Raw genomic sequence first — 60,948 nt, 5'->3', positions numbered from 1 at the left:
GTCTCTTTCATAACCTTCCTTCCACATAAGTACAATTCACACCCACAATGTGGAGCTCCATTATAATATTTGCACCTCTAGTGCATATACAATCCGGTGTGAGCTTCATACTGACTTCTTATGAGGGTGGTACTTCTTCTAACTAGCTTTATCATAGGGCCATTATAGAATATGGCTACTATACTATCTCTCTTGTACCTCTCATATTTAAGAGTGATCCTGCAATATTCTCAATCGCGAGATCTATAATTTTCTGGGTCCAATAGTCAGACTCCTGATTTACTTTAGTTGGTGTAACTCTTTAGTTTCCTCTTCCCTCTGATCAAATTTTATGTAAGCGCAAGCTATCTTCCGATCTGCGGCTCATGGTATGAGTTATTAATTTAGCCTTTCATAGACGCTATGGAATATCCGTGATACCATCATCTAACAATTCAACCCCTTGTCTATGACCTAGACTCAATTCTTTCTTTTTACTTATACCAGAGTCTTCTACAGTTGTATGGTTGTCAACATACATGCTGCATGGATAATACTCCGAAATCTTGAGTGCGTTCATAACCTAACTAACTCTAGATCATTAATCGAATAATTCTTTTCATTCCTTATCAGCTTTCTTTAAACGTAAGCTATCACTTTTCCTGGTCTTTCTGCCCCCTTGTTGCGTGCATACTTAGCTTATCTTAGTTCCCATGCATGTCGGAATTTTTTGCAATTCATATGGTCTTGAATATTACTTCTGATTTCATTTCCCGCTCATTAGCCACGCTAGGTGCCATTTCCTTATGGAGTGCATGAAATGTTATTGTGAGACTGTTGTTATAAGACCATTTTCTCTTTTGGTCACTGTGCTTAGGTTGAAGCCTTCTTCCTTATTTTCTCAGCTAGTCTTTTGTTGTAGTATTTATGGAGACCTTCTGGCTCTTGTAAAGTTACAAGCTTATCACATCGTATACTTGAGGGAATTTTTGATGTTCTTCCCTGCCTAAAATTATACATAGTTACTTATCTCCACGTCCTTGTGCTTATAGGGTTGCTTTTGAACTGATATTTTGACTGTCTTCTCGGTGAGACTATCTTTTATTTCCATAATATTCATACCGTACCTTTAACTACCCCAACTCTTATCTGAATATTTCTCAAGGGTCATAATGTCGTATCTGTGAGACTGAACTCCCATGTTGGGGTTCACTATGTTTATCTTGCATGATCTGTTGATTTGTATCTAACCTCTTGTCTAGCCATAACTAGACTCTTCCCGAATCAACCACTAACTGCTCGTTGTTCCATTTTCATATATGTATTCTGCGTAATCTCTCTTGGGTTATTCCCTTTGTCTTAACTTACATCTTACACTGGCTCCTTATTTATCAACAACATCTTGGGTAGGAACCCTTATTTCCTCTCCTTGACATCGTGCTTGCATAATGTTCTGGAATCATAGTATATCTGTAGGATTTGAATGAGTGCAATCTCATCCCCTTCTCATTTTTATCGCATTCTTCCTTTACCATTTCATAGTTACTAGAACCACTTAATTCTAACTTAATTCCACATCACACCATATTCCCCCCTTTAGGGGAGCACTAAGATTTAGTGCTACGATGATCTACGTATAGATGTTTTACCTTTACATATTTGGCATCTTTTCACATCATCGATGATCCTTACTCGCCTCGCAGTAATCCTTATGTGCCAAGAATAACGAAATTCCTTACTCGCGAGGGTGACACTTAGTGTAACTGGCACATACAGTCCCTTAAGATTAACTTTACTCACCTTGCTTGCTTCAGGGAAGCGTCTTCCTGAATGAACTTTAAAGGGTATTCTTCTATCGTCCATTCTATTATCGTCGGGACGCAATCTCTGAAATTCTCATAATGTCGACTATTACTCAGTCCCTAGTTCATGTTTAGTTTATCTTGTTCATCAGTCCATACTGATTTCTTATTACTCTGGGGTATAATTTTTCCTTTTGGTAATCACGTTGGAGTCACGAACTTATTTCTCGAAATGAGGATATGACTTTATGGCCTATACTCTTTTGCTATCTCAAGGCTTGTCATGTGTCGTCCTTTCCTTCATTTGACTATAGACACTGTAATACTGTCATCTTTTTGATCTACCGCTGTCATCCATGTATCACATCTTACTCATAATTCTTCATTAACTTTCTTCTTATTTCCCACTAACATTTATGTCTATCACTTTATTTTGAAAACTCGAACAGGATATTCTTTTGCTTTTAGCTCCCCTTTAATCCATCCAGTGGCTCTTCGGGTTGCTTAACATTCTCGCTCTACTAGGGATGAGAGTCATACTATGATAATATTTATCCCTTCCAAGCTTCCAGTGCCTATCTTTGTAGTACTCATATCTAGTTCTATTATTTTAGAGTGCACCATCTGGGTGTCTCACAAGGAGATATATTAGCACATTTGCAATATCCTTCGGAAATGTCAGCTAACGCTAACAATATATCCACCATTTTGGGTTACCCTAACCCCAGCTAGATCCTGGTATCCTGCCTTCTCTTATACTACTCAAAAGGTTTATATTCCTCTGCGACAATCTTCATTAGCTGGGTAGCTCGTACCCATTTTCATATTGCTTCTTTTACCTGCTGAAACTTATTTCTACCTTCCGATTCTCTTATTCCTTTTTACCATAAGAGTGGATAGATATTCTTGCCTTAGGGATCCTTATCAAGAAGTTTACACATCTTAGTACACACATGATCTGCTGAATACCTCATATTTATCCATCATAAGCATGATGCAAAAATTGAGTTCCTCTGACTCAACTCTTCCATAGACACATTCAATCTCTTACCAACCATCTTTCTAGATGTAGGCATCGTCGTATTCTGAATAAGATAGAGTTTAGGAAATTGAGTTCTTACAACTGAGCTCTACCACACGATCTAGAGTAAGAAGAAAGAGTGACAGTCTTAAATGTCCTATAGCCTCCTGCTTATAAGTGTGGTGCACAACACACTCATAAACAAGACTCTACTAGACATGGCTTGCAGACTCCTTAGGACAGAACTGCTCTGATACCACTTTTGTCATGACCCAAACCGATGGGCCGCGACGGGCACCCTGTACCTTACTCAACCGAGTACCAACATAACGTATCTTTTCATATCATACTATCATAGATAGCTGAGCCGGAGAGGCTGCCATGAGATAAGTAGAATACAACATAAAATACCAACTTATACATAAGACATACTGGCTTATAAGGCCAAAATAACCACTCGTACACTGAACATAGGTCGAGAAGGCCATACAAGTATCCGTATACATGACATATATCTACAAGCCTCTAAGAGTATATAATATCGTAAAGGTCGGGATAGAGCCCCGCCATACAAATTAACACATATCCTAATCATACTGACCAAACAACAACTTCAGAGCAAATGGAGCGCACCAACACCTTCCGCTGAGCCGATAGCCTACTTGGAGGACTCTCGACCTATCTATATGGACCTGCGGGCATGAAACGCAGCATCCCCAGGCAAAGGGATGTCAGTACAAATAATGTACCGAGTACGTAAGGAATGAAATCAGTAAATAATAGACATGAGAGAAACATGGAATAAATACTCGACATGTACGTCTGCATAGCTCTGTGAATCATTTCATTTTTATAATATCATGCATATGCATATAAATGTCATACCATGCAGAGGTATAGGCGTTCATAACATCATCAAGCCTCTGAGGGCATCCCATCATATCATTTTGGCTACTGTGGGCAAATCATCAACGTATACCAGATGATCAGGTGGTGGTGCATATATAACGGCGTAACCTTTTTCAATATCCCACATACTTAAATATACATATATACGTGTATATAATGCCATCTGGGCATGGGTCAATGTACATGTATAAATGAATGCAATGCATAAGAAATACGTCAATAAAATCTCTTGGAATGTCATAAGACCATTATGCCTTTGAGTAATATCATGAAATAAACTTTATCAACTTACATATTTTTTGAGACCCATAAACAGACGATAGAAAAAATACATCCCCTTCTTTCTTACCGTGAATTTTTAATAAGGCATATGGGGAATCAAGAATATAGGAACCTCTGGTATTTCTATGAATAGAGTCATTTATAGAATTTGTACATTTGCTCGTTTCGTTTGTATCGTATTGATCATGCCAAAAAGAAAGAAGGGATAACCTTAATATACCTGGAGTAGGAAAAATCCGTATGATATTCTTGAGAAGGATTGCACCGTACTCCCTTAAAATGGTAAAATCTCACGTTGCTAAGTATTAAATAGTCTTGTATGGGATTTGATTATAGAAAATCACGTAGGCAATCTTTCTTAAACGTGAATCTTGCATCTTCTAAGCTTTAGGAGATAAGAAAGTCTTTTGTTGTATTAATCATGTTACCATGGAAAATTTGCATCAATCTCTCTTAAATGAATTAGAGATCTTATACCTTAATAAGGTAAGAAATCTCTTAGAATGTTGTGCTTGAACTCCATCCGTAAGCTCTCTTAGTAGGTCTTAGAATACTCTTTTAATAAAGTAAGAGATCAAGTCTTAAAGTTACATGTTGTGGGCCCCACTTTGAGGATGACTTGGCCACAAATACTCTCTTAAAATGCCACCTTGTAATGAGAGTTAAGAGTCATTTTCTTTGTCTTAGCTTGCTGCCACGTTAGGTTCAAAGATTTATCCAAAGGATCTTAATAAATTATCCACCAATTTCTTAATAACTTGTAAATCTCCCATTAATCAATATCCCACATAATTAAGAATTATCTCAAATTACTTAAAATATTAGTAGTCATTGATAATTGTTGGTCTTTGTTCTGAGTCTCCATGCCGAAGTTCTTATGTGTTTATGTTCAATATAAACTTCCTAATCCTCATTAACTTGTAGTAAGCTCATCTATATCTTGTTGCACCTTTGTAATTTTTGTGAACTTTGAAGTTGAGTTCAATACCTAATAATATAACTAAAATGACCTATATCCCCTCGCCTTTTAAACTTTGTACCTGAACTTACAATGTCTAAATACTTACCCTCTCTGCCTGTGTTTGTTAAACTGTTTCTGAGTTACCACTATAGTCTTTACTTTATTTAGTTATTATCATTGTTAAACCAATCATGTTCATGTCTTCTCTTCACTAGTGATACTGTTGTGATCTTCACTTCTGCATAGTATTCCCTGCATCCTATTTGTTCTATGATCGAGTTCATTATTTGGTAATCTTAATTGATATACACCTGATAGTTCAATAAGACCATATCACTTAACTAAGGTGAAAGAATTTAAGTGATTAGATACTTTCTTTCTCTGCATCTGCATCCACTAACTCTGAGGTTGATCTCTGGGCTATCACTATGACCTTCTCATGATCATGCTCGACTGTTGTATACATTTGTAGGAAACTATATTGTTTGCATCAAACTATCTTTTTCTCATGAATCTTTGTTGTATATATATTCTGTTAAGGTTAAGCTATCCTCCTCTTCATAGTGTAAGTCATGATCATGTTCGGATAAATCCAACTGGTAATTGCTGTATAACTAAGTTTATTTGTTCCATGATCAGTTGGGATCTTCATATACATGTGTAATTCAAAATTTGTGTACATCCCTGTCCTTAATCTCTTTGAGCCACTATACATTCTGTAAAGCCTGCATGCACCTATCTTTAACTTATTTTCCATGAAGATAGGACTTATACACTATGTTATAATCAAATGACACTTTAAAAGTTGAAGCATGATCACTTCATACCTATATACTGAACTAGACTTATGTTTGAGTTTGAACTTGTTTTGATACAATGTTTCCATCTCCTTTCTTTACCAACATGTTGATTTGGTTATGTAATTAGTTCTGTAATGTGCAAAATTTCCCTGCTTATATGAGGTCACTATCTCACTTACCCTGTCTATGTGTAATTGACTGAATATCACAAATGTCCTGTTTGACTCTATAATACCATGTTTTATTTTAAATTATGCCCAGTTCTTCTCTTTATTGTTAATCTAAAACTGAACTTGACTCTCAAGCCTTATGAAGTCCTTTACTGATTTTACCTAAATATGATGACATGCTAGAAGCATGACCATGTTGAGACCTTAGGGATCTCATGTTTAAATCTGTGAATTAATAGTCATGTTGAGGGTTTAATCTTGTTTCTGATGCCCTTGACAACAATGGTTGACCATGACTGTTGTCTGAATCTGTTTTGATAATCTTTAAGGTGTTAAGTAATGTTATTAATACCTTCTTGAATATGTTGTTCTTTAATGATGTGGTAGTATGATATGAGACTTCTGTCTCTCATCTACACGTGTTCTAAATTCAGCCTCCTTTAGGCTCACTCGATATATGTTCCTTATTTAGTATCAAAAGTAACCTGTGTTCTCTTGTGTTATTATTAAGAGGAAAAGTATATATAATGTGGTAAGGAATACTTTAGTGCTTAGTTTACATTGGAAGGACCTCATTGGCACTTAAACCCATAGGGAAAATATGTTGTTAATGTTTAAGGGTATTATGGAGTGGAATGCGACTCTAGGTTGAGATGCCCTCCCCGACACAAGCATTGCCCTGGGTATTGAGTCCCTTGGGAGCTTTGAAGTGTCAGGGGATCCAAAGGGAGCATCGACTTTGAGTGGGGTTCCCTCCTTAGCTCTTAATTCATTGACACATTTAATTCTTTAAGGGTTTAATGTTTAATGACAACGAAAGGTTTCCAACGTGAATTATTTGCTAAGTAAAGCCACCACATTCATATAAAATTTTCCCCTTTTCCAATATTAATCATATTCTTGTTCCAATTATCTGTTTATCTGTTCTTCAGAGTATGATCTGTTGTTAGAATATGCTAAATATATTGACTAAGTATCTAATGACTTTCTTATTCTTTTGACATGTACATCTGTTTGGGACTTTGAGTTCTTGAGGAAGTCAGGCCCAATTCCAGCCTCATTGCATTCTGTTAGGGAGTCCAAAGTCAGCTGTATTCGCATCTTTTTTACCGCTGGGCCTTTTTCCTTGAGGCCCAATCACAGAGTCCAGTCCTCTATTTGTTAGCTCTTTTATTATTATTTACTATCTCGCTAGTACAATTTACTGTTTATGTTAGTTTAAGTTAATGTTAGTTGTATTTGTTATGTCCTTATTGTTGTTTCATCTCTCATGTATATAACACATATATTAGATCATGTGCCTTTTCTCTTATGCTTTAGTTTGAACTTAGGCAAGCCTTAAATAACATAGGATTAAAAATGGAAATTAGTTTGTAGTGGATCCTTAGTTCGCTAATTATAATCTGCTCGCATATTATTATGTTTCACTCATCTTTCCTTAAAATATTTTTAAATCCCAGAACTTAGCAAAACAACAATTCTATTTCAAAAGGGAAAATCAGATCTCTGCTTCATTTTCAAAAAGGAAAATCGGAACTTCAAGAACTGTCGCCCTTAAGGATATTTCGGCAAATACCCTTTTCTTTGAAAATTCTCCGAATCTAAGGTAATTTAGGGCTCACTTACTTACAAAAAACCTCTTTAGAATTATAAATAACCATCCCCGAATCAAAGTATTTTCATAACTCAATCTCTTTTATAAGCTTGTAAAAGGTAGACCACTTATATACACAATTTCAAAACCCTTTCAATATATCTTACGAACTTCTTCACAAGCTCGTATCCCTTTAGGGTTTCACATTCCTTTTATCAATATCACACTCCCCCTTTAAGTATACAGTAAGTAGTACTCTTTGTTACTAATCAAAGCATTTTATAAATAACTGATCCCAAACTTAGTCTAAATCCTATGAAGCTACCTCAGGTAGATTTTAAGGGGTGCCTAACACCTTCCCCTTAGTATAAATCCTATTGAATCCTTTCTTGAATAGTGTAATGCAACAATGTATAATATTTGACAAGAAGCCAGTGTATCCGTGAGTTTTTCTGATTTGAATTGTGACGACCTATCTGGTGGGGATTATTTTATAAATATACTCGGGTTGAGGAAGTAACCGATAGTTGAGAGCTTGTGTTTACTTTACAGAGAAGGAACATACCACGTATCTATATTTTATTACACTGTTTATTTATCATGCCTCATACTTCTTTACTTTCTATTGTATTTTATTTATTAAACTACTAGTAAGTGTCGATGACGACCCCTCGTCACTACTTCATCGGGGTTAGGCTAGATACATACTGAGTACATATTAATTTACGTACTCATGCTACACTTCTACACTTATTGTGCATGTATGTATATTTTTGGTGGTCTTTTGGGTGCAGAGGCGCGGGTATTGCGGGGACTTCACGGTGAGCTGCATCCCATGATTTGATTCGCAACATACAGAGTCTCCATCAGAGTTATTTACATTTTTCAGTCTAAGTTGTATTCAAGATAGATGTTGTATTATTATTGTACCTTATAGTAGATGCTCATTAACCTGTGACACCGAGTTTTGTGGGTGTTCTAGAATTTGCTATGGATTGTTCTACATTGATACACTTTCACTTATTATTTTAACGAAACTGTACGTAACCATGATTTATTTTAATGCATTGACCTCTCTATCTAAGTAAGATTCATGATTTTAAAAATAATAAAATGAATAATTAAGTGTTGGATTGCCTAACGACGACGTTGGGCGCCCTCACGGCCTATAGTGGATTTTGGGTCATGACAGCTTGGTATCATAGCGTTAGGTTCACTTAGGTCTCACGAGTCATGTGCAAGGCTGTTAGGAGCACTTCCCTTCTTGATTCCTCGTCGTGCGATTTGATTCCATTAAGGCTTATGCCTTCGTTTCCTTTTTATTCATTCTTATATGATGTGGAGTGCTTGCTATCAATTGGGCATCGAGAGTTGTAATGGTACCGTAGTTGTGGTGTAAGATGCCTATCCCTGAGAATGCGGGCAGGCCATTATCGTCACCTTATAGAGGAGTATTCTGTCATTTCAGCCCAGTGTTGATTGCCTACAGTCGAGATTTGATATTTTCAAATTTGGCAAAATTCTTGTTAATATTGTGGTGTCGACATCCTTGATGGAATGCATTGAAGCTCATCGGCATGTTGGTATTCATTTGGTTGCCTCTAGGCACGGTGATGTGAGATAGAATCTAAGAGGAAGTTAACAGAGATGGTTGTGTGTTATGACTCCAGGATTGAATCGGTGTTTCTAGTATTGATGGTTCGAGGTAGATGATCTTGATGTGGTTTCTATGCTTATAAATTTGGAATGTGACGTGAAGGGCTTGATTGGAATGTAGAAAAAGTGAAGTATTCGATCATTGTCTTGGGTGCAATACGGCTTCGAGCTTCAAACATGGTGTTGGACCTTCGGGTGATGCTAATGAATGAAGGGACTTTTACGGCTGGCAGATCAGTGTGGACCTAGGGAGGTTAGTTGATTTCATGATGGATGTAACTATTGCAATGACGTTGGAGGAGGTCTATATGAGATTACACAGGTGGGGCTATCTCATGTGAAAAGGTTAGCGGTTGCGTGGTTTTGATGAGGTTCATACAAAAAGTTCTACTTTCTGCCGGACATGGGATGAATATAATGCGATGGGAGCTTGAGTCGCTTGAAGAAGATGATAAGATAGTTAGAATGCCGAGTGTACGATTGTGGCGGATAATTAGGGATGTGTTATGATTAATCCAACAAGAACTTATGAGAAATTTGGGTGAGCAATGGTGTAGGATCGTGGTAATTGGGAAGAAGAGGTCGTTGTGTGGGTCTAGATCTACGTGATTGTAGTGTAAAGCTAAGTGGGGGAGCCCACCATCTATGAGTGAGTCACGTGGTCGTGTGCTTGTGTAGTTTCTCGTTGTCGGTGCATTGGTGGATTAGTTATGACTAAGAGGAAATCTGACGTATATGTGTTATATTTTGCCTTATCGATTCATGTTCATGTGTTGGGGATGACTCAGAATGTATGCTTCATGTAGATGTGATATACAAGGAAAAGAATTCATCCGGTTGCATTTTTGGAAGTGTTCAGTAGCTAGCAAAGCACTAGAGTTTGGCTATATATTCGGGACCAGGTCAGAGTTGATGACTCTCAATAATGTTTTTAATAGGTTCGAGAATTAAAGTGCGGTGTTCAAAGATTTTGGGTTCGTTATATGGCTGAGGACTGGGTTTTGCAGTAGAGTGTGAAGAACACTTGGGGAATTTCTATGTTATCATGGGTCTACAGTGTTGTGTTAGAGAAGTGGGAGAAACAACTTCAGATTCGCAGAAAATCTAATCAGCGCAGGCATATCAGTTGGAGATACTATTGAGTGCCTAAAGGGGATATGGGGTGGCTCATAGGTATTGAGATGACGTGGTCTTGTGATCTGGGTTACTAGGTATGAGTGTTGTTTGAGGTCTGTTATGTGTTTGAATGGAGCTATTATTATTTCGAAGGCAAGTAAAGAGCAAATTTGGAAGAAGTTGGGTCAGCTAGTGATGGTTTGAATTAGCATGGTTGTGGAAATGATCAGTTCCTTAGATATGTTAAGCTATACATGTGATTTGTGGCTGTACATGCGAGCTTGACAACCACCGTAATTTGATTGGTTTGGAGGTATTGATTAGGATGGTCTGTTATGTGTAGACGGAACCCGGAAGAGTTATGGTGGTTCAGACCACAACTTGAGGTTTGTGTTTTCTGCGGTTATGGGAATTTGGTTGCGTGTTGCAATTGTTCCTCTGAAATGTGTTGAGTGAAAGGGGTTCTAGATGATGAAGTGTTTACTCTATTGGTGGTTCAGGAGTTATGATAAACTTCTTGTACTCTCACATAGCGGCATGATAAGTGCAGTGAGCGGTATGTAAATTGAAAGTTGAGAATCAAGGTTGCGGTTCGGTATTGATAATAATGTCATGAGCTTGGTGGAGTGGGGGATGATTTCAGATGTTCAGAGTATGCTGTTACTATTTACGGGCATCTTGAGGATGGTCTATTTTGCGCAAGAAGTGTTGGGTATTGAAATGCAGATGCTTGACTAGCACTATGGAAAAAGCATGGTCAATGGCCATTAATGTTCGAATTTTACTACCTGGTGCGGAAGGTTGTGAGAGTATATCCCACGGGAAAATCATATAAGCGTGATGTGTTAGTCGTTATGTTGTTAGAGATTTAAATCAGGTATGGAGGTTTGGTACGGTCGCCAATGGAAGTGGTTATGGCTGAGGGGCACTCAATTACTTTGGTTGTGGACTGTGGGAGTTTGTTCTGGATTTGACGGCTGCTCTTATGTGTTATGATTAGGGTCATTGTGGATCCTTGAAAGGTTATTGGCCTAGTATGGATGATCGGGACCGGCTTGGGGTCCGATATTAGAACTAATATGAATTATATGCTCTACATCAGATCAGATGTGTTCATTCAGCATAGCATTGCTTATGGAAGAGTCTTCGGGTGTTGGATGTTAATCCTGTCGTCAGCTATTCTCTGTAATACTATATTATGCCCTATGGGTTGTGAGATAGCTTGATTATTCGCATGTGTGTTGTGGTCCTGTGTAGCTTGTCGTTATTGCACCTTAGTCGTGCTTAAGTCTTGTAGCACGTGGCGCTATCTGTCTCCCTAATATCGTATTTGTGCACTTGGCATCCTTTTGGTCGATATTCGAGCATTCCGTAGGTATGAGCATTGTGGCTCAACGGGTATTTCCTTATTAATTGTTATGTGTGGATCGGATGGCATGCCGCCACGGGTATGATGTTTGGATCGGGTTGCACACCATAACGGTATCATGTATGGATCGGGTTGCACGCCGCAACAACGAGATGTTGAGTATGGTTCCTGATATTTATTTTTGTGTATTTTGCTTCTCATTCTCTGAGAAAGGTTCATAGCATCTGTTCGGCCATTTTATTCGTTATGCGGGTGGGGTAGTTCTTTTCCAGAGTTTGTTTTTCCTTATGTGTCATATTCGAGTCGTAGCTTGTTGGCACATTGATGGCGTCATATGAGATTTTGGTCAGTATTTTAGGTGGATTATTACCTGATCAGCTTGTACTGGGTGAGACGAAATTTTTGATCTAAAACCCGTACGATCGGATTTATGTAAGATATATTAAAGAGAAATGTCACTATTCAGTTCAGAATGAGGTAACACTTCTTGTCAAGAGGAGAAACTCCGTGAGTTATTGATTTGACGGGTGGTTATGAGTTCTTGCACGTATATTCCATCGTCGCAGTATTGTGAAGGTTGTGACCAGGCTTATATGTGTTATGAGGCATACCACAAGCATCTGATTCATAAATTTACAACTATTGTAGTCGAAGGATGTTATTATGAACATACAAATTATGCGGCGCATTGTGGGATGTTAGCATAGGCGTATGATCATGTGTGGGGTTCAGCGTGTGGAGATTGATACAATGTTCGTATGTTAAAATCAGGTCTTGTAGAGAATTCCAGAGGTTGGAATTTGGTCCTAAGGCTTGTTGGCTAATATAAAAGGGAGGATCTTCAGTCTGGCTCGAGCTAATGTACTCACCTGGGTTGTGGTGGCACGGGTAGGTTCACAAGGTGTTGACCAGTGATTTTGGGGCAACTCCGGAGTAGTTCTTGGCACGTTCGAAGACGAACGTATGTTTAAGTGGGGGAGAAGGTAACGACCTGACCGGTAGCTTTGAGAGCTAGTGTGTCGTTCGGCGGTTCGAGGCCGTGAGTAGCTTCACTTCATGTATTATGACTTGTACGCGTGGTCGGAGATGAATTTCGGGAAGTTCAGAGTTGATTCAGATGGAAAATGCTCAATTTAGAATCTTTAAGTAGGAAGAGTTAACTAAGGTTTGACTTTTGAGTAAGTGACCTCAGAATCGATATTTGAGAGTTCCAATAAGTTCGTATGATAATTTCTGACTTGGGCGTATGTTGTAGTTGAGTATTGGGTTGCCCAGGAGTATTTCGGCGCTTATTGTAGAAAGTTAGCATTTTGAAGATTTTTGGATTTCCTAAGTTTGGTTTGAAGTGGATTTTAGTGTTATCGATATCCGTTTAGGGTTCCGAGCCTAGGAATAGGTTCGTAATGTGATTTATGACTTGCACGAAAAATGTGGCGTCATTCCAGAATGTTTAAGTGTAATTAGGATGCGTTCGACGAATTTTTAAGTTTGAAAGTTTAAAGAAAGGTTTCGATCGTCGATTCGTAGTTTTGATGTTGTTGCGCGTGATTTGAGGTTTCGACTAAGTTCATATCCTGTTTTGGGATGTGTCGGTACATTTGGATGGGATCCCGGGGCCGTAGGTGCGAGGCCGCAGAAGCAGCTAGGTGGTCGCAGAAGCGGCTGGGGTTTGAGGATGGATGGGTCCGCGGGGGTGAGGAATCCACTGCACCTGCGAGCATGGCGTTCCGCAGATGTAAAAGCCAAAGCACATGTGCGTAACCGCTGGCGTGACCAAATTTTCAGCAGAAGCGGAGCGGGCAGGCTAGTGAAGGCTCGCAGGAGCGAGCATTTTTCTGCAGAAGCGGGTTTGGCTGGTCTTATACGGGGATCGCAATTGCGATGCATTTTTTCACAGGTGCGGAGTCGCAGGTGCGACTATTTGGCCGCAGGCGCGATGATCGCTGGGCAGAATGCTTTTTGTTTTTGGCAAATCCACTAGGCAAAGTGCCTAGGGCTAGTTATTATATATATAAAATCAAATGCAAAATAAAATGTCAGAAGGTCTTACACAATGAAAGAAATAAACTTTGACGATTACATAATTCCTATTATCAATGTTGGTCAACGTACTCAACACTGATATCACAATTTGCAAACTAATAAAATATTTAAACCGAGTTATAAAAACTAGCCATACTAAGTCTTCACAATTGAGGCCCATATGTATTCTTCGTTTGTTGCAATTTTTGCTACTTTGCTATACCAAATACAAACATAGTGAATCCAGTTTTGTAGTCATAAATGATCTTTCCCAGCCTACGTCTGCATCTTCCTCGTATGTGCATCTGCTATGATCCTCCACATAACATTTAGCAAGTTGTATCGCCAATTGTGCTGTTTTGCCATACCTTTGTGTTTTCATGTTCATGTCTTGTATATCCTTGCATATACCAGTCCATTTCCATGCCCTTATTTCTTCTTCATGATGTGTAGGATCCAGAAGTACAGCTACTGCATAACAAACATCACAGCCACCCGCATCTTTACTAGTTTGTACTATGTACCAGGTTTGCACGTAGTTGAACCAGTATAGTTTTATGATATATGCATGTGATTTCCAATGTTGATCTGTTGAAAGATTTCTATGACTCCCTTCGGGTGAATTTGAGGTATTGATCTGTATTTGGTTATCATTCCATAGCATCTCCTTTGATCCAGTGTTGAATTGGCAAAAGTGTCTCCCTCTCGTGAATCTCGACAGTCTTGTAATGTATTTCCATTCTTGTATGTCCCTTTTATGTAGGTCTAAGTGACAGCTTCGATATAGGAATGTCCAAAGTGCATTGTTAATCCATGGTGCCCTCACTGTCATCGTCTCTTCTATGCTTGTGCCTACCTTCAACCCCACAATCATTGGTTCAACTGTCCAAAAATAGTCGAGGACATTATATCTGCACCAGATTGCACGTGGTTTCCCAGCATGATCTATGTCAAACTTTACTTGATCCTTATGTTGAGATGCTGTATTAATGAAATACATTGACCTGTGATTCCACAATGCATCCATAATATCCATTTTTTCCTCGTAAAAAAGTACATCTCCAGTGGTCCCCTATATAAGAAATCTGGGCAGTAGACTTCATTCTTTTTCCATTTGATCTTTGCATCTTCACTTCACTGGTATTGGCCTTTAGATTTGTATATAGAGCATTAGTGCAGTTGAAGTTATAATCAGTCCCTAACCTCTTGATTATCACCCCTGCAATGGGCTTTTCTGGAGCTGGTACTACCCTGTTCTTGTGCCTCTTTTTCAGTGATCCTCTTCTGTGCATTATTTCTTGCGTTAGCTCATGTAACCTGATCTTGTTTAAAATTGAATATAAGTGCCCAGTCTTCTCCCTCGCTAACATGCTTGTGCTTATCAATGACTCTTCTCCACGGTTATGAGCACAATGTGCTAATACCACCCATTGAAGTTGAGTTATTCGATAAGGCATGTTCACAGTGGTTCTCCCTGCAAAAAAGCATACAATGTTAGTGATAAAACAGTCCATCATACTCTCCTCCCAACGCATCTGAATATGATGGTTATATATACTGCCTTCTCCATCCCATAAATTCATTTCCTCCTCCTTTCCTAACTTCTTGCAACTCTGATTCTCTAGTGTGGGCATAGCAATTTATCATCGTTAAGTAACCTCCTTTCTGTAGAGTCCAATTGTGAAAATACGTCACACACAATGGGACCAGTGTCTAGTGCATAATTTGCAAGATGTTCAGCCAGTTTGTTTCCTTCCCTAAAAATGTGAGAAATCCTAGTATGACACAACACCATCAGTCGCCTTATCTCTTCCACATGTGCTGTCATCATCCATAGAGTAATCCAGTTCTCCATGATAACAGTTTTAAGAAACATTGAGTCAGTTCCTAACCAAATGTTCGACAAGTGATGCACATAACAATACCTCAATGCTTCAAGGATTGCCACTGCCTCGGCTTTTGTATTCGTGGTATCTTGAATCTCCTGCCCATATGCATGAATTATATCCCCACGATCATCTCTCACGCAGAAACTAATTGCACTCATGCCTGGGTTGCCCCTCGATGCACCATCAGAATTCACCTTAATCCATCCCTCCATAGGGAACTCCCATAAAACTTTGACAACCTTCAGCTTTGGCATATGATGCTCTAAGAACTACAACATGTCAGGCCATTTGTGTGGTACGTTTTGCAGCTGAGGTTTTTTAACTCTTACTAATGCTTGTACTGATGTGATCACCTGGTATATCACTCTATTAATCAAGACTGCATCCCCATATTTGTAGCTATTCCTCTCTTTCATAATTCCCACTATATAATAGAAGGCAAGGCTTGAAAAATAGGCTTCAACCTAGGGATCACCTGAGCTTTCCAGCATTTTAATACTGCTTGATGTAAACTTTCACCCACCATCAATCCAACATTTGAAAGGAAGTAATTCCACACTTTTACAGCAGCATTAGATCTGAAGAACACATGAGAAATATTTTCCTCTGCTGGATTCACGCAACACCAACACTTTGATGGCATAAAGTACCCCATCCTCCTAAATGCATCATCGAGGGGCAACTTAGCTTTCCATAGTTTCCACATGAAAAATGAAATTTTGAATGGTAGCCCCTTCACCCATATATTATGGTAAACCATGGTCGACTCTTTCCTTCTTCATAAATACTCCCAGGTTGACTTCACTGAGAAATTCCCCCGAGTCTCTAAAATCCAGTATGGTATGTCAACGTCATCCTGTACACCGGGTGGAGCTATGTGATCAATTATATGTGATGCCAAATCATCAAGAAGAATTTGTCTCAATTTGATCTCATCCCACTTTCCAGCCATTACAACTTCATTCACATTTTGTATGCTTTCATCACAAAAAATATCAGGAGAAGTAATGAAGTAGAATGCCCCCAAGCCTGTCCAGTTGTTGAACTGGAACAATGCCGATCCTATCCTTGGTTGCCAATATATTTGGTGCTCAATTTGATCCCTACATTCCAGCATCTTCCTCCATACATGTGACCCTAGTTTCCATTGCACCAATATAGCATTAGTTTTTTTTGCAATATTTTTGGCACATGAAGGAGCTCCATAAACTTGGCTTTGTCCTAAAATTCCACCAAAGTTTACAAAACAAAGCGTTAGAGATATCATGTGATGACCTAAACCCAACCCCTCCCTCTTCAATAGGAAGACATAAACTATCCCAAGATGCCCAGTGACGAGTCTTTCCTCCGATTGAATTGCTCCAGTAGAATCGATCAAATATCTTATCAATTTTATTAACCACAAAAGCAGGAGGATTGACGACAGAGAGTAAATGTATTGGCATACTTTGTAGAACATGAGAAATTAGAACTTTTCTTCCTCCAATTGACAGTAAGTTGCCCTTCCATCCTTGTAGCTTCTCCAGAGCTTTTTTGAGTAATCCTTGGTAATAGTCAATTCTCCTTCTTGTGTAAAAGATGTGACAACCTAAATATATAAACGGAAAATCATGTCTATTGATCCCAGTGATTCTTTCCACGTTATTAATGACCTCCAAGCTAGCACTGTGGTGCATGTAGATTGCTGATTTCGATTTATTTATCAGCTGGCCAGAGGCAGCCTCGTATGCACTCAACACTTCCATAATAAGCTGCACAGATGTTGCATCTGATGAAGATAAGTTTATTGTATCATCGGCATATGCCAAGTGATTAATTTTTGGGCTCCATTTAGGAATTACATATCCACAAAAGTACAAATTCATATGCAGTGCATTCAAACCCCTCGATAAAGCTTCTGTTGCCAGAATAAAAAGAGTAGGAGATAAAGGATCTCCTTGTTTCACTCCTCGCGAGGATTTAAAGAACCCATGAGGCTGGCCATTGATAAGTACTGAATACCAGTTATTTGAGACCAATAATAAACAAAAGAATAATAAATAAAGAAATACAAGATATAAAGGCAAAAAACCCAATTAAATATGTACACCTAGGAGGAACTGAAATACTAATAAAAGCATATTTCAGGGAAGGAATAGATACCCCTATAGAAATATATTTAGCAGATGATAGAATAATTCTTATGAGTCTCTCGCAAAACCTCATCTTCCTCAAAACTTTAGTCAAGAATATCCAAGAAAGCCTATCATAGGCTTTAGTCATATCGAGCTTTATTACCACATTAGAACCTATTTTTGTCCTCAATTGAATATCCGTGATTATTTCCTAAGTCAATAATACATTTTCTACAACACTTCTGCCTTGTACAAATCCAGTTTGCTCGTTAGAAATCAATTCAGGCAAGATGCCAACTAACCTTTCATGTATGACTCGTAAGAACACCTTATTGATAAAATTGCTCGAGCTAATGGGCCTCATATCGCCAAATGTATTCACCTCTTTCTTTTTTGGAAGTAATACTAGATTTGTATGAGTGATAAATCTAGGTAATTCCTGACCATTAAAGAAAGCTTTCACCATTTCAAACACATCCTCTCCAATGATCTCCCAGCATGCTTGAAAGAACGAACCATTAAATCCATCGGGACCTCCTGCACTTTCTCCATTTAATCCAAAAACTGAGTGTTTGACCTCATCTTTTGATGGCTGCTTGATTAGATCTACGTTCTGCCCCTTCTCTATCAACGTAGGAACATGTTCCAAAATTCCAAATGAGTTTGGGTGACTCTATCTGCTCGAAATTGATCATTAATAAATCTGCATGCTTCTTCTGCCATAGCATTTTTATCTTCAAGCCAATCACCCTCGCTATTTTGAATTCTCTTAAGTTGTAGTCTCCTTCTTCTACCATTCACCTGTGTATGAAAAAATTTTGTATTCCTATCGCCGTCTTTGAACCATTGAAACCCAGCTTTCTGCTTCCAAAATTGCTTCTCCAGCGCTAAAAATTTAAGCAACTCTGCTTGAACTCTCTGCAACCTTTCTCGATTCCTGATAGTAGGATTTAACTCAAAATGAACCTCATGTGCCAATACTATTTTCTCCAAGCTTGCAATATTTTGGAAAATGTCCCTGTACGTGGCCTTACTCCAAGTTAAAAGAGCCTTCTTCAGCTTCTTTAATTTGTAATTGAATGTGATGAATGGGCTTGCATGAAAATCTGCCTTCCAATTCTCTTTCACTACCTCATTGAATAACTCATGGTTAATCCAAAAGTTAAGAAATCTAAATGACTTATTTATTGGAGTGGAGTCCAGATTACATGACAATATCAAAGGACTATGATCCGATTCAATCTTGGAAAGATGAGTGACCTCCATACCTGGCATCATTTGTTGAAATTCAAAGTTTGCAAAGCAACGATCCAATCTTTTAAAAATGCACTCCTCATCTGCACGACCATTCCACCATATATATATACTCCCTTTGAATCCCATATTAAATAAATTACAAGAATTCATACAATGTCTAAAATCATGTACTTCGTTTAAAGAAACTGGCAGCCCTCCAAACTTCTCTTCTTCATCCCAAATAATATTAAAGTCTCCTCCCATGAGCTATAGTGATGACATGTGTGTGGCCAAAGTATACAGTGTATCCCACAGTTTTATTCTCTCAATCGGATCACATTTAGCATAAACTAATGTGAAAATGAACTCCTTGTTGCTTTCTGTATCAAATAATCTCAATGTTAGCTGTTGTACCATTTTAAAGATGACTGTTACTTCATACACTTCATCCATAAATGCCCAGATTTTGTTCGATACATTAACAAAGGCTTGTGCAAATCCAATCCTTCTCTTGTACCTCTCCAGTTTTCTAGATTGTTGCATTGGTTCCATCAAGCCAATAAATTTGAAGTGACGTTGTCTATGCATTGTAATGATCCTCTCAAAAGCTCTTTTAGTTTTTACTGATCTCACATTCCAAATAATTGCATTCATCATAAATTATTATATTTAGAGATGGTTCTTCTTGTTTGAACCCCTACAGGTTGGACATTGGTATTATCCTTCTGTTTATTCTTTCTCTTTTTTCCTAATGATTTTCCCCGTTCACTATGCCTAGGAGATAAGTCACCTAGTCTAGCCACCTTCTGAAAAATTTGAGTAGTAGATTCCTCATCCATATCTATACCTCCTAGATTTTCATTAAACTCAACATTAATTTCATTAGCATCCAACTGTTTATTTACAAGTTTATGGATCAATGATTTTGACATAACCTGCCCAGTACGTTTCTGAACATCACCAGTAGTTGCAATGTTATTTATCCCCTGCCCAGCACTTTTCTGATTTTCTTCAGCAGCTTTATCCCTTATCCCTGGTTCCTCATTGTTAAACACTTGCTGCTCCTTACTCCTTGGAGTTGGAATTCTATTTTCAGCTGTATCTAGAGTACTAAGAGTTTGCCTTGTTTCCTGTATCCAAGAATCTCTCATCAATTTCCTTTAGTATATCTTCATCAAAGTTAACCTTAACATTGATAGAGTTAAGGTTTCCTGTATCTCCATGCTGATGATCTCCATTAGGGATCACATTGTCCTTAGTCAAGATAACTGGTTGATCTTTTTCCACTGTCTCCCTCTGTTGTGTATGTATACCTTCCTCTTCATTGTTGGCATTCCCATTGTTATCATTATCATTCCCATTCAAACTTTGTTCCTCCTCTTCCACACCTTGATCATCTGTAGTTGCATCATCTTCATTGTCAATACGAATTTTCCTTCTTCAGAGTCTTCTTCTACTTGGTCACACCATAATCTACCTCTAAGCTTATTCATGCCCAGTTCTTTCTCAACCTCACATGTTGCAAGCGTATCTAGAGACTGTGATGGAACCTCCTGGCATGACTGATTTGTGGCAACCACATTCATATTTGTTCCTGGACAAAAATCCTATTAACCCATTGAGCTGTCGACTCCTTGTGTACTGCCTCATTACTCCCATTCCCATTCGGATTAAAAACTGAAGCCTTGAGATTGAGAATTTTATTAGCCGACTTTGGAGAATTTCTCCTATTTGCATTAGGAGATGGAATCTTCTGTGCATTACCTGTCTTTTCCACTTGAACATCTTGTACTTATGAGTTCACTGTCTCATTATCACCATTCTCTGCCACCATCAACGCAAATTTGTTGGCAGTAGTCAAAGGAGCATTATACTGCTCAACAACCACCAGTTCCTTACCAATTCCTTGAGTAATCTTGGCATTAGCAGATTGAATTTTAGTCTTCTTTCTAGCTTTCTTTATCCTATTATCTCTCACTTCTTTCAACTGTTCAGATATATTACCAACAACCTTACCACTAGTTAGTATCATCAAAGGACCCGTAGCCTTACCCTTCACCACTATACTACCTCCATCAGCTTGTTTGTTTTTATTGTTATACACCATTAATTCACGATGGATCCTCCAGCATTCAAAATCATCATGTCCTTGTATTCTGTGTTCTTTGCAATATTTAGGCAAGAAATCATATTGAATATTGACCCATTCAGTCCTCACAACACCAGTAGCTTCAGTCTCAATGTCCATTTGAATCTTTTTAGGCAAATCAACGAGCAGATCAACAAGAACCTTAACACGTGCACAACTAGGTCGAGTCTTATTTATTGTAGCCATATCAAGATGCATAGGCTTTCCAACAGCTAAAGCTAAAGAGAATAAGTATTCTTCAACAAAATACGTAGGTAATAAGCCTGGAAATGAAATCCAAGCCATTGCCAATGGTGTTCCTCTCCTGCTTTGAATTTAACATCATAAATAAGCGACCTTATATGGTATTCATAACCCTCCCTATCTTTAACATAAAATGCATTTTTTGATGTAAGAGTAATGAAATCTTCCCATAATGACAAACGTATTAAGACCAGCTTATCTCTAAAATAACCAATGTTACATTCGCCTTTGACACCACATTGAACTGGAATAATGCAATGTAATTCTTGTAGTTCTGGACATTAGTCTGCGAACTTACCCAAGACTACATATTGTAAACCTTCTATGACATTCATTCGACCGACTTCTGATTCCGTGAACTTGACGATAGGCTGCCCATGTATAAATGTTGCTCGTTTGAAAGGGATTGGATATACTGTAGGTTTCTCGTTCGAGTTCTGCTGCGTGGAGTTGTTTAACGTGACTGGTTTTAAGATTTTACTATAATCTAAGGGTTGGGTAGTGTTATTTGTTGTGGTATTTGATGGGGCGAGAGTTGGGGAGGGATGACCAGCCGGTAACGATGGCTGGCCGCCGGCCGTTGCGTGCATTAAGCTCAAATCGCCAGATCTGCTCCCTTGCGCATAGTGGCAAAAATCCTATGTTTTGTGCACTATTCAGTACTGCTCAGCACTGTGTAGCACTGTTCACGCAGTCGTTTTTCTAGAGAGAAAAAAATTGGATCATTTACTACATTTTGCTTCCTTACCAAATGAGCCAAACTCCCTTCTAATGGGATCATGCCACTCGGCAGGATATTGTAACACACTCTAATGTGATCGGTCCGTTCACCTCGACATTATCACATTCTTAATGGGATCGGTCCATTCACCTCAACAGTATCATATTCTTATGGGAGCGGGCCGTTCTCCTTGGCAACACTCTTTTGGGATCGGGCCATTCGCTTTGGTAGTATCATAGTCTTATGGGATGGGGCCGTTCGCCTCGACAGTATCATATTCTTATAGGATCGGACCATTCTCCTCGGCAATACCATATTCTTATGGGATCGGGCATTGATTTTCATACTCATGCTACACTTCTGCACTTATTGTGCCGGTATGTATATGTCTAGTGGTCTTTTGGGCGCAAAGGCGCGTCTATTGCGGGGACTTTACGGTGAGCTGCGTCCCATGATTCGATCCGCAATATACAGAGTCTCCATCAGAGTTATTTACATTTTTCTGTCTAACTTGTATTCAAGAAAGATGTAGTATTGTTATTGTACCTTCTAGTAGATGCTCATGTACTTGTGACACCAGATTTTGGGAGTGTTCTAGAATTTGTTATGGATTGTTTTACATTGATACATTTTACTTATTATTTTAACGTAATTGTACGTAACTACGATTTATTTTAACACACGGACCTGTCTATCTAAGTAAGATTCATGATTTTAAAAATAATAAAATAAATAATTAAATTTTGGCTTGCCTAACGACGACGTTGGGCGCCATCACAGCCTATAGTGGATTTTTGGTCATGACATGAGTAGAAATTATATATTTGGGTTCGTGAGGTTATGGGTAACTTTTATTTATGAAACTTTTTGGAATTCGGGCACGTGGGCCCGGGGTTGAATTTTAGGACTCTTCCAATTTGGGTTGGGTAATTACTCTAATAGTTAAATTATGAATTTCTGAGTATATATTGATTAATTTATACCATATTTGGCAAGTTTCAGATTGCGTGGCACCGATTTGAGGCTTTAGTGTGAATTGTGGTTCGGGAAGAAAATTTGAAAATGAGGTAAGTCTCTTGTCTAACCTTGTAAGAGAGAATTCTCCCCGTAGGTACTATAAATGTTTGTTTTGCTAATAAATGTGGGTGCTACGTGCGCACGATGTTATAAGAGTCCGCATGTAGCTAAAAATCATGTTTATGTTCGGGTAGTTCTAGGATTCTACCATGTAATACTTGTATTATTTGTACTCTACTTGCTAGTTTAATTACTTAAAGTATATTTGATATTTGATAAAGGAATTTTAAAGACCAAACTTCATTACTTTGAGTTTAGGCGGGTTACTTGACCGTTAGTAGAAATTATGCCTCCTTGTGTATTATTATTGTAGTAGTTGTTAATCGGAGTTCCTAGAGTATTCTCTCTTCTTGTGAATCGGGCCAAATGCCTCGGCAGTATAATATATGCATTTATGGTTCACGTCCGTCGATCCTCTATAATGTACATATTATTCTGGATCGGACCATATGACCTCGGCATAAATTGTGCGTGATTTTTCTCGGAATCCGAATATACTTGATATTTTTCCATGATTTGAGAATTTATGAATACTTGATGGCCCTTACTTTTTGAAATTAGTATATTATAGTTGGAGTTTCTAACCGATATTTAGTTAAAGAACCACTTATTTATTGTTCATTAATTCGTTATTATTGATGTATTTCCCTGCCTATTTATAATTTTTGTACTTTATTTAATGATTCTTAGTAAGTGTAGATATCAACCCCTCGTCACTACTTCTTTGAGGTTAGACTAGATACTTACTTGGTACATATTATTTATGTACTCACGCACACTTTTGCACTAATTGTGTAGGATTTGAGACGTGTGCATCTAGCGGCCATTCAGGCGCGTACCCCCTCTACCTAGAGGCTTAGTGGTGAGCTGCTCTCTATGCCCGTTATACAGCGCCCGGAGTCTCTTCTTATTGTATTTATTTTCTATCTATTTTACTCCGATCCATACAGTAGTATAAGAGGTTTTGTATATTCTACTAGTTTGCTCATGCACTTGTGACACCAGATTTTAGGAGTATTCTAGTAGACATTTTATAGTTTTGGGTATTAAATTCACTATATTACTCTTTTATTATTTTATGCTTTACTTTACTATAATTTCCTATTAATCATTCTCTCAATAAATAATATCAATTACTTTAAAAATATTAAAAAGAACAATTACATGGCTAGTTCACTGTTGGCTTGCATAGCGGCGACGTTGGGCACCATCACAGCCTATAGTAGAAATTGGTTCATGACAGCTTGGTATCAGAGCCTTAGATTCACATAGGTCTCACAAGTCATGGGCGGGCCTAGTAGAGTCTACGGATCGGTACAGAGATGTCTGTACTTATCTTCGGGAGGCTATAGGGTGTTAGGAAACTTCTCCATCTTCATCTCCTATCGTGTAATTGTTGTTATGCTAAGTATGTTTCTCTTATTCTCTCACAGATGGTGAGAATGCACACGGAAAATTATTCCGACCATGAAGGAGCTGCTCTCCCTATTGCTAGAGGCCGATCCAGAGGCCGAAGGAGGGCTCCAACTACTGCTAGAGGACGAGGGCGTCCTAGAGTTTCTCCTGTTATTCCACTAGTAGATCCAGTGGAGGATCCTGTTATTGAGGAGCAGGGCAACCAAATCACGGGAGTAGCCATTAAACATTACTAAGAGACATCCCCGCTATATATATATTTAGTGATTCGAGGGTTTATTTTATTAGTTTTAATAATAAGAATTTTGTTTAATTTAATATAACACAAAGTCTATTTTGTACTCTATCTGTGTATCCTTTTTTATTCCTAAAAAATAGCAGATGAAATAGAGGTATCTGCAGCTGAGCCGTCCCCAACGGATTTCATGTCCGCACCGGGATTCCAGGCGGTCATGGGCCATATACTGCGTTTCATGGACTCTAGTAGTCTGGTTTATTTCCAGCAGACCTAACAACATCTCAGGTGGAGGGGGAGCACAGAACCCTACCTCTAAGACCGCAGGGTATGCTGCTACCGCATACCAGGCCTCAGGTGCACTACCTGTAAGCGGGGCTCAACTAGTTGTAGTGGTTATACCAGAGCCCAGTCCAGCCGCGACCGGCGAGCCGCAAAAGCTATTGGATAGATGGACGAGGCTACATCCTCCTACCTTTGGCGGTGAGCGACATGAGGTCCCCCCAGACTTTATTCATCGTTGTAGGGATAGACTGCACAACACGAGAGTATTGGAGTCCCACAGGGTGGACTTTACCACCTTCCAACTGGAGGGCAGGGCCCGTAGATAGTGGCGGTCCTATCTTCTCAGCAGACCAACATGTATCCTCCCTTGACTTGGGACCAGTTCACACGTCTCTTTCTGGAGAGATATATCCCACTCTCTCAGAGGGAAGAGTTACAGGGTCAGTTCGAGCGGCTCCAGCAGGGTCTGATGTTTGTGACCGATTATGAAGTGAGGTTCTCTGAGTTATCCTGCCATGTACTTATGATACTCCCCTCTGATGCAGAGCGAGTGCGGAGGTTTATTGCGGGCTTGTACTATGGAATTCAAGTCACTATGGCCCGAGAGATTGAGATGGGGACTCCTTACGAGCAGGTTGTAGAGATAGCTCGGACGATCGAGGGAATTTGTCAGCAGGACCGAGAGCAGGCACTGGGGGACAAGCAGTCTCGATATTCTAGAGGATTTAATGGTGCTCTGTCTGGGGGAAGAGGTCAGTTTGTGAGAGGCCAGTCTAGTAGGCCCACATATCCAGCACTGCCGCCTTCTCATGGTGCTCTAGTGCGGACCTATTTCCATTCCAGAGAGCTCCTACCATCCTCTGGCTATTCAATATTCTTCTAGTGGGTGTTCATGTCCCCAGGGCCAGACTCAAGGTTAGTCATCTTCCACCAAGAGGTTACTTTGAGTGTGGAGAGCTTGTCCATGTGAGGAGATTATGCCCCAGGCTTCTGGGCAAGGCAGTACAGGAGGGTCCTCAGCCCATGATTATCGCACCAGCCATCCGGCTGCCCAGAGGCGGAGGGCAGGTGGGTAGGTGTCGCCCTAGAGGTGGAGGCCAGTCAGGTGGTGCTCTAGTTAGGTTCTATGCCTTTCCATCCAGACCAGATACAGTAACATTAGACATCATGATCACATAAATTATTTCTGTATGCAGTAGGGATGCTTTGGTACTATTTGACCCAGGGTCTATGTATTCATATGTTTCATCTCTGTTTGCTCATTTTTTGGGTGTTTTTCGTGAGTCTTTGGGTGCTCTTGTATATGTGTCCACGCCAATGGGTAATTCTGTTTTTGTGGATTGGATTTATCAGTCATGTATTGTGAATTTCAGTGGTTATGAGACTAGAGCAGATCTTTCATTGCTTGACGTGATCGAGTTCGAGGTCATCCTGAGCATGGACTAGTTGTCTTTGTATCATGCCATTCTTGATTGCCATGCCAAGACTATTACCTTGGTGATGCAAGAGTTGCCTATGTTGAAGGGGAAAGGTTCATCTATCAGTTAATCTAGCTGGTTATTTCTTTCTTGAAGGCTTGACATACGGTCGAGAAGGGTTGTTTGGCTTATCTAGATTATGTTCGGGACACTGCTGCAAAGACTCCCACAATTGATTCAGTGTCTTTGGTGCGAGAGTTCCCCGATATGGTTCCTTATGATCTACCAAGCATACAACCAGATCATGATATCGATTTCTGTATTGATTTGGCACCAGGTACACAAACTATCTCTATTCCACCATACCGCATGGCTCCGAAAGAGTTGAAAGATTTTAATGAACAACTTGAGGAGTTGCTAGCAAATGGGTTTGTCAGACCGAGTGTGTCGCCTTGGGGTTCACCGGTATTGTTTGTAAAGAAGAAGGATGAGACTATGCGGATGTGCATTGATTACCGCCAGTTGAACAAAGTTACAATAAAGAACAAGTACCCGTTCCCGTGTATTGATGATTTGTTTGACCAGTTGCAGGGTTCCAGGGTGTTCTCTAAGATCGACTTGAGATCGGGGTATCATCAACTGAATATTCATGCTTCGGATGTTCTGAAGAAGGCTTTCCGGACAAGATATGGCCACTATGAGTTTCTAGTGATGTCCTTCGGCTTGACCAATGCCTCGACGACATTTATGGATTTGATGAACTGGGTGTTCAGGCCATATATTGACTCATTGTCATTATCTTCATTAATGACATAATGATCTACTCGCATAGCATGGAGGAGCATGAGCAACATTTGAGAGTTGTTCTTTAGACCTTGTGGGAACATAAACTATATGCTAAGTTCTCCAAGTTCGAGTTCTGGTTAGATTTTGTGGCATTCTTGGGGAATGTTGTATCAGGCGAGGGTATTAAGGTAGATCCTAGGAAGATCTCGACAGTCCAGAGTTGGCCTCGTCCTACCATAGCGATCGAGATCAGGAGCTTCTTGGGGTTACCAGGTTATTATCGTCAGTTGGTGGAGGGCTTCTCATCTATTGCATCACCTTTGACTAGACTGACCTAGAAGGGTGCTCCGTTTTGATGGTCCGATGATTCCCCGACGAGCTTTCAAAAGCTCAAGACCGCATTTACTACAACATCGGTGTTAGTGTTGCCTTCCAGTTCAGGGAAGTATACTGTGTATTGCGACGCTTCATACATTGGCTTGTGTTGTGTATTGATGCAAGAGAGGCGAGTTATTGCATATGCTTCACGTCAGCTGAAGCCCCACGAGAAGAATTACCATGTACATGATTTGGAGTTGGCCGCAATAGTTCATGCTCTCAAGATCTGGAGGCACTATCTTTATGGGGTGTCCTGTGAGGTTTACAACGATCATCGCAACTTGCAGCATTTGTTCAAGAAGAGGGATCTCAAATTGAGGTAGCGCAAGTGGCTTGAGTTACTAAAGGACTATGATATTACCATCCTTTATCATCTAGGCAATGCTAATGTGGTTGCGGATGCCTTTAGCAGAAAGGCCTAGAGTATGGGTAGTTTGACATTCATTTCGGTAGAGGAGAGACCATTGGTTTTTGACATTTAGTCCTTGGCTAACAGGCTTTTGAGGTTGGATATTTTGGAACCCAGTCGAGTTATTGCATGTATTGTGGCACAATCTTCATTGTTTGAGTAGATCATGGTGCGTCAGTACGATGATCCGCACTTACTGGTTCTTAGAGAGACGGTACTACATGGTGGAGCCAAGGAGGTTACTATCGGTGAGGATGGTGTTATGCAACTCCATAGTCGTCTATGTGTTTCTAATATTGATGGATTGAGGGACAAGATTCTAGAGGAGGCACACAGTTCTTGGTATTCTCTTCATCAAGGTGCTAAGAAGATGTATCAAGACCTGAGGCAACATTATTGGTGGCAGTGGATGAAGAAAGACATAGTTGAGTACATAGCGAGATGCCTAAATTGCCAGCAGGTTAAGTATGAGCACCAGAGGCCAGATGGCGTACTTCAGCAGATGGTTATACTGGAGTGGAAATGGGAGCACATCACTATGGATTTCGTAGTTGGGTTGCCACAGATGTTGAGGAAGTTTGATGCCGTTTAGGTCATTGTCGATAGGCTGACCAAGCGGACACACTTTATTCCAGTGATGACTACGTACTCATAAGAGAGGTTGGCCCAGATTTACATTCATGAGATTTTCCGGTTACATGGTGTGCCTGTTTCCATTATTTCACATAGAAGCCCTCAGTTCACTTTGCACTTTTAGAGAGCAGTACAAAGAGAGTTGGGTACCCGGGGAGAGCTCATCACAACCTTTCATTTGCAGACCGACGAGCAGTCAGAGCGGACATTTCAGATCCTGAAAGATATGCTTAGAGCATATGTGATTAACTTCGAAGGGCAGTGGGATCAATTCTTGCCTTTGGTAGAGTTGCTTATAACAACAGTTATCAGTCCAACATCGAGATGGCTCCATTTGAGTCTTTATATGGTCGACGATGTCTTTTTCCCATCGGGTGGTTTGAGCCCAGCGAGGCTAGGTTATATGGCACTGATTTAGTGAAGGATGCCTTGGAGGGGGTAAAGTTGATTTAGGAGTAACTTCGCACAACACAGTCTAGAATGAAGAGTTATGCGGATCAGAAGGCGCGTGATTTATCATTTATGGTGGGCGAGAAGGTTCTCTTGAAGTTCTTGCCGATGAAGGGAATCATGAGGTTCGGGAAGAAGGGCAAGCTGAGCCCAAAGTTTATTGGTATATTTGAGGTATTGAGGCACATTGGGGAGGTTGCTTATAAGCTTGCCTTGCCTCCCACTCTATCTGGAGTTCATCCGGTTTTCCATGTATCTACGCTTTGGAAGTATCATCCCGATAGGTCACATGTGTTATATTATAGCACAATTTAGCTAGATGAGGGCTTCGGTTATGAGGAGGAGCCAGTTGCCATTGTTGATAAGCAGGTTCTCCAGTTGAGGTCCGAGAAGATTTTTGCAGTAAAGGTACAGTGGAGGGATCAACCAGTCGAAGACGTGACTTGGGATATTGAAGAGGACATGCGGAGAAGATACCCATACCTATTCCTCACTCCAGGTATGATTATAGACCCGTTCGAGGACGAACGTTTATTTAAGAGGTGGAGAATGTAACGACTCGATCGATCTTTCTGCTTTCTAGATCCCCGTTACCCTAATTAAGATTTCTCGTATGCTTCTTTACTGTTTTATGACTTACGAGGATGGTTGACTTGGGTTTGGAAGGGTTCGGGTTGAAATCAAAACACTTCATTCCTTAATAGTGGCCTAAGATAGCCAAGTTTGGCTTGAGTCAATGTTTTTGGTAAATGGCCTTGGAACCGGGATTTGATGGTTCTAATAGGTTAGTATGATGATTTTAGACTTGGGCGTGTGTTCAGATCAAGTTTTGAATGACCCGAGAGCATTTCAGCGTTCAATGTTAGAACTTGGTGCATTAAGGTTTTCAAGTTCTTTAAATTTGGTTTGGAGTAGACATTGGTGTTATCGAGGTCTGTTTGGGATTCTGAGCTTAAGAATAGTTCCGTATGGTGATTTATGACTTGTACACAAAATTTGGTGTCATTCCGAGTAGTCTAAGTATGATTCAGCGCGTTCGAAGTAAGTTGAAAAGCTTGAAGTTCATAGTTTGATTCAGTTTGGTTTTGGGGTGCGATTATTAGTTTTGATGTTATTTTACATGTTCTAAGAGTTCCAGAAGGTCCGTATTATGTTTATGGTTTTGTTGGTGCATTTGGACGGGATCCCGAGTGGCTCGAGCGAGTTTTAGACCACCCAGAGCTATGTCCAAAAATATGGTGTTGCTGGTTCTAGTTTCCTTCTTCACGATCGCGAGGGTTGTGTTGCGTTCTTGGAGAAAGAAATCTGGGGGACTGTGGTTGCTCTTCGCATTCGTGACCCCTTGCCTGCATTCGCAAAGGTCTGAGACCTGCGGCCTTCGCGTTCGCGTGAAAGGGCCCGTATTCTCATAGGGGAAAAAGGGCCTGGAAGGGGGGGGGGGGTGAGCTTCTTACTCTTCGCGTTCCCGAAGAAGACCCCGTGTTTGCGCAGATCAAGCATGTCAATCCTTCATATTCGCGAGTGGGACCTCGCGTTCGTGATGTTCATTTTCTGGGGCTTTGGAAGCTTGCCTTCGCGATCGCGGGGCCTCTTTCGCGATCGCGAAGAAGGAATGTCTGGGCAGTGATGTTTTAAAAATTGGGACTTAGGCTTATTTGGTTCATTTCTCTCCACTTGTGGCCGATTTTAGTGCTCTTTGAAGAGGGTTTTTCATCTAGCACCTTGAGGTAAGTATTTTCTACACAATATGAGTTGAATACATACATTATGGGTAGATTTTAACATAGAAATTGTGAAGATTTTGGAATTTTGTTGAAAAACCTAGATTTTAATAAAAATGGGATTAGATCACAAAAAGGATTATGGAATTGAGTAGAAATTATATATTTGGGTTCGTGGGGTTATTGGTAACTTTTATTTACGAAAATCTTCGGAATACGGGCACATGGGCATGGAGGTGAATTTTAGGAATCTTCCAATTTGGGTTGGTAATTACTCTAATAGTTAAATTATGAACTTCTAAGTGTATATTGATTAATCTATACCATATTTGGCTAGTTTCGGATTGCATGGCACCGATTTGAGGCTTTAGTGTGAATTGTGGACCGGGAAGAGAACTTAAAAATGAGGTAAGTCTCTTGCCTAACCTTGTAAGAGGGAATTCTCCCCGTAGGAACTATAAATTATTGTTTTGCTAATAAATGTGGCGCTACGTGCACACGATGTGATGAGAGTCTGCATGTGTAACGATCCGACTGGTCATTTTGGAGCTTTAGCGTTCCATTTAGTGGTTTGAGACTTTGAGTAGCTTTATATTATGTATTATGACTTACGTGAATGGTTGGTTTTGGTTTTTGAGCAGTTCAGGATTGATTTGGAAGAATGCTTCTCGTTTTAGAAGCTTTAAGTTGGGAGAGTTGACCAAGGTTGGACTTTTGGGTAAACAGACTCGGAATCAGGTTTTAATTATTCCAATAAGTTTGTATGATAGTATTGGACATGTACATAAAGTTTGATTGAATTACGATGAGATTTGGAAAAGTTTGGGCTGTATGGTAATTGTTTTCAGTTTCGACGTCAATTTGAGCATAAAGGTTACTGTATTGAGCAAATGACCTTTGATTCGTGTTTTGACTAAACTATTATATCCGTATCATAATTTTGGAACCGTAGCAACTGAAATCATCAAGTTTCGACATCGTATGAGGAATTTATGTTCATTTTACTAAGAATTGGGTTGCCAGATCCTCACTCGGGATCTTACATCGTGTATTGTGATACATAGTGTATTTGGACTTGGCATAATATCGATGCAGGATTTTAGGGTTATTGCCTATGCGTCTCGGCAGTTGAAGGTTCATGAGAATAATTACCATGGGCATGATTTAGAGTTGGTATCCATTGTTCACGCGTTGACGATATGGAGGCACTATGTATGGGGCATCCCATATGAGGTCTATACTAACCATCAGATTCTCTAACATATGTTCAAGAAGAAGGACCTTAATTTGTAGTAGCGCAGGCCCGAGCCAACCACAACAGCCACGTCCTTCAAGAGCATATTTTGAGTGTGGCGACACTCGTCATATGGTGAGGGATTGCCCCAGACTTAGGAAGGGTGCACCTCCACAGACTACTCAGGCACCGCGTTCTCTACCGGGTTCTCAGGCTATGATTACAGCACCATCTACCACTCCACCTGCATTGCCAGCTAGAGGTGGAGGTAGAGCATGTATTGGTCGTGTTTGGTTGTTATCAGTGGTTTTGAGACCAGGGCTGATTTATTGTTGCTCAGTATGGTGGATTTCGGTGTTATTTTGGGCATGGACTGGTTGTCACCCTGTCACGCTATCCTTGATTGTCACGCCAAGACGGTGACATTGGCTATGCCAGGTCTACCACGGCTAGAGTGGAGAGGTACTTTAGATTATATTCCTAAAAGAGTTATTTTATTTTTAAAGGCTCAGCGGATGGTTAAGAAGGGGTGTGATGTGTATCTAGCATATGTGAGGGATGTTAGTGCTGACATTCCCATCATCGAGTCAGTTCCGGTAGTGAGGGATTATCCAAACGTATTTTCGGCGGATCTTCCGGGCATGCCGCCCGACAGAGATATCAACTTTGGCATTGATTTGTTACCGGACACTCAGCCCATTTCTATTCCACCCTATCGTATGGCCCCAGCAGAGTTGAAAGAGTTAAAGGAACAGTTACAGGAGTTACTTGATAAAGGATTTATCCAGCCCAGTGTGTCGTCTTGGGGTGCTCCAGTCTTATTTGTAAAGAAGAAGGATAGTTCGATGCAGATGTGTATTGATTATTGCCATTTGAATAAGGTTACAGTGAAGAACATGTATCCATTGCCACGTATTGATGACCTATTTGATCAGCTTCAGGGTGCCAGGGTGTTCTCTAAGATCGACTTGCGTTCAGGCTATCATTAGTTAAAGATTCGGGAGCCAGATATCCAGAAGACTGCTTTTAGGACTCGGTATGGCCATTACGAGTTCCTTGTGATGTCTTTTGGGCTGACCAACGCCCCAACATCATTAATGCACTTGATGAACAGTGTATTTCAGCCTTATCTTGACTCTTTCATCATTGTGTTTATTGATGACATTTTGGTGTACTCCCTGAGCCGGGAGGATCATAAGCAGCACCTGAGTACTGTGCTTCAGACCTTGAGAGAAAGGAAGTTATATGCAAAATTTTCAAAGTGTGAATTCTGGCTAGATTCAGTGGCATTCTTGGGTCATATAGTATCGAGCGAGGGGATTAAGGTAGATCCAAAAATGATTGAGGCACTGCAGAGTTGGTCTAGACCATCCTCAGCTACGAAAATCTAGAGTTTTCTTGGCTTGGCGGGGTATTACCGTCGATTTGTAGAGAGTATCTCGCCTATTGCAGCACCTATGACCAGATTGACCCAGAAGGGTGCTCCATTCAGGTAGACCGAGGAGTGTGAGGAGAGCTTTCAAAATCTCAAGACTGCTTTGACCATGGCCCTAGTATTGGTATTACCTACTGGTTCGGGTCCTATATGGTGTATTGTGATACGTCACGTATTGGTCTCGGTGCGGTGTTGATGCAGGATGGTAGGGTGATTGCCTACGCATACAGACAGCTAAAGGTGCACGAGAAGAACTATCATGTCCACGACCTCGAGTTAGTAGAAAAGCACGAGAAGGCTTTTCTTTTTGTGGCACTATTTGTATGGTGTCCCTTGTGAGGTCAACACCGATCACCAGAGTCTACAACATCTATTTAAACAGAAGGATCTTAACTTGCGGCAACAGAGGTGGTTGTAGTTGCTTAAGGATTATGATATCACCATTCTGTATCATCCCGGGAAGGCTAATGTGGTGGCCGATGCCTTGAGTCATAAGGCGGAGAGCTTGGGTAGCTTAGCATATCTACTAGTGGCAGAGAGGCCTTTAGCCTTAGATGTTCAGGCCTTGACCAACCGGTTTATCATATTGGATATTTCCGAGCCGAGCCGAGTTTTGGCTTGTGTGATTTCTCAGTCTTCTCTTTATGATCGTATCAATGAGCGTCAATATGATGACCCCCATCTGCTAGTCCTTAAGGACACGGTTCAACACGGTGACGCCAAGGAAGTCACTATTGGAAATTATGGTGTATTATGGATGCAGGGCAGGCTATGTATGCCCAATGTAGATGGTTTGCTTGAGTTGATTCTTCAGGAGGCTTACAGTTTGCGGTACTCCATTCATCCAGGTGCCGCGAAAATGTATCAAGACCTGAGGCAGCACTATTGGTGGAGGCGGATGAAGAAAGACATAATGAAATATATAGCTCGATGCCTAAATTGTCAGCAGGTGAAGTATGAGCATCAGCGGCCAGGTGGATTTCTTCAAAAGTTAGAGATTCCAGAGTGGAAATGGGAGCGGATCACTATGAATTTTGTTGTTGGGCTCCCACAGACTCAGAGGAATTTCACTGTAGTTTGGGTGATTATGGATAGATTGACCAAGTCAACTCATTTCATTTCTGTGGTTACTACTTACTCTTCGGAGCAGCTGGCTCAGGTTTAAATTCGCGAGATTGTCAAGCTTCATGGCGTACCGGTATCTATCATCTCTGACTGGGGTACGTAATTTACGTCACGGTTCTAGAGAGCCGTACAGCATGAGTTAGGTACTCGGGTGGAGTTGAGTTAGCATTTCACCCTCAGACGGACGGACATTCCGAGCGCACTATTCAGATATTGGAGGATATGCTTCATGCGTGTGTGATGGATTTTGGGGGTGCTTGGGGTTAGTTCTTGCCACTTGCGAAGTTTGCCTACAATAACAGTTATCAGTCGAGCATTCAGATGGCGCCGTATGAGGCTTTGTATAGTAGATGGTGCCGATCTCTAGTGGGTTAGTTCGAGCCGGGCGAGGCTAATCTATTGGGTATAGACTTGGTTCAGGATTCTTTGGAAAAGGTTAAATAGATTCAGGATCGACTTTGTACAACCCAACCCAGACAAAAGAGTTATATGGATCGGAAGGCTCGCGACGTTGCATTCATGGTTAAGGAAAGGGTCTTGCTTCGGGTTTCTCCCATGAAGGGTGTTATGAGGTTCGGAAAGAAGGGCAAGTTGAGCCTTAGGTATATCGGGCCTTTTGAGATTGTTGAGAGGGTTGGAGATGTGGCTTACAAACTTGCACTACCACCTAGTCTCATTGCAGTTCATCCAGTGTTCCATGTTTCCATTCTCTAGAAGTATCACGGCGATCCGTCCCATGTGTTAGACTTCAGCTCAGTCTAGTTCGACAAAGATCTATCTTATGTTGAGAAGTCGGTGGCCATTTTGGACAAGCAGGCTCGAAAGTTGAGGTCGAAGAACATCGCTTCAATGAAGGTTCACTGGAGGGGTCATTTGGTTGATGAGGCGACTTGGGAGACCAAGCATGATATGCGTAGCTATTATCCTTATCTTTTCACCACTTCAGGTATATCTCTATACTCGTTCGAGGACAAATGTTTGTTTAAGAGGGGGAGGATGTAACGACCCGACATGTTATTTTGAGAGTTGTAGCACCATTCCCCCATTTACTGCTCATTTTGTGCTTTATAGCTGTTATGTGACTTGTCGGGGTAGTCGGTTCAAGTCCGGGATTTCGGAATAAATTGAGACACTTAGTCTCAAGGTTGAAAACTTAAGTTGAAATGGTTGACTGGATGTTGACTTATGAGTAAATGACTCCGAAATAGAGTTTTGAGGGTTCTGTTAGCTCCGTTGGGTGATTTTAGACTTAGGGGTGTGTACGAACTGTGATTTGGAGGTCTGTAGTTGAAATAGGCTTGAAATGGCGAAAGTTGGATTTTTGGAAAGTTTGACAAGAAGTGGACTTTTTGATATCGGGGTTGGATTCCGATTCCGAGAGTTGGAGTAGGTCCGTAATGTCAATTTGGACTTGTGTGCAAAATTTGAGGCCAATCAGACTTGATTTGATAGGTTTCGGCATCGAACGTAGAAGTTTGAAGTTCTAAATTTCATTAGGCTTGAATCGATGTGGAATTCATATTTTTAGCATTGTTAAATGTGATTTGAAGGCTCGACTAAGTTTGTGTGATATTTTAAGACTAGTTTGTACAATTGGTTGAGGTCCCGGGAGTCTCGGATGTGATTCGGATCATATTCGGCACATTTTGGAACTTTGAAGAATAGCTGAAGTTCCTAGTTTTCCTCAAGTATGGTTTCCCTCTATGCGATCGCGTGTGTTGGTCCGCGATCGCGGAGGGTTTTTTGGGTGGACTATGTTTTTACTCTACGTGTTCGCAGAGAATAGGACGCGAATGCGCAAGGTTAGTTTACAGCGTTTCGCAAACGCATGATGTAGGTAGCGTTCGCGTAGGGATTTTGGGTTCTGCAAGTCATGCGCGTTTGTGCTTTGCGATCGCGTGGCTTCATTCGCGATCGTGTAGGTCTGGGAACTCCTTGTCCGCATTTGCGTGTAGTCATCCGCGTTCGCATAGGATATTTTGGGGGCAGCCTTGGTTTCTTCTTCGCGATCGCGAGGGTTATTCTGCGATAGCGTAGTGTGGTAACTGGGCATCAGAACTTAAATTTCAAAATCGAAGGTCTTCTCTCATTTCTCTTTTTGGGACTTTGAGAGCTCGGATTTATGCGAGAATTTGAGGGATTTTCAGAGGAAACATTTGGGTAAGGATTCTTGACATGTTTTCAGTTAATTTCCACTAAGATATCATTTATTCTTCATTTAATTTAGGATTTGGGTTGAGAAATTTGTGAAAAAGGTGAAAAAATCCTTAGACCAAATTTTGAGGTTTTGATTGGGAATTTTGTATTGGATTTGAGGAATTTTGGTATGAGTGAACTCGATATCAAATGGGTATTCGTATTTTGTGACTTTTACCCGATTCTGAGACGTTGGATCGGGTCGACTTTTTGGGCCGAATTTTCAATTCTTTGCTAAATTCATAGTTTCATTATTTAAATTAGCTTCTTGTAGTTATATTTATAGTATGTAATTGATTTGGCTAGATTCGAGCCGATCAGAGTTGGAAATTCGAGGAAAAGGCATTCTTATTGACTGATTGAGCTTGGTTTGAGGTAAGTGACATGTCTAACCTTGTGTGGGAGAAATCCACTTAGGATTTGGTACTGCTGTAACAATTTGTGATATGTGAGTGCCGTATATGCGAGGTGACGAGTGCGTATATAAATGTGGAAATTTTGGTTCTTACTGAGTAGTCTTCTTTTAATTCCTTAACTGAGTTGTCTTAGCATGTGTAGTTATCATGTTTATCCTAGTATCACATGTCTACGTGTCTTAACTCTTACTTGCAATTTGTGCAACATGCTTAGTTGAATTACTTGCTTCCTTGATTTGTATTTAGTCTTTAATTGTAGGATTTCTTGCTGTAAATTCGTTGTTCTATCGGTTACGAGTTGCATATTTACTTTTGGGACTACGAGGAGGTACCTCGGGAGCTCCGCTATTGCATATTTACTTTTGGGACTACGAGACAGTACCTCGGGAGCTCCCCTGTCATGTATTTACATTTGGGACTACGAGGCGGTACCTCGGGAGTGCCCCTGTTGTTTATTTCTATCTGCTATGTAGTTACCTTTCTGTAATTTCTCATTGTTAAATTCTTAGTCATTTCATTATATTATTATATCTTTTTCCTTGTTTCTTTTATTCCAGTAGGGCCCTGACCTGATCTCGTCACTACTCTACCAAGGTTAGGCTTGGCACTTACTAGATAACGTTGTGGTATACTCATGCTACTCTTCTGCACATATTTTGGTGCAGATCCAGGTTCTTTCTACCAGGCCAGATACCAGTGAGATAGCCTGTACGTGGAGACTTCAAGGTACATCTGTCAGTGTCCGCAGACGTCGGAGTTCCCCTCTATCCTTATTATATTGTTTTTCTTTATTATCTTTAGACAAACACTTAGCATTTCTCTTAGAAGCTTGTGACTTATTTCTACCGGGTTTTGAGAATTGTAACTATTTTTAATTGCAGTTTGATTTATTTTATATGTTAAGATTTGAGTTTCAGTTTTATATTTTGTTATTCCACATAATTGTTAGGCTTACCTAGTCTTAGAGACTAGGTTCCATCACGATATCCTATGGAGGGAAATTGGAGTTGTGACAATGGCACAAGAAAAGTTGAATGAGAAACACAAAGAGAGCTCGGGGGAGGATAAATCTTGTTAATGTATTAATCCATTAACTATTTCTTGCTTTAGTATTATTTTGCCCTTTATACAGGAATTTGAAAAAAGATTATCAGGAAAAGGACAATGATGAGAATGCAAGTAGTCAAGTTAAGGTGTATTATTCTTAGCCCTTATGGGATGAGGAAATAAAGCAAAAATTTACCAATAAGGAAAATCAGGCCCATGGAGATTTCGGTTACTTAGATACTATGGGGATTGAGTTGAAAGAAGAATATAGTGGCTCAAGTTTAGAGGAGAATGTTAAGACTGAAGACTTAAAAGATGAAAAGGGAAGTAAACCATTTGACATTACTTCTAGTATTTATATCTTTACCTTTCTAATTTTTATGAGTCATTCTTTTTTGTTTACTCCAAGAGATCTATATTGAAACTAGAGTTAGATCCTTTTGAGGATTGACATGATTTTTATTTAGGACCTAGAGATTCTCTCATTAGGAAGAGGTATTTATGTTATTATATCTTTAATGCATTAGCTTCATCTAGTATCATCATATGTATAATGCATCTAAGAAAGATTTTAATCCTATGTATCTGGGTTGGCATAAATTTTATGGGGATGATGATGTTCATATGCTTTCTAGGGGAGTATTTATACTTTGGAGGTCTAATTAGGTCAAGTGGATGCATGGACACTATCTTATATTGATTATACCAAATAAGTGTTGTTTATCATGTAAGTTCTACCTCTTATTGTGGTTCTTCTCTGTTATTGCCAAGATTCGAGGACGAATATTTCTTTTAAGAGAAGGAGAATGATATGATCTGGGATAGGCCGGGCAAAATGGGGAATATTGAGAATGACCCTAAATTATCTTGTCACGACCCAAAATCCACTATAGGCCATGATGACACCTAACGTCGCCATCAGGCAAGCCAACGGTGAATTGTCAACTTAATTACTCATTTTGTTATTTTTGAAATATAAATTCCATGTAGATAATATAGAGTAAAATCTGGTGCTCGTAGAAACCCGTGATTTTATTTACCAATTTTATATAAAATATAAATTACGAGGTGAGATGATAAAAATAACGTGAACTACAACAACGAACATCCACTAGGAACCCTCAAAACTCGGTGTCACAAGTGCATGAGCATTTACTAGGAAATACAATAAAATACAATATCTGTCTGAAATACAAGAGAGACAAGGTAATGTAAATAATTATGATGGAGACTCCATATGCTGCGGGTCGTAACATGGGATGCATCTCACCGTAAAGTCCCCGTAATAGCTGCGTCTTTGCACCCAACTGACCACCAGAAATGTATACATGCACAATAAGTGCAGAAGTGTAGCATGAGTACGTAAATCAACGCATACCTAGTATGTATCTAGCATAACCCCAGAGAAGTAGTGACGAGGGGTCGACATCGATACTTACTAGTGGTCCAATAAATCAAGTACAGTAGAAAGTAAACAAGTATGAGGCATGGTAATTAAATAGTGAAAACAAATATAGGTACATGATATGATTCTCATCTGAACAGTAAACACAAGTCCTCAAATATATGTTATCTCCGCAAAGGGAGTATATATATATATATATATATATATATATATATATATATATATATATATATATATATATATATATATATATATATATATATATATATATAAAATGGTCCCCACCAGATAGTTCGTCACAACTCAAATAAAAAAAACTCACGGATATGCTGGCTTCTTGTCAAATATTACATATGATTTTGCGAGGGGAATGGCCCGATCCCATAAGAGTGTTTCATGAAGTTGTTGAGGCGAACAGACCGATCCCGTAAGAGTATTTCATAGAAATACCGAGGAAAACGGACCAAGCCCATAAGAATATGATATATGATACTGCCGAGGCGAACGACCCGTTCCCATAAGAATATGATACTGTCGAGGAGAACGGCCCGATCCTATAAGAATATGATACTATCGAGGCTAACGACCCGATCCCATAAGAGTGTGTTACAATATCCTACTGAGGTGAATGGACCGATCCCATTAGAATAAGAAGCTTTAACGGGTCCTTGACCTCACTCATGAATATACGTGTGAGTTATGAAATTTAAGGAAGCTTTTCGATGAAAACACACAACGCGGGAGAAATTCGTAAGGAAAGCACAATCATTCTGCGGATAATCAAATGGCTCATCAAATCTCTACAATAGCGAGTCTATCACTCTACGCAAGCCTAGTCTCAGGTCGTAATGCTAAATAAGGGAATTAAACAGGCAAAGATAACTCAAATACTATAATTAAAGCAAGGCGTGAACCTAAGTCTACTCGGACATAATAAGGAATTCTAGCATACGTACGAATACTTGTCACCTCATACGTGTGCAGCTCCCACAACATGTAGCATACAACAAGAATAACACCTACGGATAATTTCCCCCTCACAGGGGTAGACAGGAGACTTACCTCGCTCCGAAGTTCGACAACCGGCTCCAACGCCTCTCTAACACCTCAAACTGATGCCCATCGATCCACAAATAGTCAAACAATGTGCAAACCAATTAAAATACACTCTAATACTCATAATTAATCAATTTATAAAACATTTTAACTCAGCTCGAAAAATCAACAAAGTCAACCCTCGGGCCCATGTGCCCGGATTCCAAAAATATTTAAAGATAAACATTACCCATAATTCCACGAACTCAAATATGTAATTTATTCCTAATTCCATTTCCAAAATCGTGGTTAAAATCCAAATATACAAATTTCAAGATTTCCTCTTGAAATCCCACAATTTCCATAATGTTTCATGTTAAATCCTTATGAAATTCATGTATTTAGCTTACAACAAGTGGGAAATCACTTACCTTGTGTTGCTTGAGGAAAACCTCCTCAAATTCGCTCCCCAAATGAGGCCACCAAAGTAAAAATGAGAGAAAAGTGAGAAAACTCCCGAATTAAAAAGGGACACTACCCAGACGACCCCTTCTTCACGAACGTGGCATGCCCCTCGCGTTTGCGAAGCAAAAACTCACTCCAGTCCAAAAACCTTCTTCGCGAACACGACATCATGCCGGCAAACGCGATGCCCTTCCAGGCCTGACCATTGTGAACGCGATGTCCATATCGCGAACGCGAGGCCTTCATTGTGAACGCGAAGAGCAAACTATCCCCCAGCTCAAATCCTTCTCTACGAATGCGGTCCCCGTTACACGTTTGTGAAGGGGAAAACCAGAACCAGTGACAGCAGCTGCAAAACATGAAGAAATGATCCAAAACCACCCTGAAACTCACCCCGAGGCCCCCGGTACCCGTCCAATCACACTAACCAATCCCAAAATATAACGCGAACCTGCTCGAGGCCTCAAATCATACTAAACGACATCCAAACTCGAATCGATGATCAAAATCCTTCTTCAAACCTTCAAACTTCCAAACTTCGATGAACGCATCCGAATCATATCGAAATATTCCAGAATGATGCCAAACTTTGCGTACGAGTCATAAATGATGACATGAACCTATTCCAAGGCTCGGAGTACCAAACGGACATTGCTAACATCAATGTCTACTTCAACCAAATATAGGAAATTCTGAAACCTTCGAAATGCAAACTTTCCACTATAAGCACCGAAATATTTTTGGGCCACCCGATACTCAACTCGAACATACGCCCATGTACGAAAGCATCATACAAACCTATTGGAACCTTCAAATCCTGATTCTGAGGTCTTTTACTCAAAAGTCAAACCTTAGTCAACTCTTCCAACTTAAGCTTCTAAATTGAGAATTTTCCATCCGAATCAACTCCGAACTTCCCAAAATTCAATTCATACCACACGTATAGGTCATAATACATGAAATGAAGCTACTCAAGGCCTCAAACCGCCAAACGATGCGCTAGGGCTCAAAATAACCGGTTCAGTCGTTACATATCTAGTGGACGTTTGACTCGCTCCAAGTCCAAGAACGTCCAAGGGATACACGATAAAGAGTTGCATGATCTTTAACAAGTGACTAAAAGATGTTTTGAGATGCATGATCTTCAACAAGTGACTAGAAGATGTTTGGAGAATCACTTTGAGGAGTCATGCAAAGAATACCATGTCTGGAGTCATGAGAATTGAAAAATCAAGACCCCAAGTCAAATTGTGTGACATGGTTTCACCAAGCGTTGGCTACGATTCAAGAGGCGCCTGAATAATGAAAGAAAATATGCTTCTGGTATTCGACACGGTTCAATTGTGTGTTACGGTTGGGGTTACGGTTGAGGTTACGGTATGGCCTGGCGAGTTTTGTTTTTTTGGAAAATTAACTTAGAAACCTTTCCTCTTTTACCCATTGAGTATGCATAATAGCCTAGGGTTATTTCATTAGCCACTTAGCATATTTTGACGTAAGAAAACTCTTGAGAGATATTTGGAACCTCTTGGTTCGAGTTCGACTTTAGATTACCAGTTTTCAAGAATTGGGTTCTCTAAGGTAATCTTCTTCTCCTTTCTTTACATCTAGGGTTTCTAATTTGTCGTTCTTGGGAGGTGATCAGATTGTCACGACCTGGAATCCCAACCTCGGGACCGTGATAGTGCCTAATATCTTACTTGCTAAGCAAGCCAATGTTATCTAAATACTTAATCAATAATAATAATAATAATAATAATAATAATAATAATAATAGTAATAATAATAATAATAATAATAATAATAATAATAATAATAATAATAATAATAATAATAATAATAATAATAATAATAATAATAATAATAATAATAATAATAATAATAATAATAATATGTAATAGTCTTAAATCGATTGATAAAATACCATATGGCATAGTCTTAACATATCCCAGAAACCTGGAGTCACGAATACATGAGCATCTAGAGTACTACAAAAAAAAGTCTAAATAAAATACAGCTATTTGAAATAAGGTAAACAGTAAAGACAGAATTGTAGGGGACTTCAGGGACTGCGAATGCTAACAGCTCTACCTCAAGTCTCTTGCTGACAGTCGATTCGGGCAAGATCTCATCTACATGTCACTAGGACCAACACTGGTATCTGCACAAGAAGTGTAAAAGTGTAGCATGAGTACAACCTACCCCATGTACTCTGTAACTACCGAGTCTAACCTCGATGAAGTAGTGACGAGGCTATGACAAGACACTCACAATAAACTTGTATGAAGAATAATAACAGAATAAAGAAATAGAGGTAAATTAATAAACTCGTATAATCGGACCCGTAGGTCAACTACTAGAGGGCCCCAGAATAACATAATCTTAAATCTCATAACACAATATCGAGAACAATCTCTACAGCCACAACAATAACAATATCTCAAATCTGTTGCGGCGCGCAACCCAATCCCACCATATCATCATTTGTTCATATCATATTCCGCCCTTATCTCTTCATATAATCTAATTTCAATACCGTTGTGGCGTGCAACCCGATCCCACCATATCAATTCATTTTAATACCGTTTCGGCACGCAACCTGATCCTAATAATTTCAAATTATTAACATAAATAACTCAACACCAATATTTACAAAATATCAATATAAGGAGAAATGAAACATACTGAACAATAAGGAACTACCAAACAAATGTAGAATAACCAATACTTCAAAATCCCAAACCTTGGCAAAACAATAGTGCCAAAATAGCTAGATGGCTCACATGAACGGAATAACAAAATAAAGTATTTCAAGTAATATAAGAACGGTAAAAGCAAGTAGAACATGAGACAGCGAAAATATGCAATTAATTCAATTAGAAGCATGTAGCAAGTGAATAGATATTGAGTGAGAAATGCACAATTGAAATAATTAATAGATAAACAACAAATAACAAGTAAGACATGGATAACAAGTAAGAACATGTAGCAACTAAAGCCTGTAACAAGAGAAAACATAGAGTAAAAGAAGACATGGAAGTAAATAGCCTAATCTGGCCTATTTGGATCCCATAACGGCGCATATAGACTCGTCACCGCGCATATATGTCGTTTCCCTACATAATTCATATACCAAATACTCCAACAAGTCCTAATTCCCTCAAGTCAAGGTTAGACACAATACTAACCTCTTTCCGCAATCAAATCAACACTCAACCACGACCTTTCCTTTAGAATTAGCCTCCAAACCAGTCAAATCTAGCAAAATATTATTCAAATAATTCAAAATAAGCTTTAGAATTGCTCAAGAGTGAAAAAGAATAGATCTTTAATGAAATTGGAAAAATTCAACCCTCGGCTTGCTTGGTCAAAACTCGAGATTCAGACCAAAAGCCGATTTTCCATTTACCCTCGAGCTCGGTTATGTGATTTGTTTTGAAATCCGATTTCAATTTGAGGTCTAAATCTCAATTTTGCAAAATCCCTAAATTCTACCCAAAATTCTAATTTCTACCATGAAATTCATAAATTAAAGGTTAGAAATCAATGGGTGACTATATAAATACATCAAAACAAGTTAAAAATCACTAACCAATGAAGTGCGGTTGAAAACTCCCTTCAAAATGGCCTCTAGGCCGAGCTCTAGCTTTCAAAAGTGAAAAATGGCCAAACCCTGACTTTCAACACTTTAAATACCCGGGCATCAGGTGTTCTTCCTGTTCGCGAAGTACCTGATGCGTTCGCGATGCACTGGTCAATTGGCCTTCGCGTTCGCGAGTTCCACTTTGCGTTTGCGAAGCTTAATTCTTCCATGCCTTCGCGATCGCGAATCCAGGTCTGGGTTCGCGAAGTGAACCACCTGCCCTCCCCAGGTCTCCTCAAAGCATCGCGTTTATGGGATGCATGTCACGTTCGCAAAGGGTAACCCCTCCACCCTTCGCTTCGTGTTTGTGGACGGCTCCTCATGTTCGCGAAGAACAACCTGCCCAGCCCAATACACTAGACAACATAAACAACATGTTTTATAAGTTCAAAATGATCCAAAATCTATCAGAAGCTCACCCGAGCCCCTCAAGCTCCAGACCAAACATGTACACATGTGTAATAACATCATACGAACTTGGTCGCGTAATCAAAACACAAAAATAACATTTATAACCCCGAATCGGACATCAAAACGCATGAAGTTCAAAAGAAAACTCAAGAACCTCTAAAATCACAACCAGGTGTCTGAATCCTATTAAACCAACTCCGGATTGCACCAAATTTTGCATACATGTTTCAAATAGCAAAACGGACATATACCAAGTCTCAAAACCACAATCTGAACTCGATAACCATAAAGTCAACCTATAGTCAAACCTAGAGAATTTCCAAACATTCAAATTGCTAACTTCCAGATATAAGTCAAATCAACCTAGGGCCCTCCGTTCAATTCTGGGCATATGCCCAAGTTCAAAGTCACAATACAAACCAACCAGAATCATCAAAATACTGATCCGAGGTCGTTTACCCAAAATGTTGACCGTATTCAACTCAAGTTCTTTTTAAAGATAAAAATACATTTTCTTTAAATTCTTACGCAAAAACTTTCCGGAAAAAGACACGGACTATGCACGTAAATCAAAAATCACCAAATGAAGCTAATGGAGGTCTCGAAATACGAAAATAAGGACTAGTACTCAAAATGACCTATTGGGTCGTCACATTCTCCACCTCTAAAAGAAACGTCCATCCTCAAATGGACGTATAAAAGTACCTGAACTGGTGAAAATATATGGGTATCTACTCCGCATATCGGACTCGAACTCCCACATAGCTGCCTCGATCGACTGACCTCTCCATTACACTTTCACAGAAGAAAAACTCTTAAACCTCAACTGTGGAACTTGCCGGGCTAGAATAGCCACCAGATCCTCCCCATAGGCCAAATTCTCATCAAGCTGAACCGTGCTGAAATCCAAAACATATGAGTTGTCCTCATCGTACTTCCGAAGCATGGAAACATGGAACACCGGATGTACTCCTGCTAGGCTAAGAGGCAAAGGAAGCATGTAAGCAACCTCCCCAACCCTCTTTAAGATCCCAAATAACGCACTCGGGCTCAACTTGCCCTTCTTTGCAAACCACATCACGCCCTTCATAGGTGACACTCAGAGAAGAACATTCTCACCCATCCTATAAGCTACATTTCGAACCTTCCAGTTTGCATAACTTTTCTACCTGGACTGAGCTATACAGAGTCTCTCCTGAATCACCTTAACCTTCTCCAAAGCATCACAGACCAAATCAGTGCCTAACAACCCGGCCTCTCCAAGCTCAAACCAACCAATCGGCGAATGACATCGCCTCCCATATAAGGCCTCATACGGCGCCATCTGAATACTCGACCGGTAACTATTGTTGTAGGCGAACTTTGGAAGAGGTAGTAACTAGTCCCATGAACCTACAAAATCCATAACACAGGTGTGTAACATGTCCTCCATGATCTGAATGGTGCACTCGGATAGTCCATCCGTCTGAGGATGAAAAATTGTGCTCAGCTCGATTGGTGTGCCAACTCATGCTGCACGACTCTCCAAAAGCGAGATGAGAACTGCGTGCCACGGTCAGAATTGATGGAAATGGGCACGTTGTGGAGGCGGATACTCTCCTGAATGTAAATCTAAGCCAATCTCTCTGAAGAATAGGAAGTTGCCACCGGAATGAAGTGTGCTGATTTAGTCAACTGGACCATAATAACCCAAACTGCATCATATTTCCTCAAGTCCATGGCAAGCCTACCACAAAATCCATAGTGATGCGCTCCCACTTCCACTCTGGTATCTCCAATCTCTGACTCAATCTACCCGATTTCTGATGTTCATACTTCACCTGTTGATAATTCAAACATTGAGATACATAAGAAACGATGTCCTTCTTCATTCTCCATATTAGGGTCGTAGTCAATGCAGTCTTAAGCTTCTGAAAGGTCAACTCACACTCGTCGAACCATCTAAAAAGAGCACCCTTCTGGGTCAACTTGGTCAATGGGCTGAGATAGATGAAAACACGTCCATGATATGGCGATAATAACCCGCCAAACCCAGGAAGCTTCGAATCTCTGTAGGTGAAGTAGGTTTAGGCCAGTTCTGAGCTGCCCTAATCTTCTTAGGATCCACCTTAATGCCCTCGGAAGATACAATATGGCCCAAAAGACAACCGATTCCAACCAGAACTCACACTTTGAAAACTTGGCATATAACTGACTATCCCTCAAAGTCAGAAGTACGATACAAAGATGCTGCTCATGCTCCTCTCGACTGCGGGAGTAGACCAAAATATCATCAATGAAGACGATCACAAAAGAATCTAGATAGGGCTTGAACACCCGGTTCATCAAATCCATAAATGCTGCTGGGGCATTAATCAAGCCAAATGATATCACTAAAAACTCATAGTGACCATACCAAGTCCGAAAAGCAGTATTATGGACATCTGATGCCGTAATCTTCAACTAATAGTAGCCAGATCTCAAATCAATCTTCAAAAATACTTTGGCACCCTGAAGCTGATCAAATAAGTCATCAATCCTCGGCTGCGGATACTTGTCCTTCAACTCAACTAGAGTCATACAGTATGGTAGTATAGAAATGGGCTGAATTCCCGGAGTCAAGTAGGATGGCATCCCTGACAAATCTGCAGGAAACACCTCTGGAAACTCGCGTACAACTGGAGTCGAATCCATGAAAGGGACCTCCACACTAGAATCATGGATATAGGCCAAATATGCCAGACATTCCTTCTCGACCATACGTTGAGCCTTCACATAAGAAATAACCCTGCTAGTAAAATAGCAAGGAGTATCTGTCCACCCTAATCGAGGCAAACCTAGCATGGCTAATGTCATAGTCTTGGCGTGACAATACAAAATAGCGTGATAAGGGGATAACGAATCCATGCCTAAGATAACATCAAAGTCCACCATATAAAGAAGTAGAAGATCTACCCTAGTCTCAAAGCTCCCCAAAGAAACCACACACGAGCGATAAACGCAATCTACCACAATAGAATCTCCCACCGGCGTGGACACATAAACATGAGCACTCAAGGAATCACGAGGCATAACCAGATATGAAGCAAAATAGGATAACACGTATGAATAAGTAGATCCCAGATCAAATAAAACTAAGGCATCTCTATGGCAAATCGGAACAATACATGTGATGACGGTATCGGAAGACTCTGCCTCAGGTCTAGCTAGGAATGCATAAATGTGGGGCTGAGCCCCACCATTCTGACCTCCGCCTCTCGGACGTCCTCTAACTAGCTAGTCTCTACCTTTAATGGCCCGACTATCGCGCCCCATTTTCTCACGAAAGCGGGTTTCGACGTGTGAGAACTCTTTTAAATGGAGGTATTAAAAGAGAAGAGTCACCACCTTATGATTTTTAAGGTGTGTTAGGGCACTTATTTGCGAATAATTCTATTTGACTAGTTAATGCCACCAAAGATCGGGTAAGGGCTCAAATTACCTCAAAGAGAAGGTATTAGGTACTCTTCGAGGTTCACAACTGTGGGTCCCAACTATGTGTCCCGGCTAAAGTTTTAACTATGCGGATTATGTAATTAAGCTAGGTGATCAAATAAATAAAGGGAAATATAGAAGTCTAAGAGTATTATCATGACACATTGGGATTTGGTACAAATCTTAATGATTACAAGGGTACAAATACATTGGTCTATATCAAATAATTAAGTGTAAATGACAAGTATATAACAAAAAAAGGTGGTCCTGAGTTTTTTTTAGCCTAAAGGATCACCCCGTGCAACATAAATAATACTTCGCAACTCCCTTAGAGTAGGGGTTACTCATATTATTCAGCGGGCACAGACTATCATCTCCTGCTACCCGATTACTATGTTGAAGTTGTTTACCTAAAGGCGTTCTAATTCAATTCTATGTCGTACCCTATGCGTGCGCTACCCATCCCATGTATATGGTCCAGGAGGTTCTGGACCTCTATTTGGGTGGTTCTAGACTCAACCTAGGTTGCTCAAAAATGACAAAACTAAGCGATATTCAAAACAGATAGGACTTCACGTAAAGACAATTAAAGGCCCAAGTTAGTTTCCACAAATAAGCAACAAATGAACGCGGATAGATTTCATGTTATACGGCAGGCAGTTTCAAAATCGAGGTGTTGTTTAAAGCCTATAGGCATGGCTTCTAAGTGACTGCACAGTTTTAAGAATGTCTCATGGGCACTGCTGCTATTCAGATTATCTAGATTACATATTACAAGTTATGAAAACCTATCGACATGATCTCTAAGTGATTTGTGCAATGGGGCAGTGAAAGTTATTGAAAAACTTAGAATTACTTGTATTTGATCCTATTGGCATGCTTTCTAAGCGAGTAGCAGTATTTATAGCCAGGTTCTCTAATAATTGGTATTTGAATGCAGATTTATCGTGCTTATTCCTATTGGCATGTTATCTAGGTTGGCAGAGTTATAAGACAATAGAAAACATTCGATTAGTTAATCAATTAAAGCCATATAGATATGGTATCTAGATGAGTATTAGCAAAGGCATACATTAATACGATCCTACAGGCATACTATCTAGTAAGCACACGGTAATTGCACAAATTGAGTGGATAGTTATTGATGCTTGATTCCTATAGGCATGGTATCTAATAACGCATAGGAGTTGACATGTGAACAAGTAAAGTACTTAAACTTATGCTTCTTATAATGTGTGGGCATTAGACAAGTTGACTGAGTGAAGTGTTTGAATTCCTATAGGCATGATCTCTACTAGTGTATAGAAATATGCACGTCAAACAAAGTGGCAAACAAGCATGTAAACCCTATAAGCATGTTATCTACCCATTCATACAAAATTTAAAGCATCTCAGCCCCCCTTTTATTAACTTCCCCATCATTCGTTATTACATGTTATTATAGACCATATTGAATGATTACAGACCCAAACATGAATATAGAATAACCCAGCAATACATCTGGGCCTTTAAACAGTCTTAGAACTTTATATGGACTGCAAGTCCAAACTCCAAATGCAGACAGTGCATCCCATACTTCTCGTACCATGGCAGGTCCAACATACCAGGCCAAAATGGATGGCTTACTTTACCCAAATGGATGCCAAGTTCATCCGTACAAGCGGCAAACTATTTATAGAATTTAACTACACATCTTAGACACTTAATTCTTAAAGATATAGCCAGCATCATCTCTAGCTAAGACATATAAATAGGGCCAGGCTAGATTGAAGGCACACAAGATACATATGAGGCAAGTTGAGGCTTGTAATTCCAGAAAGAAAGTTTAAGAGCGACAGAATTGACCACTATCGGATAATGAACCATTCCAAAAGAGTTGCAAAGTAAAGCATGATACAAAATTAGCCTAAAGGACTTTGGACATAAGAGTTTTACATAAAGGTCTAGCATAATCAAGGATAGGAACAAGTGAAATAGCAGTCTGCACATAGAAATTCTAACATGGGAGCCTAGTAAGCATGACAAATAGACTAGTAGGCATAGTCTACAATGATTGACAAACAATCACATGGGAAAACTTAACATGCCGAGCATCAGTCATAATACCAAAGTTCAGAAACATTGCCAAGATTAACAAGATAGGTAGGCATCAAGACTTAGACTGGTTAAACATATATAAAAGAAAAGATTATGTACTGAAGTCTTAGGCAATATTTGATGAACACAAACTTGAACAAATTAGGAACATACATTATACTTTACAAGTAGCAAGGAAACATATCATCTGGTTCAGAAGTTCAAGCAATACTAGCATTTAAAAATTACATGCATAGATCAATCATAAAGAAATTAACAAGATGTACAGGAACGACGCAATAGGAAATAATACATTAGGACAAATTCTGGGTGTGAATTAATCTATCACAAGAATCTGAAACAAACAGGGAGATGAACTCATGACAAGCAGCAGAATATTATTCAGCCATACACAAACACAATAAGCTAAGCAGGCTTAAGATAGTACGAAACTTAGATCTTTAGGCAAGTTCTGGTGCCAGGAAACATAAGGCCACTAGATAACTTCAAAGCAAAGAAGACCATAAACATAGTAGCATATTGGTTCATCGAAGTTTAAGTGACATAGATATACAAAGTATGAACACAAGCACAGAAAAAATGAAATTGCGAGAGTCAACGGTCCTTTCCAGTTACGAATTAACGAGCAAACAAATGAGAAGAGCAATTTCCAGAGGTAATTCAATTAACAGTAGCAAAGAGCAGCAGAATTCCCAAAATTCCAGTGCGTCAGAGTTCTCAAGGGTTTCGAATGAACCGTGGGCAGTGCTCGTATCGAGAAAGAACACAATCGAATTCAAATGGCCTTGGCTTTCAGTCGGCCAAGGTCTTAGATTTCAGAGTGTAACGAGTGAGAATGAAAGAATAATAGTGATTCCCTATCCCCTTTTAGGGGAATTAGGGGAGAGATTTATATAGTAGTAAAGATCAACACACAAAATAAGGAAATACTCTAGATTAAACACAAATAAGGAAAATATAGGATGCAAAATCAATTAAAATTAGTTTTAGGGCAAATCCAGGAAACCTTAGTTTAGAAGAAGAACAAAAATGGCAAAACATCTCACTGAATCGAAGCCATGGGGCCTGATAGTGAGTGTATCAGGTCAGAAACATGAAGATACTACAGAATCGGAGTTGAATGAGCACCAACGACTCAACTTCCATAAATAATTGAGTGCCCAATACTTGTAACGTTTAAAATACGGTAAGCATCTCCGCGTGTGCAAGAAAGGAAAGGAATCATGGACGATTTTTATGTAATATTGGATTGGGACTGGGATTTGAGTGAGGCAACTAAGGTTTAGGTTTGAGAGATAAGAGGGAAAGTTTGAAGGTGGCGGAAATGACAAATGGGTCTAGGGTTTGGGTTATGGGGATATAAGGAGATAGGTAAGTTTATTATGGGCCGTTGATCATTTGAGATTAACGGCCAAGATCGAAAAGGGAGCTGGGGGGGGGGAGGGCGTTTAAACGAGTACTGACCGGGTTTGAGATTAAGGGGTCGTTTGTCTTGGGCTGGGAAAATTGGGCCAAGGATTTGAGGAGTTTGAGCCTCTAATGTGGTCCGAAATTAGTATAATTCGGGCTACAAATTAAATACACAAAACTTTTTAATAAAAATAATTTATAAAACTATTTAATAGATAATAAAACAATACTTGTGCAGTAAAATAATTGAAAATAATAACTTAATATTATAAAACAATATTAAAAAATGCTATTTTAGCATAAATAACGTAATAAATGTGATTATGTAGAGAGTATAGGCTATTATTGCAAAATTATGTAAATAGCCTAAAAATACAAATATAATTATATAAATGAATTTAAAATATTATGAAATATATATGTTGATGAAAATAATAATTTTGGATGATTAAGTCATCATAAAATAATTTAAGGGATAGTTAATAAATATTCAAGTAATTTAAATGCAAGAAAATTAATTTTAAAGCTCTAAAAATCATGGAAAAATTATAAAATATTTGTATAAATCTTGTAAATTAAGTAATGATGCAAAAATGATATTTTGAAAGTATATATACTTATTTAAAAAATATGAGGGCAAAATTAGATATCAACTGCTGCCCCTCTTTACCCGGGAATGATGGAAGAGTTGTAGGATAAAGAAAAATGATGATCAAATTTGGCCGAATTGAGTGGGAATGATGTGATTTGAAAAATGGGACCGAACCCTAGTTCGTGAGTTGTCTACATATCCCTGGTGTTACGGGAACCAGGTCATGTGTAGTTCTAGATCCAACGACGAACGAAACCGATGGAGTTGTGATAAGAGTGGTCGTATGTTTCGAAAAGGTTTTTTTGGGTAGGATAGTATTGTAAGTAACGGATAATTTTAGGTGGAGTCATGTATGCGAGTTTGGACATTGCGGGTGTATCACAAGGTAGATATTTGATCGGTTATGGAGTAAAAGGTAGTCAATTACTGGTCATCGATTACGTTTGAGGGTAGTCAAAGGATGTGAACATTGCGAATGGAAACCGGAGCAAAGATTGCTCCTATTTATAGAACGGTTATCTCCCGAGTTACCTGAAAAACTTAAAACATGATGCACGTGAATATATATGGGTTATTGCAAAAATTTAAACATGATGCAAATTCCCTTTGGACCATGAAGGTTGTCTTCGGACGATGAGGATGATGTCCTTGGACCATGACGTTCTGGGCCATGAAGCGTATGATAAGGGATTTGCAGGCCATAAAATGGTGTCCTCAGGTCATGAGGATGGTGCCTTCGGACTATGACGCCTTTGAATAATGATGTGCAGTTTCGAGAGATCCTCAGGCCATGGAATGGTGTCTTCAGGCTATGAGGATGGTGCCTTTGGACTATACCGCCTTTGGACAATGCGGCGATGTTTCAGCCCATGAAATGCAAAGATGCAGAGATATTGGTTGTTTGATAAAGGAAACAGGTGATGCTCAGTCGTATGCGAGGACGAGACAAGACAAAACTTAGTCTCGTGTGAGATGAAGGCAGTGCTTAGCCTTATATGAAGAAAGGAAATAGTGCTTAGCCTTATGTAGTGTAGTGGAGGCAGAGTTTAGTCTCATGCTTAGTCTCAAAGAAAGGCAGTGTTTAGTCTTATGCAAGGTGAGGGCAGTGCCTAGCCCTATGCAAGGAGTGGAGACAATGCTTAGTCTCATGCAAGGAAAGGAAATGTTTAGCCTTATGCAGTAATGGAGGTAATGCTTAGCCTCATGCAAGGAATGGAGATAGTGTTAGTCTCATGTGAAGAAAGGCATTGCTTTACCCTTATGCAAGGTGAGGCCAGTGCCTAGCCCTATGCGAGGGGGGAAACAATGCTTAGTCTCATGCAAATAAGGCAATGCTTAGCCTTATGCGGTAATGGAGGCAATGTATAGCCTCATGCAAGGAAAGGAGACAGTGCTTAGTCTCTGGCAAGGAAAGGCAAAGCTTAGCCTTATGCAATAATGAAGGTAATGCTTACCCTTATGCAAGGAATGGAGACAGTGTTTAGTCTCATGCGAAGAAAGGCAATGCTTAGCCTTTATGCAAAGAATGGAGACAGTGCTTAGTCTCATGCAAAGGAGGCAGTGTTTAGCCTTGTGCGATGATGAGGGCAGTGCTTAGCCCTATGCAAGAAAAGCAATGAATAGCTGTGAGAGAGTAAAGTATTTCTTAGCTTGATGTGTTTGCGTTTGGCAACTTTGTCGTTATGAAGATAGTGATTTTGTTGCGTGTATGTATTTGCGAATATTACTGTTATGTTCATTGTGCCTTCATTCAAAGAAAAATCGTGAGTTTTGCGAGGGGAAGGTTGGTTCGTGCTATTGATTCCTTGCCTCGCCTTTACTCCTGTCTTGAGGTCCTGCTTGAGTCTTCCTGAGTAATATTTGGCTTCCATAGAAACAAAATTTACGAAAAACAGGCATGAATTTGACAAAATATTTGTACAAATGTAGTTGTTTGAAATATATGATAATGCACGAGATCAAATAATTTAAATGAACTGGTGACTATGACGCATTTAAAGACATTGCAACCTCCTTGCTTTAGAATTTTGAGGGTCCTCCTCAAAATTCTGCCCCAGTTTAAGTGCATACTTCTAACAACACATTCCTTGGCTGTTCCAAACGTGATGAAATCGGACAAACTCGAGATCTTGCCCCAGTTTCTAATCATGGGGGAAATGAAGATTTTTTTAGGATGTGACCGAACCCATAGGGCTTCCTACGTATCCCCTCTTAAATGGAAATCAGGTCAAGCGTAGTTCAGTTATATCAAATAGAAAAATGCAAATAATCTCAAACATAGTATCTCTTGACTGCGTCTGAATTGATAGGTTTCGGCCAAATCTCTCCGTCCATTTCTGCAAGTATAAGTTCTCCTCCTGTTAATACCCAGTGAACCATGTAAGGGCCATTCCAGTTGGATGAGAACTTCCCCTTGGCTTCAGACCTAGGCAACCTAGAGATCTGATGCCAATTTATCACGATCTGGAATCCGAACCTCGGTGCCGTGATGGCACCTAGCATCTCACTTGCTAGGCAAGCCAACGTTCGCTACTTAATAAGATATTGTAATAGTCTAAAATAGATTGATAAAATACCATGTGGCGTAGTCTAAGCATATCCCAGAAATCTGGAGTCATGAATACATGAGCATCTAGAATACTACAAATAAAGTCTGAGCAGAAGCATCGCGTTCGCGAGATACATGTCGCATTCGCGAAGGGTAAGCCCTCCTTCGCTTTGCGTTCGTAGTTAGCTCCTCGTGTTCGCGAAGAACAACCTGCCCCAGCCCAAGTTTTTCCCTTCGCAATCGCGAGAGAAGCTTCGCGATAGCGAAGCACAATACACGAGACACTAGAAATAGTTGTTCTACAAGTTCAAAATGATCCGAAACCTATCCGAAATTCACCCGAGCCCCTCAAACTCTAAACCAAATATGCACATAAGTGTAATAACATCATATGAACTCGCTCGCACGATCACAACACCAAAATAACATCTAGAACCATGAATCGGACATAAAAATACATGAAATTCAAAAAAAACTCAAGAACCTCTAAATTCACAATCAAGCGTCTGAATCCGATCAAACCAATTTCGAATTGCACCAAATTTTGAATACAAGTTTCAAATAGCAAAACGGATCTATACCAAGTACCAAAACCACAATCTGAACCTGATAGCCATAAAGTTAACCTACGGTTAAACCTAGACACGCAAAACAAGAATCATTGAATGAAGTTAATGGAGGTTTTGGAACATGAAAATAAGGGCTAGTACTCAAAACGACCTATCGGGTCGTCACACAGATAGTTTTTCGATTGTTGATTGAGACGTTCACTTAGTGTTCTAGATTTTCTTCTATACTTTATTATTCAGACTATTTTTGACTATCTTAATCAAATTTATCATTATTTTTATTTTAATTATTGTTATTTTTATATTTCGTTATTTGTTTATCTCGGATCATATCAATTATGGGTTTGAATTTTCTTTTAAATAAATTTTTCAAAGTCAATAAGTATATTTTCTAGCTTTTGTGCAAACTAGAGGACACAACATCTGCAAAATTTTGAAATACCAACTCAAGCTATAGTTAATTGTATAATAAAGCAAGTAGTGAAACAAACCGGAGAAATAACCACTAGAATGGATCTAAACCTCAAAATATGTTTAATATTTATCGTTTTCAAAAACTTATAATTTTTGGTTAATTTTTATTTATGATACAAACATATTTACTAAATATGCTATTTAGATTGTTTTTAAAAAGTTTATTCGCATAAATACAAATATGAGGTAAATGTGCAATGCGGAAACCACGAAACTAGTATTATTATATTTATATACCACCTACCAAAATTCACTTTTTAAGGAATTGTATTTTAATTATAGCTACTTTTTAGTTTATTTCTTTAATTGTACCTAATTTCCGAATCTTTCCAAAACCATTCTCACCCATCTCTCACATCTCACCCTAAACCCCATATCATCATTGAGAACTGTTCGCACCTTTCTCTCTCATCTGTCCCCAAGTTCACTTTCACATAGAAAACCCACCCCTCCATTGTTCTTTTGAATAATATATTCATTATTCAAATATTGAATTGATACTAATAGTTTTATTTGAATTCTGTATTTTTGATTTGAATATCATAGTTTGATTTGTATATTGGTTGGAATAATATAGTTTTGCATTGTAATATTACAGTTTGTTTATTTATTTATAATAATACGTTAAGTATTGAATAATATATTTTTGAATTAATATTATACATTTGAGTTAATATACCAATATTGTAGCATGGTATCCCATTAACCACCAGAAAATTACTAGAAGAATATTCTAGAATAAACTATTAAATAATTTTTGTATATTTCAATTAAAGGATGCTGCAAAATTTATAAATAAAATAAAAATGTAATGTAATATTAAATTATGTTAGAATGATGAAGGAAATGATGTATATCAGTTTATTTTTATTGAGGTACAAACCCTATTAGGAGAAAACCAGAATCTTGTAAAGGCTTGAAGATACTTTCCATATATTTTAAGATGCTTTTACGGAATCCCTCTAATTTCGTTCGTCTTTGAATGGGTTTTAACCAAAACGGATATACACGGTAATTAATTAATGGATACTCTATATAATTTCATTAATTAGGGTAAATGGTGTAAGGATCTCTTATAAATGGTATAGTTATAGTTATGTTTTTTCCCCCTTCATTACAAGGGTCAGAGCTTAGATTGAATTTGTCCTCTTCTTGTGCACCAGATGCATATTCTTGTAGCTTATATTGTTATAATAATTCAAACTGATATATTCAAATCTAAGAAACAAGTTCGGCAATCCAAAAGGCCTTACAAGAATGTCAACAACCAAACTTGCTAGGAAGAAGGAAAATAATCTAATAAACCTTGAGAAAACTAGCTAAAAGGGAAAATACTCAAATAATAATTACTTAGGGACTCTCTTGAGAAATATGCATTTTCTCCTTATACTACTTGGTTGAGTCTTCTACGGTGGAACTGTTGAATTTATTAAGGAACAATTAATCAAGACAATCAGTGCATGCATATGGCTTTGCATGAGACAATAAAACCACATTGTTGGAATAAGTCTGGCTAAAGTCTCATCAAGCAATTTGAATGAATCTGCATCAATTATATCTAGCTTTACCCCTTGATTATTGCGACCACTTCTCGTAATTCCTCCTATAGGAAGCCTTGCACCAATCGTCGGAGTCTTTGCAAGCAGATTTGTATTACAGTTTAGTACTACTGGCCCCAGAAACTTCAACTTGTTTGCCTTTCTTTCTTGATCTCTCCGCCAAATATTGGTCTTCATGTAAATCATCTTGTGCTGCCAATGACCATCCAATTCCCTGATTTAAAATTTGAACGGTATTAGAAATTGTCTAACAGATGAATACATTATATATATGATCCTACTGAAGAAGGAACGGGATAATAATGTTTATAATGCTGCATGTACTGTATAATGCAAGGAGATACATACCACCACGAAACTTGGTACATTGAAGCTGATTGAAGTTGCCAATCCAACTTTCTGTCCCCCAGAAGAAAAAAAATGACAAGTAGTAAGTAATAAAAAATGGTTTGTTATGAAGATTTATAAAAGAAAAAATGGATGGTTATGAAGTTTTTATGGTTCGCATTTGAAAAAGAGAAGTGATCCTATCAACGTCAGCAGAAGATTCTAATCAGCTAGCCTATGACGAATAAATACTTCAGACTTATATATAGCGACCGTTAGGCATGCAATATCACACCCTTAGGATGCGGTCCTTGTTAGGGTGGTTGCATCACACCCTTTAGGTTCGGTCCCCATTAGACTGGCTACATTACACCCCTTAGGGTGCGGTCCTTTCTCGGACCTTGCCGAGATGCCTTATGCACCGGACAACCCTTTTACTTATATATAGTGACCATAATTAGTACTCCATTTAGTAATTAAGTAGCACAGTAATACACATCACCTGAAGTTCCCTTTGGATTTCTAGAACCTCATGTGCATATAAACGTGGTTATATGAAGTTAGTGAATGGTTAATTTTGTAATCTAATGGGACTCCAAGCTGGCACGTCTCTTTCCTATAGAGTGGTAGCAGGGAAGAACCATCTTCATAGGCAATTCCATAAGGAGAGTCCTTGGCCCAAAAGGTCTTGTGTTCTTTTTCGAGTGTCCATATCTGAAGTAGACTGTCTTTTGATATTATACTCCTAGAATTTGGTGTCTAATTAACGTACAATCCAACTAGCATTTGATACAGCCGTGCTAGTATTGTTGCTTTTGCTCGATCCTCGTCATCTGTTTTCACAAAAAAAGATTAGAAAAGAATTCTATTAATTAATTAATTTATTTATTCTTTTGGCTATTTTCACACGTACTAATGAATTAATCTTTTAGCATTAATTAATAATAAAATTAACCATATTAACCTTAATTTATATATTGAAAATATAACAAATACTCATAGACTCTTTACTCCAAGGGCTACTTTGGGGGAAAAAAAGTTAATTGCTTCTTGATATCTTGGAAAAATCAAATATTATGGATTACAAAAAAATACCAAAAAAGAGGTAGTAATTTAACACTATTTTCTATGTCTAACTTATTTTAAACGCCCAAAAGCTGGAGGACTAAATACAATGGAGTACTAAGCTTTTAGGGGTCATTTGGTAAGCTAACTATGATCATGGACTATTTTATCCCACCTAGTAAGCGAACTATAATATCAAAAGACAGTCTACTTCTAGTTATACCACCATTATTCTACCAAAAAGGCAGACTTGCTCCAACTGATTTTTCCCCAAAAGATATCCCAAATCACCAAATGTTATATCCACAAATACCAAAATCACCTCCAAGGAATTAAAAGGAAAACGCGGTATACAAAACATCTAGTATTCACGCATCGCTCGGGGTCATTTCATAGAAATTATGAAAAGTTCCCAAAGTTTTGCTCTCTTGCGAGTAAGGAGACGGTTAAGCGGGTCGGAAGGATCCGAAATTGGGGGTAAGGGTTTGCTAATATTCGGGTCACCAAGTGCACTTTGAGAAATTTTTCACAACTCATCATCAAAAGGAGGATAGATATAAACAACTCTTCAAAAGTGCTAGGGTAAATTTGATCTTTTACAATGAGATAAAAAATCCACAAAAACAAGAATAAAAGCGAGACTAACTGATTTTGATAAATGGCAGCAGAGAATTAAATCGTTAATTGGGAACTAAAAGAAAAGAAGTAGGAGTGTTTGCAAATATTTGCTTACTGGTATAGTTGGAGCTTCTCCAGAATACGTGTCTCCTAATAGATTGCTCCATTGAAGATACTTGTCCCCTAACAGAATGCTCCATTGCCCTAACAGAATGCTCCATTGCCAGATTGTAAAGAGGTTTTTACAAAGCTTGAAGACAAAAAAGTTTTTATGAAGCTCGAAGATAAGGCAGCAACCAATTCATTCTCTTCTTTCTCTCCTTTTCTTTTCGTTTCTCCATAGTACGTCCATTCACTTTTCTTTTCTTCTTTCCTTAATTATTGTTTACTTTCTCATCTTTGTCTCATACGACTTCTGTTATGACTTTGCAAAGTTTTTCTTTCACAATGTTTCTAAATTGTATTAACATATGATTTTAACACTTTTTTCCTTTTTCTTTTTCCTCTTATGTTATTTCTTTTGTTGACTTCTACTCCCTCTGGTCTACGACAAGTGATTTTTTTGACTTTTTTGTGATCTAAAATAAATAATTTTTTCATATTTCAAGAATGAATTATTTATTTTTTTTCTACATTGCCCTTGTAATAAATAATGTTGGAGTATGTGTTAGGAGTGTTTATGTGAATAGATAGTACAGGCTAATATGGTCAATTTCATTACTAATTAATGTTAAAAGGTGAATTTCTTAATATGTGAGAAAACAACCAAAAAATTACTTATTTTGGACCGGAGGGAATAAGATTCTTTAGAACAATGACATGGACCAGAGTTTTTGAATTAACTAAATAGATTCAGCAATCATTAATTTTTTTTTGCTTGTACTTTTGTCTTTAACTTTTATTTTTTATGTCTCAAATACATTCTAAAAAGTAATATTTATACCTTTTAAAATATATATGTAAACTAAATCAATTTTAAATAT

The 60,948-nt window shown here is 39.1% G+C and overlaps 2 protein-coding genes across 9 annotated transcripts in view; both read right to left on the bottom strand.

Moving 5' to 3' along the window:
• Nucleotides 1-16,348: 16,348 nt before the first annotated feature.
• On the bottom strand, nucleotides 16,349-19,067 carry LOC142175733 (uncharacterized). The gene is made up of 4 exons (XM_075242713.1): nucleotides 18,434-19,067; nucleotides 18,129-18,308; nucleotides 16,814-17,563; nucleotides 16,349-16,707 (listed from the first exon to the last, which is right to left on the bottom strand). The coding sequence occupies exons 1-4, from the start codon at nucleotides 19,065-19,067 to the stop codon at nucleotides 16,349-16,351; spliced, it is 1,923 nt and encodes a 640-aa protein (XP_075098814.1).
• Nucleotides 19,068-57,804: 38,737 nt separating this feature from the next.
• Nucleotides 57,805-60,948, bottom strand: part of LOC142176582 (uncharacterized) — a 29,099-nt gene continuing 25,955 nt past the window's right edge. For 4 of the 8 annotated variants that reach the window (XR_012705262.1, XM_075244575.1, XM_075244577.1 and 1 more), the window contains one exon: nucleotides 57,805-58,169. Coding sequence is in view for 3 of the 8 variants with exons in the window: in XM_075244575.1 (XP_075100676.1) it covers nucleotides 58,050-58,169 (120 nt within the window). In the remaining 5 variants the exon portion in view is untranslated. Of the gene's footprint in view, nucleotides 58,170-58,303; nucleotides 58,355-58,784; nucleotides 59,116-60,080; nucleotides 60,425-60,948 lie in introns of those variants that run through there. The other 4 variants (XR_012705259.1, XR_012705258.1, XR_012705260.1 and 1 more) reach the window with 4 other exon arrangements.

This window comes from Nicotiana tabacum, chromosome 22 (assembly GCF_000715075.1).
Source record: "Nicotiana tabacum cultivar K326 chromosome 22, ASM71507v2, whole genome shotgun sequence".
Classification (NCBI taxonomy): Eukaryota; Viridiplantae; Streptophyta; class Magnoliopsida; order Solanales; family Solanaceae; genus Nicotiana; species Nicotiana tabacum.
This window is presented reverse-complemented; position numbering and strand designations above follow the sequence as displayed.

What these genes read in the sequence shown, in the direction of transcription:
- LOC142175733 (XM_075242713.1), bottom strand. Translation starts at nt 19,067, where the DNA reads ATGGGATTCAAAGGGAGTATATATATATGGTGGAATGGTCGTGCAGAT. An exon ending in GGTGAAAGCTTTCTTTAATG is followed by an intron (nt 17,564 to 18,128) that starts GTCAGGAATTAC and finishes ACTGGTATTCAG; the next exon opens with TACTTATCAATGGCCAGCCT. An exon ending in TATCTCTAACGCTTTGTTTT is followed by an intron (nt 16,708 to 16,813) that starts GTAAACTTTGGT and finishes AATGGAAACTAG; the next exon opens with GGTCACATGTATGGAGGAAG.